The sequence below is a fragment of the Silene latifolia genome, chromosome 5 (assembly GCF_048544455.1).
Source record: "Silene latifolia isolate original U9 population chromosome 5, ASM4854445v1, whole genome shotgun sequence".
Lineage (NCBI taxonomy): Eukaryota > Viridiplantae > Streptophyta > Magnoliopsida > Caryophyllales > Caryophyllaceae > Silene > Silene latifolia.
Window position 1 is genome coordinate 16179837 of NC_133530.1, and position 72089 is coordinate 16251925.

Below are 72089 nucleotides of genomic sequence, written 5' to 3' on the forward strand. Positions count from 1 at the left end.
TTGCATTTCATTGGGTTGAGGTTCATCTTGTATTTCCTTAGTGAACAAAATGTCTCGTGTAAATCGGCCAAATGCTTGCTGTCGGACTTGCTTTTTACAATAGCATCGTCGACGTAAGCCTCAATGTTTCGTCCTTTTTGATTTTGGAACACTTTGTCCACCAGCCTTGTGTACGTCGCTTCGGCGTTCTTCAAACCAAACGGCATCATTTTGTACATGTATGTGCCGTTAGCAGTGATAAATGCGCATTTAGGCATGTCTTTCTCGGCCATAAATACTTGGTGATACCCCGAAAAGGCGTCCAGCAGGCTCAACATGGTGTAGACTGCCGTGGCGTCAATTAAACTATCTATTCGAGGCAAGGGATAACAATCTTTGGGGCATGCTTTATTAAGGTTGGTAAAGTCTACACACATTCTCCATGCCCCCGATGACTTCTTCACCATTACAACATTGGCTAACCACTCAGGATAAGTACAAGGCATGATGAAACCCGCCGCTAGTAATTTATCTACTTCGGCTTTGATGGCATCATCCTTCTCGGCCGAGGAGTTCCTTATTCTCTGCTTGACTGGGCGAGCGGTGGAGAGTACGTTCAGCTTGTGAACAATCACCTCCCGACTCACGCCTGGCATCTCGGCCGCTGAGTATGCGAAAACACCTTTATTCTTCCTTAGCAGGTCCAGGAGGTCGGCTCGGAATTTTGGTTCCAGGTTGACACCGACAGTTACGGTGCGGCCCAGATCAATCTCTACCTCCTCGGTCTCTGCTCCTTCGACCATGCCGATGGTCCGGTCGTTTCCGGATGCGGGGTGTCTTTGTATCTAGAAGGATTTGAGTTCTGAAGCGCCAGCTCTCACCCTCTCTAGATACTTTATCGTCCCGTAGTCCCGGGCTTCGTATTCTCCTCTGATCTGGTTGGTCACTAAGAGTGAATCTGTCTTCACCATGATGCGCTCTGCCCCGGCGGTTTTAGCTAGCTCAACTCCGGTTATCACCGCCTCGTACCTGGATTCATTGTTTGAGGCCAATGAGGTAAGCTTCAAGGCGTGCTCGTCCCCGTTTGGGCTGATAATAACGATGTCGGCCTTCGAGCTATTCGTCGTGGAGGGGCCGTTAGCGTAAACCTCCCATAAGCCGGGATCCTCCTCGTTCTTCGAGACGAGCTTATGCGCCTCCCCCCGGTCCGAGACATACACTAATGTTAGGGCCCGGATGGACATCACAGCGTCGGCTTCGCTCAAAGTGACCCGGCCTATGAGGGCGTTGTGGGCAGACGAGCCGTCAATAACCACGAACTCGGACATAACATTCCTGGCCGCACTTCCCTCGCCGAACATTACTGGCAGCTTGATTAATCCCAGGGGTACCAGGCCGGCCCCAGAAAAACTGTACAACGGTTTGTAGGGGCTCAAGTCTTCAATCTTCAGACCGAGGTCGAGGAAACATTCTCTGTACATAATGTTCGTGTAGGCGCCCGTGTCAATCAGGCATCTCTTCACCAAGTGGTTGGCTTTGTCCAGGTGGACCACAAGTGGGTCACTGTGAGGGGCGATGACTCCCTCGTAGTCTTTCTTCCCAATGGTCATATCGGGGATGTTGGAAGCGGGGGTTCTTTGTGTTGGGCACAAAGTTGATGGCCCGATATGGTTCATTCGGTGCCGTTTGTGCCCATGAGCGGACCCACCGTTCTCGTTGTCCCCGATGACGACATTGACTACTCCTACTCGCTCGTAAACGGATTTCTTATTTGTCTGTCGGTATCTTTTTCGGCCCCGACTACGTATTTGTCGAGACTTCCCGTTCGGATTAGATCTTCAATGGCGTTTTTCAAATGCCTGATCGTTGTTAAGTGGCGGTGTGGCCGTGTGGTACTCACAAGATCGGCTCGTGTCACCGTCACTTCTCGCCCTAGGGGCCTTTCCCACTTCGACCTTCGTTTTTGCTCGGGTGAAGACCTCGGCGGCAGATACAACCAGAGGGGTGTGATTATTGTACTGCTTCCGTTAGTACGGTGCCGAACTCCCCCCGGCGCCCGCTGAGTCCTGTTTCCTGGCAGACTGGCCAGACCGTGACCTATTATTGTCACGGCGCTCTTCATTCGGGTTGTTCTCCCGGTGGCTATTCTTCTCTGAGTGGTCGGCCCCTACCGGGGCCTACCAGATTTTGTGGTAGTCCTCCACTTTAATGGCTTGATCGCCCAATCTTCGGCGGCATCAAAGGTCGGGCCGCCGCGTTTGATGAGCTCGTCTTTTAGGTCTCCCCTTGGGAGGCCTTTCATTAGCGCGAAGGTCGCGAGTTCATTGTTCACTCACGAATTTCTTTGAACCTTGGCGTCGAACCTCTTCACATAACTCGGAGAGACTCGCCTCCCTCGCATCGATAGTCGGGAGGTCCGATGTCTCCACGGCCCTCCTCTTGTTGCGGGAATATCTTTGGGCTAGGAATGCGTCCTTTAGGTCGGCGTAAAGATATACCGACCCGTCGGGCAGCCCCTTGTACCAACTCGTGCCATCCCATGCGGTGTTGTTGGGAAGATTCGGCACCAAACCTCATCAAAGTTGCTCCCATGCGATATGTGAGACTCGTAAGCCTCGACGTGGTCAGTCGGGTCACCTTCCCCTTTGTATGCTATAGGTGGTAACTTTAGCTTAGTCGGCACCGGAGTATCTAGGACGTAGGCACTGAGGGGTTGCCTGACCACATGTCGGACGACACGCGGCGATCGGCTCCTCGCATTCCTAGTCCGGCTTCTCTCCTCGTAGCGAGAAGGACTTCTCCTCCGACTCTGGCGAGTCGGGCTTCTTCTCCAACTCTGACGAGTTGGGCTTCTCTCGCTCCTCCGGGGTGTGCCTCGTTCGTGCCGCGGCGACGCAGTCTTCTCACGAGTGCGAGAAGGACTTAGGTCCACCACGGCCCTTTTGGGCTCCCCCGGTGTCTTGACAGGGTCGGCTTCTCCTAATGCTCCGTTCAAGTTTCTTGGGGTCACATTTTGGGCCCTGGTCTCCTGGACGGTTTCCGCCGCTCTTGTCGGCGTGACAGTGTGAGCCGACGTACTCCCAATTAGGTCCGGGAGCATCTTCGTTTTTGCTACGTCAACCACATGTCCCATGATGGTGACCTGGTCGGCAGGCAGCGGAGTGTCCGGTATTGTTGGCATCCCGTACTCCGGTTGAATCATTTGACCGGCGGAGGGTTGCACAACTCCAGATTTGTGGACGGTATCATCTTGGTAGAATTTGGTTTCGTCGGTCACGAGTGCCTCTTGTTCTTTCGACATCTTCTTGGCTTTGGGGGTGGGTTTTTTGTGTGTATTTTTTTTTTGTTTGGGAATGAATGTGACTAGCTTCTAGTGTCTATCCCCACAGACGGCGCCAATTGTTCCGGGTGTAATTCCAGAGCAAGTATTGTTACCACCCGTGGCTTGTAGAATGATGTCTTGAGTTGGATTCCTCACGTCTCTATCGTTCCTCTCGGCCTCTCCTGCAACAATGAACGAACTGAGGGCTTGACTTTGTGCCAAGCGTACTCACTCCGACGCTCAAGTCAGTGAACTTAGTGGGATAAGTTGTTATTACTCGGCTAAGGATATATTGTAGAGAGATAAGGAAGATATTACCAGATGAATAGTGATTCTTAGGTTAATTTGTGGATCCTTTCCTCAATAAGGGTTGAGGAGTATTTATAGACTTTCACCTTTTGTCACGTAGTGGCCAAGTGGCTAGCAGGTGGAAAGACCGTTCTACCCTCGGCCGCTGGACCCATGGCAGGCCGGCCGAGGGTCTTGGATATGAGTACGCGGATATGTGTCCCGGCTGATCAGTTGCCGGCCGAGACCAGTGTGACAGCCGATGGGTTGCATCGGCTAAGCTGTCTGAGTCGTTGACTTGTTGTGGATATCCTTGACCTTGCTCAATATGTTGACTTGGTCAGCGGTGCAGAATATGCCCCATCACTTATCATGCCCCAAATTGTTCTAATTTATAGAAGGGTTTTTCTAAAATGTGCCCTTAATGTACCAAAGGGCACATGATAAGACTTATCTAAATCTAAAATAATTGTTCTAATTAATCTATTCTCTCTCCTAAATTACTTCCTCACCCAATCATGCGTGGAGAAAAATAAGGAAGGGATGATTGTAATTAGGACAATTTATGAAATTTGAAAAACTTAATGAAACAATTAAGATTAACCTATGCCTAAACTATTTATTATCATGTGCCTATTGGACACATTTCGCCTATTGGGCACATTTTAGAAAAACCCTTTATAAAATTATAGTAGTAATTTTCTATCTAAAAGTCATACTCCGACCTCCGTACATAAAATGTTGGTAACCGAAAAGAATGAAAATGCTATTAATGTGGGGATAGAGTTGTATAATCGTAGGATCGTAGACCGAATTAAGATTATGATTTAAAATAATTTGATGCAAATTAAATTGTATAATCCTACAAAATTAAGATCCTATCTATGATCGGATCGGTCACCACTTTTTGGATCGTAGGATCGGGTTAAGATTCTAATAGACTCACCCCGAATTAGATTACGAGAATAGAAATCGAAAACTAAATATTATTGATAGTATCTAGTTGTATAGTCAGCACAGTTTACATAAATAAGTTAAGACGGTTAGTCGATTAGATCTGGTTGTGAGGTTTGTCTTCGTGTGACTTTTAGGATAACGAATGCTACTTTTGCTACCCCAAAATTCTTAAATATAGACCTTAACATAAGTATAAAGCAATATGAGAAAAGTTCGCTACCCTAGAATTTCACTTCTAAATTCGCCTCCGAATTTAATGAACCCTTAGAAATGAAGGAATTGGCTAGGGTATATTCTTCCTACAAATGATTTTTCACAAACAGAATACTCCTACTTCTTAGATCTAATATGAATCAATGTGTATAAGATCATTAAACATGATTTTCTCTACCTAGATTTGTATAGAAGCTTAGATGTATGGGTTGTGTCGTGCCGGCCCAGATCCCGGCCCGTCGTGCAGTGCATAACCACAATTTTAGCCCTGCCTAGGCACGTTCAATCGTGCTTTTGGGCAAGTGCCGTGCCGGCCTGCTACCCAGCCCCCCACCCACCCACCCACCTACACACACCCATTGGCCCGGGCAAAGTCATGTCGGCCTAATGCCGAACTCGTACCGCCCCTCGTGCTTAGGGTATTTTGAATGGTTTTTTAATTATTTATCCGTAAAACCGTCGTGCCCCTTGTACCTAACCCATCTTGCCTCGTGCCAGGCCGTGCCTAACCACGATTTTTTTGGAATTTTGGCGTCGCGCCGCGCTTCTTATCCGGTCATGTCGGACCCGGGCCACCTCGTTTTCTTCACCGTGCTGTGCTGGACTCATGTCATACGCCTAGGCCCAGCCCGAAATGCCTACTCTATTTAAATACTTATGTAGTCAACTAGTCATGTGTCCTTGGACAAGCTATATGTGGTACTAATTATTATGCAAGCAGGGACGAAGCTCGGATCAAATGCTGCCCAGGGCCGAAATTTTCTTATACAACTATAAAATTAATTTTATATGAACGCTTTATATTATAACTTTATTTAATTAAAAAAATCAAAGGAACTAAATAAACTAGTCAAAGACTAAAGTTAAATTTAAATCCCATCTAATCTTCTATAGAATTTTAGACAAACTAAGAAACACCTGCCTAATTTTTCCCCATTTTCCCCCGAAAACAGTAAACACCTACATACAGTAAGTCAATAACCCATTTTTTCCAATTCACATTATCTACCAAGCAATTAAACAAACACCAATTTCGTATGCAGAAAAACAAAGCTACAACTTCCATTTTGTCATTAGCCACAAATTAATTTTTTCTACAAAATTGTACAGTAATAATGCTTATGGTCATAAAAGAATGAATTTGCAATTAATCAAATAAGTACTTCTGATTGACGAAAGAAAATAAAAAAAAAGTTACTTGTAATTGATCCCGCGGTCTCGATTTTCTATCAGAGACAATTTGGCAAAGGAGGCTCTCCGACTCACGACCTCAAGATTTTTTTTAAATAATCACTTTGATTTTTTAAAGTTTGTTAAACTTTTCACATTTTAACTATGGTAATTATATTTTAATTAAGTCTTTCCAAACTTAACTTCCATTTTCTTTGTTATGTGGTGCGTGATACTATATTGAAAGTATTAGAAGAATCAGAGTAAATTAAGGATTTTTTTTGGGTGGTAATTATTCATGGACGGGTTTTACTCTTTCATGGACGCAAATGACCATTATACCCTTTTTATTTATTTTCCATTTTCTCTTCATTCCAATTCAATTATTCATCAAAGACGATAATTTATTTACCGCGTGCGAATCGAAATCACAATCATATTCATCATCAGAGAATTGCTCAACAGGAAACCCGGAAAAATGGCGATTTTGCGAGAAAAAATGGCAACAATTCGACAAAATTCTCAAACTTGAAGTATAACAAGGTTGCTTAATTATTAGAACCCAGAAAATTGAAAAGGGCATTGCTTGGAACCAAAAATTCACAAGTTTTGGAAGAGTGAATTGATTTTCAACATTGTCAGAACAATTGCTCCATGCCTCCATTACTCCATATGTTAGAGGTTTAGCGTCTGGAATATGAGGTTTCAACATTGAGTTTTGGACCATAAATTTTCAATTGATAATTATTTCTATAAACTCTAATTTCATCAGTTTAAATAGTTTAATCTACACGTAACATCGTTAATAAAGTAAATACAAATTATAACTTAATCGACATGAGAATTAGTGTCCATAGTTAATTAATTTGACGGATTTGATTAATCTTGTGAGGAAGGGAATTAGAGAGTGTTTGTTTTTTTGGTTTTTTAGGGGAAGGGTAAGGTATGGAAAACAAATGACAAAAAGTCCGTGAAATAGTAAAGTGCGTCCATGAATGAGCAACTACGTTTTTTTTTTGTATAACCATTTTCCCCCAAAATTTCTGCCTGGGCCATGGCCCATCCGGCCCGTACTGTGCTTCGTCCCTGTATGCAAGTAATTACTCAAGTTAACTCCATAAATATCATGCTCAAAAGTCAAAAGGCAGGACGTTGAAGCTAAAATTGAAAACATTGTGAGATTCTCATTTGTATACACTAAACTTTTATGACGTACAAAAACTAATTGCTCAGGTTAACTCCATAGTGAAAACATTAATAGTAAAAATTAGTCTTCCTTAAAACGGTTATATTTGTGTAAAATGGTATACGGGTCAAAAACTACTTCATATAGATGCATGTACAAAGTGGACCAAATTGAGTGAGAAAGCATCGAGTTGTCCATTAAAAACATTTTTAAAATAGAAAGACGAACAATTAAGTGAAACACCATAAAATTGAATAAGCAAACAAATGATCTATACGGAGGGGAGTACAATGCAAAAACTAACGTGAAATCTTTGATTAGAATATATACGTACTAGGTTTGATGCCCAGCTACGTCCGAGCTACCTTTATTTACCATTTAAATTTTATTTTTTACGAAATATAATTCGCTAAATTTGGGTTAACACATACATTTACAATTTATATCTTGAAATTATGATGAGATGTAAAATAAATCAACACATTATGAGACACGTTTACCACTCCCGCTGTTAATATTATTACTTTCACTACATCCCTTGTTAATACTTAATACTATTACGTTCACTACTTATTCGGTTACTGTTGTTTCTTTAACTACTCCTGCTATTTTTTACGATTAACCCGTTAGTTTTGTCAAACTTATATATTCAAATAAATTAATATTTTCCTAAAATCGAATTGTTAGTTAATATTTCATACTCTCACTCTTGTTTCTATTGTTAATTTCATTACATGTGTTGTGATGACTATTACTTTCACTTCTCCCGCCGTCATTATTTTTTCTTTCAATATACTCCCGTATTTATTAATGTTAATTTTACTATTCCCGTTGTTGCTAGTATGACTTTCATTACTCCCGCTGCTATTATTGATTGTTGCTTTTACTACTCACATGGGTGATTACTATCATATTAGTTGATTATCTAGTTGTATAGGATTATATATTTAAATAAATCTGAAATATTAGATTAAAATATTATTTAAGCGCAATCATTATTATTTACCAATTAAATTACAAATCTAATGAATTATGGAATATTATATTTTTTTGGAAATCTAGATTGATTTATTTACTTTTTAATACTTTCCAAAATATAAAATACTTATATTATAATTGTATATGTTAATAATTTAACATCTTTATACTAATTAATACCATAGATGGGGTATGCTTATTTTAAGGAAACTCACCATATTATGATATTCTCCAAATTTATACCTCAACCTAAACTATATAATATTTACCTTGAAATCTCTTGTTCAGGTCCATCACACATCGCTGTCGATTAAAAACTTCTCCCTCCATTCAACTCCACTTTACAAGTATTCTATTTCCGTTCATTCAACTCCACTTTACAGGTTTCCTTATTTGGACATGTAAAAGACCTTTCTATCCTTATTGAAAATCTATATTTACAAAAAATGTCATTCATACCCCACACACAAATCCACCATAAAACTCACCTTTATATTTTTTTAATATCTTTAACCCCACCATTCCCTTTCCCTATGTACTTTTAATAGTTTTTTTAACCCGTTTCTTAATACCTGCGCAAAAAGCAATGTTGCAAGGTGGAGTTGAATGGAGGGAGTATATAGTATAATTAATTTGTATAAATTTATTTAATTACATAGAAGTCCTTTGTTTTATAGAATATATATATAGTATTGATTGATTGATTAAGTTTAAGATTAACCCGGTTTTATACGAAACTAGGTCCGAACGAAACCGTATTCACCAGCCTATGAATTCACCCGATTTCAAAATTATCCGATTTGCAACCCGTCCGTCCGACTCGTTTGACAGGCCTAATTAGATGTCATCCGACATAAGGACTTGGAAGCTAACAGACAAGTGAAACCTGGAGAACACCATGATTATCCTAAGAGAAGAACTCATGGTTCCACCATCAACAATCCATGATCATACAAACCCTAATTTGAAAAAATCCTATTTTTTAAATCCCCAAATTAAAAATCAACCGCCTCTCCCAAAACCCCAATTCAATTCCCTCTCACCAAACCCTAATATCATCAAAGAACTCTCAAAATTAATCAATTTCAAAGGTAGAAAAATCCCAAATGATTCATGGAAAACATGGGTTAATGATCTACAATCAACCCATCAAATTAATTGGAAAAAAGCTGGAATCTTTGATGCAATCAAAGCTTCTACCTATATGATCAAAAGGGATGATGAACTAATTATAAAATTAGCTCATTTTTGGAACCCTAATTCTAACACATTTGTTTTTCCTTGGGGCGAATGTACTATTACTTTAGAAGATGTTATGATTTTAGGCGGGTTTTCTGTGTTGGGTGAATCTGTTCTTGATCTTACAAAATGTGGTAATTTTGATGAAATTCATGCTAATTTGGTTAATTGTTGTTTAGAAATTAAAAGAAAGAATAATTATCATGTACCCTTTAATGAATGGATGAAGCTTTTTAAAGGAAAAGGTGATGATTTAGAGAATGTTGGTTTAATTGTTCAATGGTTATCTAGATATGTGTTTTGTGTTAATCAATTTGATGTTGATGTGAATTCTTTTGGATTTGCTATTAGTCTTTCTCAAGGTAATAAGATTGCTTTAGCTCCTGCTGTTTTAGCTTCAATTTATCGAGATTTGAGTTTGTTGAAAGCGAAGATTATCGCTTTTAATGATGGTGTTTGTGATAATGATGCTAATAAATCAAAGTTGTTTCTTTGGTCACCTTTGCAATTAGTTCAGGTTTGGGCTTGGGAGAGGTTTTCCATGTTAAGTCCAAAACCTAAAGGTTTAGTTGTTGGTGAGCCTAGGGTTTCTCGTTGGCATGATGTGTATAAGGTTAAAGTTGATGGGTTGGGTGTAAGTTTGGAGGTTAGTGGAGGCGGGTTTTTATGGCGGCCATATGTGAAAGATGTAGAGAATTGGGAGTTTCCTAAGTTTTATTCTGAGGAAGGGATTGTTGTGGTGATGCATAAGGAGGTTGATGAGGAATGGGTGTCGTTTGCACGGTGTGTAGGGGTTTCGGAGTTGGTGGGTATGGATTGTGTTGAGCAGTATCTTCCTCATAGAGTGGGGATGCAATTTGGATTTGATCAAGATATAGCGAGTTTTGTTCCGAGGATGAATGATGATTTAAAACTTGCTTGGAGTAGCTATGATAAACCGCTTGATGACGTGGAGCTTTATATACCTCCTCGGTTGTGTGAGGGAGAAGTTACTGAACAGTATTCTAAGTTATGGGTGCGAGTTTCACCTCCGCAGGGTGATGCAGTTGCAGAACCAGAGAAAAAGAGGAGGAGAAAGAGGGAGAGCAGTAAGTCGAAGGCGAAAAAAGTACCTGCTTCTTCTAGTTCTCAGGGATGTGTTTCGACTTCAGATTTTGGATTATTTGGAAGCGGAACCAGAAAGTTTTTGGAAGCGGAACCAGAAAGTTTTTATGATGTAGAGACGGGTTCTAGAATTGTGTTTTCTTCATCTCAATCCGTAAACTTGATTGATAAAATTGATTCATCAATTGCTGCCAATGAAGGTGTATTCCTGAAAGAGCCATTTGAGGGCACACATACAGAAAGATCATCTTCGGTCCTAGCTGAAGATTTTCATAGGAAAGATGCAGCAGAAGTACGGTCAGCTGATCGTACTGAATCAATCAACGAGTTCAACTGGTGTCATGACTATGAACTCGATACAAGTAATGATATGAAAGTAGGTAATAACATTGACCACCAATGTTAGGGTGTCAATTGGGCCCTGTTGTATAGTCTAAGCGGCTAGAAGGATTAGAGTTTTAACTTTGTCAGTCCCTTAAGCAATGAATGTCCTGAAACTGAGGGACAATGGAAACCGGAGCATTAGCAAAAATGATTTCTTTCTAATTCAGTAATTTGTAATGGCTTTCGAAATTCAAGTTGATTAATTGAAAGTTAGGTTCTTTATAAATCTTGTCTATTTGCAGCATTGTTAACCTCCATTTTCAGATCATTAGGCTAAATTTTTTAATGTTAGGATTTGTTCCAAGCTACAATGCAAGCACTCGAGATAGCAGTCCAACACTTGCAGCTAAACTGTACAGCTAGACACGAAAAAATGATTTCTTCCGAGTATAAGAGTTGTAAGGCGACATTAGAAAGTGGTAATGAATGGCAACTGTGGTTATGATGTCTGGATTTTGTCGAGAAGGGTGTTCCTGCTGAATTTCTGAGGTACCTGGAAATGAGACGCAGGGTTCCGATAACTTAGTGATTTTACCAGCTAATACTTTTCCATAGTTCCTGTAGATGTTTCAAGTTCCATGTGACTATTTTTTTAAACTGATGTGAATTTGATGAATCAGTTTCGTGTAAAAAAAACAATGGCAATGTTGTCCGTGTAAAAAAAAACAATGGCAATGTTGTCCTGAACTCCTGATGCATCAGAAAGTCAGAACGGTATGAGTTCCAAACACCGGGAAAGATATCCAACACGAGTTTTGATCTTGGTCGTTCATTTCTGAAAAGATTGAACAGATACACTTAAAGCAAGAAAGCCTCACACGAACAGCAACTCTCCCTTGTGACGGATACATTGCTAATGCACAAAACAAGTAAACTAGCTATTGATACAATGATACAGTACATACCAAACAAGCCACCTGAATTTGCTCATTACATTGACAGACAAAAATGGATATTGAATATCCTCAAACTGAGTATGAGTAGACCTGCCGGAGTTGTGAGTTGTTCCACCAAATTGGACAATCGATTCTATGGACACCAACGATATATACAACACGAAAACTCGATGAAGCTATTGTTTACCTACAACAAACTCACTTTATGTTATACTCGGTATAATTTAATTTAGTTTATAAAAAATTATCGACTTAATTATACATTTTTAAGACTCTCACCCTACATTTAGACTACCATAATAGAAATCGAAAAATAAATTATAAATTTCTAAATTGAAAAAGAAAAAGAAAAAGAATTCGGATCGGATATCCAACCCATAATTGTACTAATTAGTAATTACTCCCACAACAATCCATCCCAAGACTTTCATTTTCCCCAACATTTCCACAAAACCCAACATTTTTTTTTGGCCTGAATTAACATACCCACCTTGCAATTATCTTACTTGATCAGGTTAGTTAGTAATTGTATCAATTAATTTGTAAAATTCCTGAAAATTGGTAAAATTCCTTTCATTAATTAATTTGTTATTGATTTATTTTATTGGATTTTGATTAGTTTGTTTGATCAAGTTCTTTTCTAGTACTTTTATTGTGTTGCATCAGTATTACTGGGGCTGGAGAATGAAAATTTCGAAGTTTTTAGTTAAAATCTCTGAACTTTTTTCGAGTCTACCTTATACCATTACTCTTTCACCCCTGCTGAAAATTTGCGCTCCCTCTTAAGTGCAAGTCCTGGTTCCGCCACTTATCAGTATTAAATTCATTACCGTGAGTTGTGAGTTGTGAGTTAAAATGCTGGAGTATAATTGAGTAATGATAATGTGCCCGAAACCAACATCTACATACCTCAATGCTGAGAAAAGTTTTGAGCTTGAAGAAACCCTTTTAAGCTCGAAAGGGTTTCGGTTAAATTTGGCTTAGGTAGTGAAAACTAAAGAGATTCGAAGGGAAGAATATGTATAATTACTTCTTTGATATGCTTGCAGGGATTTTAGGTATCTCTGTGCCAATGTCCTGATTGAGTTAAAATCGAGGCCGAGAATATTTGTTTACATTTGTTAAGTAGTTAGATAGAATCATGTTGGATAATGCTGTACAATTTTGTTAAAGATTGCTGTATGGGTTTCAGTTGTGAAACAGATACATTTTCCTGGGGTAATTCGATGTAATTCGGGAGGATTTAGATCTGTTTCAGAATTTAGTAACTCTTACAATGGTTTTAAGTGAGACCTATTGGTTTGATTGATAGGAGTATCATCTAAGTTGGACCTGTCTTGTTGTTTACTTGTGTATTTCCTCATATATTTCGGCCTTGTTTTTTGGCAACTTGTAGGATTTTGGTCACCAGTACATACTTGATTGTCAAGTTGGTTGGAAAATTATTCATCAAAAGTGTTGTTAGAATGAAGCTGTTTTGTGTAGAGTGTTTGTTAAGGTGTTTCCTTTGCTTTATAGTCTCCATAAGCTACATATCCTCGGATTGGACCTTATGACTTTATGATTTGCCCAAATTAGTAAAAAAAATATCGGCTTAATATAAAGTACTTAGTTTTCCTTATTTTCTTCGTACTTCACGTATTTCATTGTCTATTTTTTCCATTGGTGTAAAATTCCCATAGTGATTTAACTTCGGCTGTATAAATGCGTAGCCTTGGCCTGTTGATATTACTCTCTTGTGTTGGTTGATTTCCAGCAGTAGATGCTGATTAGACATGGAATGAACACCTGCTTCGCACGCTTGGATATAGCAAACAATCGCGTGTCGACGTTAGCAGCTGTTTTGAGAAGGCAACAGTTCCTTATAAGATCTTTGGGAGGTACCCCTAGTCAAGATTGTCGAGAGAAAATGAATGCGGTAGAAGCTGACTCATTGAGCATAATCAGAAAGATCACCCCTAAACTTGATTTATCAAGACATAAAGGACAAGCCGGTAATTCCATAGTTTCCGCTCTTTGCTTAGATTAACCTTTCATCGTCCATATATATATAAGCTTCTTCGTTATCTGCTTTTTGACCGCCAACTTCTCGAACTGTAATGCCTGGTTGAAAACCTCAGCTTTGACGTGAAATGTAGGATTGAGTTTATTTAGTGAAGTTGGTTTACTTGATAGCTGTTTCCTTGCTGTCATGCGTAGAAAGCATAAAGTTTATCATTCACCTATGCATCGGAACTTTTTACCCTGTAGATTCAGAATACTTACTTTTGACTGGCGTTGCCACTGCATTGGCCGGGCCTTTCAACAACGTGCTGGTTACATCTTAGTGAACATATATAGAATTGCATGTATCTATTTAATACTCGTTTTCAAATCATTCAAATACTCCCTATTGTCTTGTAAATGGAAGGTTATTTGGCTAATGCAAGAACACGTTGGACTACTTGATTTTAAATGATGGTGTAGGCGTGTAGCTCTTTTAATTGAGTTCAACGAGTTTCTTTAATTAACATTGAATCCATTTGAAGCTATATCGGATAGTTTTGCGCTTTGATGGATCTCGTAAGAGTACCTCTAATGTAAACAATCTAAAGAAAGAAACGAGTATGCTTGGACACCAGAGAGCAACTTTTGTGAAGGGCTGAAGGCCAAGGATAATTCTGTACTAGAATCTAGATCTTTCCAAAATCTGAAATTAGTGGTTTTCAAGCTTACGGTTCTGCTACTAAAGATTTGTAAACCTAGCCTCTTTATATAGTAAATGGAGTCATAAAGGTCATTTTCTTATTTGTTGCATTTGGTTTGGCTGTCACCTTCTTCCCTCTTTGTCTTTGGCTACATCTGTCTCTTTTGATTTTTTTTTTCTATTGCTGGTAAAATTTGTGCTGAGCATCAATAATCTGTTGCAGGAAAAATTGCGGTTATTGGGGGTTGTCGGGAATACACTGGTGCTCCTTATTTTGCAGCGATTTCAGCCTTAAAAATAGTCAGTCTGTTGTATCTTTTGTATTCTACACGTGTTTTTTATGATGCCATTCTGGTCTCTTCCTTTTACCATCTTGATGCCAGTCTGAATGGTCTCTTTGTTCATTTCATACTCAGGGGGCAGATTTATCGCATGTTTTTTGTACTAAGGATGCCGCTCCGATTATTAAAAGTTACAGTCCCGAGTTGATTGTGCACCCAATCCTGGAAGAGTCGTATAGTGTGAGGTAACTACTTTCAAACGTAGCATATTCTCTTACTTTGTGCATTAGGAGATGGAACAAATGATTAGAGTGCCAATGCCAGGGATGAGGACAAGATTCCGACTGCTAACAAGATCCTTGCTGAAGTTAATAAGTGGATGGAAAGATTTGACTGTCTTGTCATTGGACCAGGCCTGGGAAGGGACCGGTTTCTGCTGGTGTGTTATTGTAAATTATTTTCATTTACATTCCTTATGGTTTCTATAATTTGTAACATTTTTTACATAGTAGCGGATTCTCATTTTGCATTTTTTGTAAGTTGTGATTTTCACATTGAATGAGTAAGAATAAGCCAAAGCAAAATCCTACGATCTTGCGCCTAGGAATTGAATGCTACATTATAGTCATGCACATTTGATCTTACAATTCTCGATGCCATAACTCTGTAGTACTAAACTTAGGATACACTTTAAGCTATCGAATTCAATTGTAGTCTTAAACTCATAACTAGATATATACGAAAGTATCAAATTAGTGTTAGTGTATAATAAATACATCATTCTGGACTCTTTATTGCATTTTATCAACTTAAATGTCGCTATTTATGGAAGTAAGGAGCATTATGATTCATATATGGTTGGATATATTAGTAACTTAGCAGACTAAATATAAATCTTTTTTTGAACTTCTGAATTTTGCATATCAAGTGACATTGGATTCTATGAGTCGGTGCAATTTGATCTGCTAATATCTTTTTCCTGTTAAGGGTTAGGAAAACGTGTTGTATAATCGTATACTGTGAGGGTAGTCTTGTATGACTTTAAGCTCAAAGCATTATTATCTGACATTGGCTCTGACCACTTATAACTGTGTTGGCAACCATAATATTGGGCTATTTTTCGCCGACCTGTTTAAAATTTTCGTCTGACAACACTACTTTGTTTGGCTCTGCAGGATTGTGTAAGTCAAATAATCAGAAGCGCACGCTATTTCAATATCCCACTTGTTATTGATGGGGTATGTTCTCCTAGTACAACTCTATGTGTTATACACTGAAATCTATTTAATATATTCGAGTTATTGCAAGGAGCGTAACTTTGTGCAACAAATCTGCAATTTTGAACAGGATGGATTGTTTCTGGTTACCAATACTCTTGAACTAGTTAGTGGGTATCCATTGGCTGTGCTTACGCCAAATGTCAACGAATACAAGCGCCTTGTTCAGAAGGTTCTGAATTGTGAAGTAAATAATCAAGAATCATCAGCAGAGCTACGATCTCTTGTCAAAGGGTAAGCTAAACTGCTTTCCTTTTTTTTTTTTTTTTTTTTTTTTTTAAGTTCCTTGTTAACCGGCCTCGTAAAAGGCTTGAATTAAGGGTTAGGAATTAAAAAAACCATGTAACATTCCACCTTGTGGTGAAGCTAAAAATGAAACAACATGGAACTCTTGAACAGAATGTTCGATGAGGATTTTCACCGACTCACAGATTTTTATAATTTCTATATCTCCGTTTGTTTTCATTCACTCGCTTCCTTGAATGTGGGATTGGATCGGAGTGATATGCTGTGTGCTTGTGCATTTGTTCCTGGATGTATCCAAGATTATATATCTGATTCCGAATTTACTTTTGCAAGCCATTGATATGTACTCCCTCTGTCACAGTTCACAGTCATTTGTTGCCTCTATTTTTTTTTTTTTGTGTGTGAAAGGGATTTCAGTCTTCAGACAAACGTAAACAAATGACTGAAACGGAGAGAGTAAAATAGTAAATGTTTTCACCTGTCTTTGCTTTTATTGTTTCTTGGATTTAATTTAAAGCTAAATAAAATAACCTGGTGGTTTATCTCCAATTTTTTTTTGATAATTAAAGGACAAGTTTGCCATTTATTCGTAATTTTAGCCAACTCTTTTCATTAATGTAAATTTTTTTCTAGATATTACTGCTTGTATTTGTGGGTTGTGTTTTATGGCTTCGAAATTGGATAAAGCATTTTGATTGATGGATAACCTGTATTCTCTAGGATCGGTGGTATAACAGTGCTGAGGAAGGGAAAGTCTGATCTCATTTGTGATGGCACTGAAGGTACTGAATCAGCCTTAGTAATGTTACCTTGGTTTTCGTTCTTGTAGAGAAAAACTAATCTCGAATTGCTCCAATCTGATTTCGTTGACTTATTGGTACTGCAATGATCTGCAGTCTGTTCGGTTAGCACCTTTGGTTCTCCACGGCGCTGTGGTGGGCAGGGTGATATACTTTCTGGCAGGCAAGTTATAAACTCAAAAGTAATATTTTGAAATTACATGTGCTGAATGGATATAACACGACTTAGACCGCTCCCATGTCCCATCAGGCCATCACTACAGTATTTCGACATTACCCCAGTGCCTCAAGGAATCCTACAAAACAAATGATTGGGCAATGGGAGCAGACTGAGTACCCAGTCGTCTTATACAACTCACCGTTAAAAAAAGAAAGAAAAAAAGGCACACCTAATTGAGTAACTCACTTTATTCAGTCGGAACTTAGAAGTCCGAACCAATGAATTGTGACTTTTCAGCTTTACATTAAAGTGATAAAATATAAGTTGATGCTTTTTGTTGGTCTTTGATTTCAGCGTTGCTGTATTCATAACCTGGGCTCGCCAATGCGAGGATATGGGCACCAAGTATGTCACTGTCTTGTGAATTTGTTCTTAGTAAAAATTATCTATAGTTGGTCTGACCATCACTGCCGGACAGTCCAATGAACCCTACTGTGTTGGGGTGTGTAGCCGGGTCAGCTTTACTGAGGAAAGCCGCATCTGCAGCTTTTGAGAATAAGAGGAGGTCTACTCTCACAACTGATATCATCGAGTATCTGGGGAACAGGTACACTCTCATACCTCTCGTTATACATCAGTACAGTAGTACCCGTCTGAGAAAATTGTTCAGTTTTTTCAACCTTTTGAAAATGTCCCAGCTCATGCCGCTTCTTTCTTACTGCAGTTTGGAGGATATTTCTCCTTCGGTGTGATATTGTGGCGATATGATGGATTGTTGGACTAGGAGACTTGCGAATGTGTTAAATTGAGGTATAAATCATAATCTGGCATCTTGCAGACTTCACGAAACAGATGTTTGCTGTCTTGTTTTCCAGTTTTGTGTCAGCTGTAAAGGAAATAGTTGTGATACTGCTTGTATCGGGTATGTGAAGAGACTATTAGACGAAATCTTCTGTTGGTGAAAATATCTTGAGCCTACTTATGTCAAAGGATGCAAGTAGTGATGACTAGTTTTAATTCGGGTTATAAATATCAGTCCGCAATGAATTACTTCCATCACAGCTGCTGATGCTGGGGATGTCATTTACGGTGAGATGTAACAGATAAAATTTTAGGGGTCATTGTAATGTATTTGTTGCTAGCTAAGCGGCCTGGAGTTATCGAGTTTGTCAGAATTTTTTTTCCAGTTTTCTTGTACAAGATTCGCGGTATAAGGTTACTTGGAATCAGCTAATTAGTTAAAACTAAACACGTACAGATCCACGGCAGTTTTCATTATACTGCAATTTTTACCACTTACAGAATACAGATCCACTGCAGTTACTGCAACTTTTATCGTTCACTCAATTATCACCGTCCTTTTCATCATCACGGTTGAATTGAAAGCGCAATTGCTAAATCCCGCACACAATTTTACTAGGTCCTACACATTTTGCTTCTTTTTTCCATCATTACCCTTCATCATTTAAAAAAAAAAATTAAAAGAACTCAATCCTCCGCACCAGTCATCACCCCTGACCACCGGTAGCCACCTTAACCGTTGGCCACCCTACGGCGTTGACCCTCCCTCATCCCCTGACCACCGACCACCCAGCACCGACGACCAACTTTACCGTTGGGCACCCTACGGCGTTGACCGCCCCGCGCGCGACTCATTCTTCCCCTTCCCCCTTCTCCCTTCCTCAACACCTGCATCACCGTCGACCATATCCCTTCCACCCATCCCCCAACACCGACGACGACCACTCCTTCACCGTCGACTAACCCTGTCGTCGGTCACTCTGCGGCGCACGACCCATCCCTTCCCTTTTCCTCAGTGCCTCCATGGTCGTCGACCCTCTCCTCCAGTCATCCCCCTGCGCCGAGGACTATCCCAGCTCAATCGTGGGTCAGTTTATAGGGTTGCTGATGAGGCTGCAGGTGGGGATTCGGTGGTGGTTTTTTGGGGGGAATTTCTAGGGTTTTTTATTTAACAATTTGTCCTCTAATTGTGTATAAGAAATGAGAGGGATAAAATGTGAATAAAGCGGAAAAAATGTGTAGGATTAATCATTTTGCGTGTTGGATTTAGCACGTCCCTAAATTAAATGTCAGGCGTGGTTAATGAAATTTTCGACAACTAAATGTCGCTCAAAGAAAATTGATTCAAATAATTAGTTTTTTACGATATAATGAAAAAGCAGAACCGTTTAGGGAGCCAGATAATGTATTGCAGACTCCAAATTTATTGAATATCGAATAATTTCATGTTACAGCTGAGGTTTTTTAAATTTTGTGACGGATAATTCATATCAACTCGATAGCTCACTTATTTTAAACCTATTTTAGCTTTTACACTTCTGGAAATGGACTTATTTATACACCTCCCTCAGTACAGTACATGATACATTTCGGCATTAAGCCACAGCCATAAAATTGGGATCCGACTAATGACACCGAACATTTTGCTTGGGTCTCCATCACTTTGGTATTGACGGCTTGACGCCCATGAAATGCTCTACTGCTTTTCTGCCTTGGCGTTGCTTTGCCGGATCCGTGTTGGCTTCTTTGAGGCACTCAATGTTAGATGATCACCAAACTCTAAGAAGACCAAAATTCAAAGCTTAAGTTTGAGAAGGTGAATGTAAATTGAACAGTATACAATGGATAATGATCGCGTAATACAAATCATACTTTGAAACTGTCAATGAATGGCTACATGACTACTTGTAAAACAAAATAGAAGAAACACAGAGCAGGGAAATGGTAAAAAAAAAAAAAGGGAAAAGAAGTTTCCAAGTCCCGCCTTTCGACTTTCGAGTATAGGGAATCACATATTCACAAGTACACATCCTTATCCTTCTATAGACGGTAAGAAGACATGTTATGAAACTTGTATTGCTAATTAACATCAGTGAATGGCAGATTCACAATATGAGAAGCACAAACCGTATGGTAGTCATTTTGGTTAAATCATTGAAAATTCCAAGATACGTGTTAGGTTATGAGGTTTACGAGACTATTACAGGTAATTACCTGACATTACAAGGCAATGGCTTGTGGATAGCATTCACCAACCTCCATTTGCAAGGACCGCCACACTTGTTTGCATCTTTCCTGTTTCGCTTGCATCTGAAGCCAGAAAGCTTCTGCCCATGGCTCATTCCGGCCATTAATGCTCAAATCATAAGGCACTGAAAAGCTGTAAGCATGTACATATTAGCTATTGAAATTCCGTCAATAACAGCATTACCCCCATTAAATCAACCGCGTCCATCCTATGACGAGGTAAAGGGATCGGATGTTTGTTGTTTACCCCTGGGTTGAAAACGCAAACAGATAACTTCCGGATGACCCATAATAAAAATGGTGCCAAAATTTGCATTGACCGCCAGCTAAAACTACCTCATAATCAACGAGGCACATACAGTGCAATGAGTTATTATGCTTTATTCCATCATATCCAAAACAACTTTGGTTCCACCGGAATGGTGGAAAATGGAAATAGCTACCCAACCCCAAATCTATAATTCAAATGGAGAACACAGAGTCTAGATATATTTCTCAGCGGGAACATCCCTTGAGGACGTCACGTACATGGAGATATAATTGCTTTTATTTCATAGTTTATTGATTAGCATGAGCACAAGATTACAAATAGACATTGGAGTATTGGACAACATATTATCTCCTGTCGCACTTTGAGGAAGTGTGGCAGCTAAATGAAAGCTTGAGTGTGTGTTCATTAATCAAAGATCACAAAGAGACAATTATATGCTGAGACTTGGGTCGGCTCATTTGATACATATACAAAAGTGCATGTATATACTCACCTCATTAGCTCCTCGAGTGGCGATGGATTGGTATGAGAGGGATTTCTACAAAAAAAAAAAAAAAAAAATTGCAGGTCACAATGTTAAGTCATTATACTGTAATATATGCATGATTAATTGACCGAGTTCTGGGGATCATAAATAAAAATGAGGCCATCAAATCATTTAATGCAGTCTTTGGAGATCTAACCCATTGAAATTTTCCAATATTATCCATCGAATTTATCATTAAACCTTTACGGTCAATTTTCCTTTATGATCCGTTTATTAATCCAAAATTATAGCAAGAAGTTCTGAAAGTTAAAACCCCTTTCACTTGTGACTCCCTATAAGTATGCATCAGCGCACCAGACAGCAGATAAATGTTGTCAAGATTATAGAAGAATATAAGATCTCCTACTCATCAAGTCATCAGTAATACTAATCACTGCCGGTACCCGTAATAGCATAAAAGAGTTCGCACCATCAGTTGGCACTTTCTACAATAAACTGGTAAAGAGCTTGACAAGATAACGGTAATGGACACTCAGAAGGCTCAAAGGTTATATTTTCATAATCTCAGTTATGAAGGTGCCTGCCTGATGTGGGACTTTGAATAAACCACTCAGTTTTAGTCCTTGACCCCATTTTTTGTTGAAATTGCTCCCATTTAATGTGTGGGCAATGTGTACCCCAAAATAAAAATTTTAACAATCCACAACATTATGTCTCGACTCTCGACTTCTTTAACTACCTTGACATACAATGCAAACTCAGTTACAGCCAGATACTACTACTCTATAGTGTCCAAGCACCTCAATCCCAAATTTCCCGGTGTGTATCAATGTAATAAAATAACCCAGTTACCCAGTAATTGTAAACGTGAGACGTTGCTTGTTTTTGGCGTTCATTTGCTACACGCAAATCCAGAAAAAGAGATGCTTTATCAGGGATGGCAAATTATATTGATTCTCAGAAGCTATCTTCATGCTTGATAGCAGAACTTTCATATTAAATAAACAAAAGGGTATCACAACACCATACTCCACGGCAAAGTATAAAGACAAGAAAAAGACCTGCGAAATAGAACTCTGAACAGATGCAGAGGCTTTGTTGACAAATTGTAGATAGCATCTGATATATGGTCCTTTCCAAACAAATATATCACTGGATATCCAAGAAGCCATCTGAAACCAAGTAAGAATTGTGAATTCACAGTAAGTACATTGTCTTGCTGGTTTTGATTCACAGAGAAACATACGAAAGTCGATTATAGTGACTTAGTAAGAAATACAGTTATCAAAACAGCGCTCTTAGTATGAAGTTATCAAGGCTTCTAAAGATAACCGTAAACAGTAAGCTTATGGACAATTTTTGTTTCCTGAACTCATGCTCCTCTGAAGCAGAATCTGATATCTATAGGAAGAAATAATGAATGGAGACAGGATAGGAACAACCCATTCATGTAAACAGTCGGTAAATGTTTATCAGCTGGGATAAGAGAATCATGTAATGAAACTAAGTATATGTATAATTTATTAGAATGTTGAAATATGGATGGGTCAGCTGTAAGCAGCTTTTAAGATGACATGAGCAATTTATTTATTCAGGTCCCAGACCCACAAAGGTCCCGCTTATGGTGAGGTAAGTGGGAGTCGGATGTATCATGTATGCAGCTCTACCCTTGCGTTAAAAACTCGGATAGTCTGGTTCCAGTTACCCCTTGGGAAGAGCATTTAGATATACTTATTCATATGCTTTGACCAGTGGCTAACAAAAACCATAGTTTACAACTAATATAAGTTTTGGAAACACGGAGTCTTGATTTTCACTTGACATATTATGAGACTGAAGATCATTACCCATTTAAGGTTGGAATTGTGATCTGGTAATCTTGGAGGCAGCTGCTGAGATCAAGAACCTCCGAGAATTCAGAAATTTTATCATGTGAAGAAGATTCAGCATGTTTCAGAAGGTCTTCACTCTGTCCTTGGATAGCATTTTCATTAACTCCATCACGAGTAAATACTGAAGAAAACAAATGATAAACTGAAACCAACTCTTTGACTGCCAAGGTTTGAGCATCTGCCAGTATCATCTAGAATACAAAGTAGCATTTAATCAGAACAAAAGGTCCATCAACAAGACGAATTCTGAAATGTTCTGCAACCTTAAATCTACCTCTGGAGGATCATGTTCGAGATCCACAAAGAATTGTTTAGCATCCGAGCTCAAACTCCATGTAACATATTCAGCAAATTCACTGATATTTACCAAGTAAATCATATCTTCAATAACCATCACTCTCAATTGCTTAAAAAAAGTAGACTCCTGCGTAACTCATAACTATTAATAATACCCAGTATGTTCAAAGGTTAAATAAAATGATGAATTCAGGACAGATAATGCATCTGCTTCTGGGGAAAGATATGTTCATGCCTAGAGGTACTATGACGCACTCCAACCGGCATCCATGTGGTTGGTGGAATTCCTTAGTAACTAGAGTTAGACTAGGCAAAACTGACCCAACATCTTAAGCATTAAGAAATACTCGATAAGAACAACCCGAATATGATGATTTCCACTTTGGTAACCTAAGTGATTGTATATTTACCACTTACATGATTCAAGGGTTGAAAATTTTTCTTAAATGGGGACCTAAGTGTAACATAGTCAAATTTTATCTTAAATAATGATAATTCTCAACATAACAAAGTGCAAAATTAATCATTAAAGTGAAATGTCATGTTACCATGCAAAAAATTACTTTACTGGTAGAGAGATTATCACCTTCCATCACTTTTTTATTGCAGGCTGTGCAACAACATCAACCAGAGTAATATTAACTTGAGTGGTTCACTCATTTCAGGTTTATCATTACCTACTGTCTACTGATATATTCCCCGTCAGATTGATTGTCACAACGTACAAGACCAGCGAGCTACAACTGTTGAAAATGAAAGCAAATAAAGCAAGACGGAACAATAACCTTGTGTAGAAGCTCAATAAGGGAACACAAACGATCTTGCAATTCGGGCATCTTGCCACCATAGTCCACCATCACAACTGGCCTCATCCTCGAGCATAATGCCAAGACATCTGAACAATTAGGAATCATCAAAGTCACTAATACTCTCAATCCATACTTAGTTTCCTTCCTTTAACTCTATATCCACCATGGTCGGTCTGCCATTAATAAGCCATTGATAACATCGTAACAACAACATTACCCAAGTGCCTCAATCGAAATATTTTGCATTGCTTTATTCCATCATATTCGAGAACCAAAGAGTAATGAGTCTTTGACTCCACTGGAAATAGAAACAACTATTATGCTTTATTCCATCAAATTCGCGTCTCATGTGCACAAGACAGATACTGAAGCCAAATTTTAGACTCCCCTTTGTTAGAAAAGCATTGCAAAATGTGCTTAACTCGAGAAAAGATCAAAACTTCATTAATTCCACGACTGTAAAATCGCTGTGTGGCAATTACAGCATCTAAAAAAGCTCTCAGAAGCGTAAATACGCATGAACACAAATGATCACGCTTCACATTTATCATTTACGGTCCCTTCGTCTCAATCATCTATACACTCCGCGCCTTTAATATTCTTTGGGACGAGTATTTTAATCAAAGGTAAATAAATGATTGGGACGGAAGGAGTACAAGACGACAGTATCTATGTGAAACCCATGACATTATAACTACTGACTGCAATCAGACAGACTAGACAAATTAATCAACGATACGTACATGTCAAATACATTACATAAGATCGGGGTTGACAAAATAAATGGCCAAGGTCCCAACTTTTACGTCTTTTATAAATGTGGGACACTCAAATGTGACATTTAAACCGGGGGCATTCCTTATCATAAGACGGTAAGCGAAGACATGCCCCAATTAATCAAACACTGCACAGAAAAGTGAAAACCCCCAAAAAAAGTATATAATTGAAAAGTAGAAAATACCCAATTGGGGAAAACGAACCTATTTCAAGACGACGCTTTGATGAAGGTTTAAGGCGCCATTTTATTTGAGAAATTGCGGAATTTAACGCAATTTGTATTTGTTCTGCTTCAGTGTTCTCCATTTGTTCTTGCTGATTAAAATGGTCTTTCAGCTTAATCCCATTTTAATTGGATGTGATACAAGAAAGCTGTTTGTGGTGCTTTTTAATTGTATCCCGAACCCGACTCAACCCGAAAGGGTAGGCTAACCCGACATGGCTCAAATCCGATATAACTTGACCGACCCACAGACCCGATTGCCACCCCTACTTGAACTAGATCTCAATACTTAAGCTAAACTAACTTTTAGCTATAATTATTAAATTAATTTTTACTTTTAGGTATATTTATGATAATTTCATGATAATCTATTTTAATTCATTTACAATTAATGGACAATTCAATCTCTCCTGGAGCTGAAACTGCTCTCAGCAAAAAGTACCTCTACTCATTTCAATTTTAATTCATCTTTTATTATTTTGTTGAGAATTTGTTTTGTTGAATTTTGATTTTTTTTAATATTTAAATAGTGCGTTGAAGAAAATGGTGAAGAACAAGCAGAAGGAAGAAAAGCGACGTAAGGAGGAAGAAAAAAAGGGTGTCAAACAGGTATAAAAACTTACTTGAGACCGTCTTAAGTGTTGACATCTGTTTTTTGTTATATTGTTTATTTAATACTAGCTAAAAAAAACTACCCGTATTTTGTACAATAATAAGTTTAAGATGTTGGTAAGCTAAAATGAGTATCAACTTTACGTTTGACACAAAGACGGGGAGGAGAGGATACCATTTTCGGTTATTTTCTTTGGATAACAAATAGATCAAATTGTAACAAGAAAAATAACCTGGAACTATTAGTTATTTACGGAATATTGGATGTTCACTCGTTTTCCTAGGGAACAATTAATTTGCGATAATTTAAAAGCGATAAGGGGTTAAAATGGATGGGTAGAGACGTAGAGTAACCGGGATGGAGAGATTTCTAGTTAACAGCAACTGACTAGCTGAGCCTTACCGCCTTAGTTCCAACATGACTTGGGTCCGCTAACATGAATCATCTTGTAGAATTTTTACATTGAAGGGAGTATGATAAAAGTCACTTTGTATCGTAAATTAGAAATTTCATATTGATGAAATTATGTGAATTTTATTTTGGAAGATAGCAGATGAATGAAATTGTCGCGGATAGATTAGTAATGTAATAGAGAGAGTTACGGGAAAAAAGGTCGTAAACTTATCATGAAAGTTTCAATTTTCATTGCTAATTTTGAACTTAGGACAAAAATATGAATGCCTTGTTTTTCTCCTGGATGTAATTTTACATTAAGGCTCTAAATTGTAGGAAGCCATGTCGAGCACTCAAGGTCAGAAGTCTCAAGCTGTCGACGAGGAGGATATGGACCCTACGGTATTTGAACCGGTCTTTTCTTATTAGACTGATGTTGTTTCGTTTAGGCTGTGTAACTGTGTTTTAGTTTTGCTAAATGTGGACTTTTGTACGTTTTATTGTTGGTATGTAGCAATATTTCGAGAATAGATTGAAACTAGTATTGGTGCCCGGCTTCGCTCGGGCTACCTTTACTTGCCATTATATTTTTTTTTAATTAATATTTTTTTCTATGACATATCCTAAAATTACGATAAAATAAATTTTGAGACAAATTCACTACTCTCGCTATTAATATTTTACTCTTATTAATGAAACAATAGTAATAACATTTCATTACTTGCTCGTAATCATTGTTACTTTCACTACTTCCGACGTAATTATTGTTACTATCACTACTGCCGCATTAATATTGATAATTTCACTACTCCCGCCGTAATTATTGTTACTTTCACTATTGCCGCACTAATATTTGATTATTTCACTACTCCCGTTGTTGTTTCTATCACTTTCACCTCATATAACTATATCCAATGTTACCATACATCTAATAAACTATAAAGTTTAATAAAATTGCATAGATTTTAAATTTAATATATAATTTTATGATGATAATAATTAATATCATAAGTGTGCATGTTTATACTAATTAATTATTTTATTTTAAGAAAATTGACCATCTTCTAGTCTTCTATAAATATTTAGGAAAATTACCAAGCATCTTCTTATTTTTAGTCTTCTTGAAATTGACCATCTTAATTAATTATTTTATTTCAAGGAAATTGACCATTTTAATTAATTATTTTATTTTAAGGAAATTGACCATGTTTTAGTCTCTTACAAATGTTTAGGAAAATTACCAAGCTTCTATATAATTTAATTTTAACCCAAACTATATAATATTTGCATTAAGATCCCTTAATCGGGTCCATCACACGGTGCTAGTGATTTAAAACTATATAGTATAATTAATTTGTATAATTTTCTTTAATTACATTGAAGTCCCTTGGTTTCTGGATTTAATATATAGTATTGATTACTAGCCGCTATGAAGGAGGTTGGAGTTAACCCCTACCCGCATAAGTTTTTTGCTACAATGGGTATACCCGAATATATACAGAAGTATGGTGGAATGGAGAATGGGGTGCACCTCGAGAATGAGCAAGTATCAGTAGTTGGTAAGACATCACATCTGTATTAGAAATATTGCCTATTTTCAGGGCTACTTGATTTAGTTTCTGTTTGACCTTTCAAGGGAGAATTATGAACAAGCGTTCATCTTCATCAAAGCTATTCTTTTATGATCTGCATTGGAGCGGTGTCAAAGTACAAGTTATGGCTGATGCGAGGTAACTGGTCTTGAATGTTCTTCTCATCTTGATACTTTTACGTCTTTTGTAAAGACGGATACATTTTTCTTTGGAGGTGTTGATAAGATAGTTCCGTACAGTTCAGACGCACTTCATTTGATCAGCTTTAATTACTTCTTTTTTCTTTTGAATATTTTCTGATCTTCGTTGTAACTTGCACTTTACAGGACATCTGAGCGCGATGAAGCTGAATTCTCAAAATTCCATGCTGGTGTGAAACGTGGGGATATTGTTGGACTAACTGGATTCCCAGGTTTTTGTTTATCGATCTTCGGACTCCCATTTTCTATAGCATTTAGCTTCTGCATTTATTCGCTAATCCCTGAGACTTGAGACTTTAGATCTGTAGTTAATATCTTCGTGCTCAGGGGACACGTTTGTTATTTGTATTCCTCTTCTTATTCTTAGTTGCTACCAGCGGCTTTAGTGTTGATATTTTGTGGACTCTAACCTACCTGTACTCTACATTTCTAAATTTTGCAATCAGCAAAATCTTAATAACTTTATGTATTAGCATTTGAATCTTCAGCAGCACGGTTATTTTGACACTTTGTTGTCACATATCAGTCTCTTCATTTCCAGCGGAGCCAGTGACTAAACTGTATGCGCGTCTTTGGTTTTTGGAATATGATGTAATAAAGTAAGATGGTTCACTTAACTGTATGCACATCTTTTATCATGAAGTAGCATAGCTTGATTCAATTTCATTGCGGATTAAGAGGAAATACCCTCTCTGTGCTTTTCACAAAAGTGTAAGACTGTGTGCATTTGAACCCCATTACCTCTCTATAGGCAGGGCATGTGAGGATCATTAAGCGGATTTTTATGTTCTATGACCATAATCAGAGACGTCTCTTAAGAAATTGCAGAACGATTGCAGGACTTTATCTTGAAATCTCTCTGAATTAAACGGTTTCTTCACAGTACCGTTTGTTGGATTCAGGTAAAAGTAAGAAGGGGGAGCTTAGTATATTCCCCAAGTCTTTGGTTATATTATCTCATTGTCTTCATAGTTCATATGATGCCAAGACAGAACAAGGCTAGCTCCGCTGCAGACAATGAAAAGGTAATCACAACTTTTTTTCCTCTACTGTAAGAATGGAACGTGGTAAACTTGTGTTGCTTTTATAATTCTATGCTAAACCTTTCTTATTCCAGAAAGGTGAAGTCTGGGTCCCCGGCAAGCCTCGAAATCCTGATTTGTATGTTTTGAAGGATCAGGTATTAGACTGTTTTTGAAACTGGTTCTGAATTTCTGATTGTTTCCTGGTGCATTTTCCCTTTGATATATTTTTTCTTTTTTCATATTTTTTTTTCTTCATACTGGGCTCTTCTGTAAGCTTCTTAGAATTTTAGAATGTCCGCTTTTCATCTTCAACATCAGAGGGAATGTAGTTCTGGTTTTTTCGCGCTGATCAGCAAACATTGATAATGAAGTATGCCTGCAATACTGTATTTATTTTAAAAGAGAGTGCATTGTGTCTGTAATTATGTACATGGTATATGCATTAACTTCATCCTGCACAGATTAGTGTCTGCAGGGCCTGCTCTTGGGCAGCTGGCTGTGTTTAACTTTCTTTTCAGTAATGCCGGTTGCTCATAATGTCGAAAAATAATATTTTTGTCAATTTTTCTGACTGTTCTTTTCTAATATTACGGCTGCTGATGTGATGCCAAATAAATTGTGCTGTAGGAAACTAGGTATCGCCAGCGCTATCTAGATTTGATGTTAAATGGTGAAGTCAGAGAGATATTCAAGACCCGGTCTAGGGTTATCTCGTATATTAGGAGATTCCTCGACAATCTGGATTTCATCGAGGTAATAATTTAATTCAAGGTAGCGTTTTTGTACTTTCTACACCAGCTAGAATATCGAACCACTTAGAAAGAACACATTTTACGCATTTTTAGACAGTTCAAGATTTTCTGCCGTCTATTTTATTTACTTTCAGGTAGAAACACCGATGATGAATAGGATTCCTGGGGGTGCAGCTGCACGTCCGTTTGTGACCTATCACAATGACCTTAATATGAACTTGTACATGCGTATTGCTCCCGAGCTTTATCTGAAGGAGCTTGTTATTGGTGGTCTTGACCGCGTTTATGAGATTGGTAAACAATTTAGGAATGAGGGCATTGATTTGACACATAATCCTGAGTTTACCACTTGCGAGTTTTATATGGCATTTGCTGATTATAATGATTTGATGGAGCTTACGGAGCAGATGTTGAGTGGTGAGCATTTTTCATATCTTCTCCTAGACGATGTCTTCTCTTTTAAATCTGACGACTTTAACGAGTTTTATTTTGACAGGTATGGTGAAAGAATTGACAGGTGGTTATACTGTCAAGTATCATTCTAATGGGCAAGATAAGGATCCGATTACAATAGATTTTACTCCTCCGTACAGGTTCGGACATTGGCCGTAGACTGTAGTAATGGTTAACTATAGCTGTGGTAATATCCGTACTTTGTTGCAGACGGATAGACATGATAGAGGAATTAGAAAAAATGGCAAAGCTGAAATTTCCGAAAGACTTAGCTAGCAAAGAAGCAAATAAATATTTGATAGATGCGTGTGTGAAATATGACGTGAAATGCCCACCACCACAGACAACAACTCGTTTGGTAGATAAAGTAAGCTTCATTGGTCTTTCCAATTTTTATCTGATGCTCTTTTCTTCACGTTAAAACGCTTACGCTTTTCTGGTCAGAATATCGCTTATTGGAATCTGAAGTTGCAGTTCACTAGCTGAACGAAACTGCTTGTGCAGGAATTTTTACTCTCGGAATTCTGGTTTATGTTCTTTTCTGAAGTGGATGCAATGATACATGCTGTTCAATTGTTTCTTTGCTTATTCACTGTTTCTTATTAGATGCAGCCGGCCTCTAACCTTTTGAACAATGGCTACTGCTACGAGTTGACTCCGTTACTGTCATTTTCCTGGAATGCTTATTCTCTACTGCTGTGCTTGCAGCTGGTTGGGCATTTTTTGGAGGGGACTTGTGTTAATCCGACTTTTCTCATTAATCATCCAGAAATAATGAGTCCTTTAGCTGTGGCACAGATCAAAGCCAGGGCTCACTGAACGTTTCGAATTGTTACTGAACAAGCAAGAAGTATGAGGCTGAACATTTTTCTCGCTTGTGCCAATTCCGTCAAAAGTTTACTTCACTGGCTGCAAGTTTCATTTACAGTTTCTGATATATTATTTTTATCTGTACGAAACTGGTTAGGTCTGTGATGCATACACTGAATTAAACGATCCTGTGGTACAGTGCCAAAGATTCGCTAACCAACTGAAGGTACTGAAATATTGTTCGTCACATCTATTGTGCTTGTGGAGTTCACTTAAAAAAGTACCCTTCTGAAATTCAGGACCGACAATCTGGTGATGACGAAGCAATGGCTTTAGATGAGACATTTTGCAGAGCTCTCGAGTATGGGTTGCCTCCTACTGGTGGATGGGGAATGGATATTGATAGATTAATTATGTTGCTCACAGATTCCCAAAACATAAAGGTTGGTTTCTGTTATAGTCTGTATATCACGTACATTATGTGGTCGGAACAGTTGTCCATGAGGTTCGTGTAAATATAATGGACATTTGCTCTGTTGCTCTGTGCTGCTACTGCAGGAAGTCCTGCTCTGCCCTGCCATGAAGCCTCAAAACAAGCCATCAACTAAAGCCTAAAGGTACCGTTCTAGGAAAAGTTAGTATGTTGCATGCTATTTCCGGTTGTTGTTAGAGATGGAACATGAATACATGATATCGTCTGGATTTCACCAGGCCGACAGACACTCCAGTTACTGACAATAATCTGATGCTTAACAGGTTACGATTTGTGAGCTTGCAGTTACTAACTATTGTATATGATGCCATGATCATGATGGCTTTGATTCCGCCGTAATAACTTTGTTGAGTTGTGACTTGTGAGCTTGCAGTAACTAATTAATGAAGAAGGCTGATATATTCAGAAGGTGTATTGTGTCATTCGTGAGTATGCTTCGCCGTGGAAGAAGCCAAATTAGTGATGGCATTAGACATGTTATTTATTCCGTCTTAAACAAGAATTTGTGTATTTCCTGATATTTGTTCGACCACTTGAGCTACTTGTTTGTTGGCGTAGAGGCTAAAGAGAATACAAGGTTTATAATGTTATTCGTTGATAGCTATTGTTTGTAAGAAAAAAGCCCAACACTTTTTCTTATAGAGTAGTTTGTAAGAAATTTCATCTATTAAACAAGTGGTCAAGGACTCGTTTGGCTCCGTTTAGTGAGATAAGCATTGCAAAATGTGGTTACACAAAAAGGAGTCAAAACCAAAATCTAAGAAAGCCAAAACATGCATGAACACAAGCGTGAATAATATACCAATTTAATTTTGATTAAAATATTCATCGCAAAAGATACTCCCTTTGTCCCGGTTATTTATTGTCCTATTTTATTTTGGAGTGTCTCAGTCAATTGTTGTCCTTTCTATTTTAAGAATGAAACAATTTGATTATTCACACTCAATTTGTTCCACTTATCATTTAATAATTGACTCATTTCTATTTCCTCTTTCCTTGGTCATTGTGCCAAAATCGAAGGACGGGAAGGAGTAACAACTAATGAATAATAGAGACAGATGAAGTATATATACTCCGTAGCTAAATTAATTTCATACTATTAGCCAATAGCCTAGGTAGTATCAAAACGACACGACACGGATACGTGAAATGACATCCTATAAAATTTAGGACACGAACACGTTATGTTATCTTTACTAATTCAGAAGACAATATTCAATGCAGGATGCGCCACGTCATTTGTACAACTTTTTTTTTTTTTGGAAATTCAGCTTATGGTGGGACCCGTTGGTGTGTAAAGAAATTAGTTCTTTAAATCGTCTGGCAATACAAACATGCGACAATTTCCGTCTTAGAAAAAATTCTATTCAATAATTTTATAGAATTGGAATAAATGAAATTAATTGCATATAAGCGGTATGCATTAAAAAACGGAATAAATGAAATTAATTACAAATAATCGGAAAGAATTACATAATTAATAAAAAATTACATAATAGTAAAATTACATAATTACGAGAAGAAATCAATCAATCAATCAATCAATCAATACTATATATTAAATCCAGAAACCAAGGGACTTCAATATAATTAAAGAAAGTTATACAAATTAATTATACTATATAGTTTTAAATCACTAGCACCGTGTGATGGACCCGATTAAGGGATCTCAATGCAAATATTATATAGTTTGGGTTAAAATTAAATTATATAGAAGCTTGATAATTTTCCTAAACATTTGTAAGAGACTAAAACATGGTCAATTTCCTTAAAATAAAATAATTAATTAAGATGGTCAGTTTCCTTAAAATAAATAATTAATTAAGATGGTCAATTTCAAGGAGACTAAAAGAAAGAAGATGTCTGGTAATTTTCCTAAATATTTATAGAAGACGGTAAATTTCCTTAAAATAAAATAATTAATAGTATAAACATGCACACTTATGGTATTAATTATTATCATCATAAAATTATATATTAAATTTAAAATCTATGCAATTTTATTAAACTTTATAGTTTATTAGATGTATAGAGATGTTAATTATTTAACATACAAAAATATAATATAAGTATGGAGATGTTAATTATTTAACTATATAGTATAATTAACTAGTATAGATCCCGCACAATGCATACGCGGTATAAATAGAGTTTTTATTTTCAGGGGTATTATTTATGCATTTAAAATAAATAGGTACCTTACTAATTACTCCCTCCATTTATCTAATTTTATCCCATTTATTTTTGCACAATAATTGAGAAAAGGGATTAAAAAATGAAAAAGTAACAAAAGTAATGAAAAATTAATGAAAGAGGGATTAAAGAATGAAAAAGTAATAAAAAAGCAATGACAAATAAGGAAAGAAGAGAAATGGGAAGAAAATAGATAAATTGCCATATATGGGAAATGGGAAGAAAATGAGATAATAACGAATAAAATACATAAGGCCCAATTATGAACAGTTGCGATATTTGATAAGATATTGTGACACATATATTGATTATATATTAGGCGGGCTTCCCAAAAAGCCAGCCCCGGCCGGGATATATGTTTAGAATATCCTCAAAAAAGCAGGCCCAATTTCTAACTAAGAGTGTTTAGGTGGGAAAATTTTTAGTTTTCTTATTCTTTTAAATGCACTATACACATGGCTCTTAGAGCATCCACAATGGTAAGCTAGTTGCTACTAGCTTACCTTTGCCACATAAGATTTTCAAGCTACAATATTTTTAAGCTACAAACTACTACAATGGTAAACTACTAGCTTAGTGTTGTGGCTTAAATGCATCATATGTCAACTAACTTCCACAACACTCTTTTAATTAATACATTTACTTATTTTACCTAGAAAATAAAAATTTAAAATATTTAAGTGTTGTTTTAATTGGTAGATTTTTTTTTGTAGGCTCATTTGAGCTACTAGCTCCATGGAGCTACTAGCTCAATTTAAGCTAGTACATGTAAAGTGCTCCAATGGTTAAGCAAGTAGCTTGAAAACTTTTTTATTTGCAAGCAAGACCTTTTGCTTAACCATTGGAGATGCTCTTAACTCTTCTCTTGACTTTCCCTGTTCTTCCCCAATAAAGCTTTTGCTGTACAGATTTGTATGATGCTGATTTTGTATTTTTGTTGCACAAAATCTTATTTGTGACGGTGATTTCCGTCACAAACTTGTGACGGATACCATTTTCTCTCACAAAATACCCATGAGAGGTGAGTGGGGAAGCATATGGGGGGTGTTCACCTTGTCCCCTCTCCCTTTTTGTGAGAGGTCACAAGCTTGTGACGGGATTAGCCCGTCACAAGCAAGACGCTTTGTTTTTGTTGTGAGGTTAACGTAGGATAGATATATTAAGTATGGCTACCCATACGCCTTTATGACTCTATCCATACATAATTGTTGTGACTTGTTCTAATTGAGTTTTAGACAAAACTAAAAACGTAACATTATTTTCTTTTTTTTTTTTTTTTTTTTTGACAACGATAAGGAGAATAACTTACAAAGTACTACCAACTACAATGCAAGCTACTCGACTAAGTAGCACCAGAACATCGACAACCAAATCTAGCACTACAAAGCCATACCTAAGGCATACATAGAAAATATTTAAGCCTAAAAATACAGCATAAAAATAAACAAGATCTGCGATGATAGGATAGATGGGGGCGGAGGAAAAGCTACGAACAACCGATCCATCTTCACAAGCACGCTTGACTTCCAGAATACATCGACGCAAGCCAGCAATAGAGTGACGAAGACAAGGTGTACTTCCGCTCTTGCGAAAAGAACGAAGAAAGACAAAGAGATGAGCGAGACAACGAAGCCTGCCATCGGCGGAGATAAGACTCCTACACCTCAGAAACCGCACCCTATGCCCAAAAGACCAACACATCAAGGAAGCCACCATACAAAGAAGAGAGGGTAGAGGTAGTCCATTAACCAACATCCAGTCAGAGGAGGCCGTAAGACACCATCCTCGGTCGAACCCCATCCACAACTTACAACTAAAAACCCCGTTGATGAATAAGGGACAGGACACCCATAAACAAGGGGAGGTTATTATTGAGAAAAACAGGAAATTACGCAAGCAATAAAAAAGATGAACCATCAATTAGAAGCGAAAACCACCACATCCGAACCAACCAACAACACATCCAACACCCCAACACCACCCTACCCACCCGCCTCTCACAAAACACTTCCAAACCCAAGCTGCCAAATCTTCCTCCGACAACAGAACAAAAAACGGCCATACCAAACAAGCCACACCAGCAATACACGGCCCAACAAAGCCACCGAGAAACCAGAAAAGCCGGAGAACAACCAAACCCCCCCAGGACCGTCGGCAAGCAAAAACAACCCCAGCCGAGAGGACAACACAAGTGACCCGAAACACCGAACAAGACACAACGATACCCGATTTACCACACAACACCTCCCAGGACCACCGCCTCACGAACACCAAGAAAAAAACATAAAAGGACAAGGACAAGGGATCGATAGGTGGGGGGAATGGGGGGATCACCATATCTGACCCAAAAACTCGACCATAAAAAAACACCAAAGGACAAGACGGTTGAGCTATGCTCAATCAACACATACACTTAACCCAAGCAGACCAACACAGAGGTGGGGGGAATGGGGGGATCACCTCTGGGATGGGAGCCGAGACGACGGTGACGCAAGGACAAGGAGTCGTCAGGCCGGGACCGACCGAGAAAAACCTTACCGGAAAAAGCCAGGGGACGGGACAAAGGGGTTTCAAGCAAGACTTCGACGACAGGACAGGGGAACGGAAGGACGGACGTTTCAGATATCTACAGGGAGGGAGACCAACGCCGCCGATTGACCACTAAAGCAGGACCACCGGCCGTCACAGAAAGAGGAGGAAGATCGAAGACAAGCAGTCGGAAAAGACAAAGGGAGAGGCAAGATCATTCGCCGGAGTTAGGCCGAGGAAATAGCCTAACTCCGGCGAAGGGTAGGGCGAGATCAAGGGGGAGGTGAGTGGTTAGGGGAGGCGGCGGCTCAAGGTGGAGTATTAGGGTTTTTTTCTTTTTAGAGAGGGGGAAAGTTAGAGAGAGAGAGAGCGTTTTTCCCTTGAAGGTGTAACATTATTTTCTTTACATGTAACATTATTTTCTTTACATGTATTGTTATTTCAATTCCTACCACTAGAGTCTAGACATTAGCTACCAAAGAAAACAAAGATGACTTGTATGAGATACATACGCTTACAAAGTTTGAGCGTGTAGGAGCAGTGACGGAGTTAGGAGTGTCGACTTATTAATACAAAATAAACCAAAAACTTTGAGCGTGTAGGAGCAGTGACGGAGTCAGAAGTGATGACTTATTAATACAAAAATAAACCATTTAATTTGTTAGTATTTGAGGTTTCCTTGTGAAATACTTCGTAAGTGAAATTATCGCCTCATATTTTCACTTCAACGTCTGTCTGTTTCATGAAATATTCTAAGTTGTGTGGTAAATAAATTCTTGGGATAGTGTGTTTTTTCGTGCAATATTTTATGCCAACTCTAAATCAAGCTACACTTCCAACTAGTACATTAATAAATTGACGATTTAAAATAATATGTCTGACATATTTAGCAATTGCAAAAAAAACTTATAGAACGTGGTAGTCCTGAAAAATTGACCGACGAGAATGGCCCGACCCAAATAACCTTATCGGTGCCCAACCAGACCCCCAAACTTGACTTGAGCTCGTATTGATTCATCCCTAGATAACCCGCCCGAATTTTTATTATTGGAAACTGATCGTTATCCCTAAATAACTTGATCGATGTAAACCCAAAAATGACTGAGCAGAACACGATCGGGGTTGACCCGTTTGCCGGATCTAGAAGGTGGACGTAATTATGGCATCTAAATTGGCTAGAATAATTAGGCCCAAACTATAGAAGTCCAACACGAATGCTCTTAGGAGAGCTACGGCCCAAGGATACATGACACAAGTACACAACCTTCTTCTTCACAACTCAAGCTACCAATATATTCAATATTCATACTGCTACGAATTACGATTCAGTTAGGCTGGTTTCTCGTACGCCGTCGATACCTGATACCTCTACCAAATTTTATCAAATTTTCCGCTAAGTAATATTTACCTCATTCTACGGTAATAGTTATGTTTTACCTTCGTTTTTTACCCTTAATTATCCCTTGATCTATATTTTCTTAAATGTCAAATTAATCACTGATTTGTTCTGAATTAAAATAGTATTTCATTTATTAAATAGATAAATATTATAGTTAGTTAATCTGCACAATGTTCACAATGTGCAATTGTATGTTTAATTGTGTATGCATCTACAATTGATTTCACGAGATATAGGGCAAATCGAATCAAAGGGCGTAATAATAAACTAGTTTAGATCCCGCGCAATGAATGCGCGGTATTTATAGACTTTTTATTTTTGTATTACTTAATCATGCTAAACTGACAGTTCATTAATTTTTCATATTTCACGTTATTATATTTTGAGGAAAAAAATTGAACTTTAAAATTATTCAAGAAAACTAAGTAAAATTGAACTGTAAAATAATAGTGTTATCTCATTAGTTGTTTATTTTTCTCGTTATTATATTTTTTTTTATAGCAAAAAATAAATTAAAACTGAAAATTAATTCAAGAGGATTGAGTAATGTGCTAAAATACATTTTTTTTAAATTATTTTTTATATCACAACGCTAATGATTCGAATTTATAAATTCTCCTCAACTTTTTCTTTTGTTATGAAAGTAATCAAAACCAGTTATAGTTTTGTTTATACATAGTATGAATAGTATGTTTCAAATCATTATCAAATAATAATATCAATAAAAAATTTCATAGTTTATAGTCTTATAGTATTATTTATACTTTAATTAAAATATAATAGTTTAGTGAAAATTATATAATTTGATGAAAAGGTTAATTTTTATGAAAGAATTATATAATGAAATATATTATAATTATTAATTTCCTTATTTAGTAAATATAATTAAATTATCAATAGCTTCCTTATTTAAAAAGATGCTTTTTAGAGGGAGAATTTTTGAGTTCACCTATTCATTTAGTAAATAGGGGATTAAAATACGTCTCATAAGGAAAGGAAAAAGATAGAAAGGTAGCATTTTGACTAATGCCTCACAAGTTTAAACTAGCGAATAATAATGTTGACATTTATCTTGGAAGAGGTAAAATTCGTCAAATTTGATTGCAGAAGTGCAATACACAACTAGTCAGTAAATTTGATAAGTGTACTAAGCTTTACTAATTTTTCTCGTGATGAGAAAATGTGGACCGGAATATGAAGCTTTGGTTAGTAATGTAAGAGAAAAATTAGCAACGATAATCATGAATTGGCTGCAACGCAAGATTTTCCTTTACAATGTCACTTTTGGACTCTATATGCTAGATTGGTGGGAGCGTTACAATTAGGAAAAAAATCTCAACAGAAATAGATTCGCAGGAAATGACCAGTCAGACCAACTGTTCGTTTTAATGATTCTGGGTTTAATTAACAGAATTGGAGATTTTTATGTGTTTTTTTGTTTGATTTGTAAATACCAAAAACAATAAAAGTTAGACCTATAACTTGATGAACGAGATTGGCTAACCAAGAACTATTGGTTCCAATCGAGTAACAATTAGGAAACGCTTCCTAATTAATCACTAGTTTTGGATCGAACGCATCAATCCGACTCAGTAATTGCACACAGCAAATACCAAACAAAGCAAACAGCTTTTCTTTTTCATAAAATCCACCAATGTAATTAAAAGGATGTAAAAGCAGACAAAAATTTAACTGTCTCTACATATCATCTGTGTTAATGGGAAGAGGCTACTGAATGTTCTATCACCGAATGTTTTGGTCGAATTATTAGTTTGGTTGTTGAATCTTGATAGAGTGCTCACACTGCTCAATATTGTTTTCTGAGGTCACCATGATTTATGTGAAAATAAATATTTGTTCTGGAATAGGTGTCCATCTAGTTATACGGTGGTGGCAAATTTAATCGAATGAAATCTGTAGTTCTGTACCTACCCATGCCAGTCCGACACTTGTTCTATAAGAGGTGAAAAGGAAGGAACACAGGACAAAACAAGTACAGGCTGTGTATGAAACACAGGACAAAAAAGGTTCAGAACCTTTTTCGTTTTTTTTTTTTTTTTTTTTTTTTTTTTTTTTTTTTTTTTTTTTGACAATGATAAACTGCTTATATTAAAGAAAGATATAATACACCGTAGCTAGCCTGTTGCCAGGCTTACTGAGACGATATGGGTAAATCACAAACAAAATACGGATTTCTCGGATAGAATTCCGCACACTAATTGGGGCGGGCAAAGAGTTTGCAGGAATCTGCAGAGATAGTTTACAAAGCAGTAACCTGAAAACTAACAGAAGTCGATACCACGGAGTGGGCATAGCGCATAGCCCTTAAAAGAGCTCTAGTAGATGCTTCAAAAAGCGTAAGAGCTTGAACTTCACTTGAGTCGGAGTAATCCAAATCGGAACTTTGGATGCAGCAGGTGAAACAGTTTGTTTTTGGGATATGATGTGCCGAAACAGATATCAAAATCCTTTCCCGTTGAGATATTGAAGGACCCAACGCAACAGAGGGCATAAGTATCCCATAATTGTTGTGCACTTGAGCAGGACGTACCTCTAAGCCCGATGAAGAGAGTGAAGCGGTGGTCAAGAAGTTGAGATAGACGATGGATTGACAATATCTTCTCGGAAGAGCACGTAAGTGCGAGCGGTCCATATAGCCGAAAGACACAATGAAGCAAAGCAAAGAACCAATTTTTAGCAGAAGCTAAAGATTGTCTGTGCAGATAAACCACGAAGTCGGCAATCCACGAGATAAATGGGGTAGATGGATTTGCTATGGAGTTTATCCCTAGAGCGGATGCTTTCCAGACATGTTGGGCAATCTCACAGGAACGAAACAAGTGCTCTTCGGTTTTGGGGAATTCCGACATAGTTGGCATACTGATTCAACCGGTACACGCTTTGAAAGTAGATTATCATTTGTTGGCATAATGTTGTGAGCTAGACGCCATAACATAACCGAGATTTTGGAGGAATTCCTTGCCGCCATACATGCTTCCAAGGAAAAGTGTGGACAAAAGAGCGGATACATTGGGCAGCTGGAGACGCAGCCCAAAGAATGGAGTAGCCTGATTTAACCGAATAAGTGCCATCCTCCGTATATTTCCAATAGAGAAAATCGTCAAAATTCTGATCAGGTGGTTCCATGGCCACAATCTTCTTAGCACATGATGAAGAAAAATAGCGGAACACCATGAAAGGATTCCAGTCACCCGAAGGGAGTAAGAACTCAGAAAGAGACGGTAGCGGATTTGGAATAGGGACCGTAGGCGATGGCAAATTACCATTAATCCAACGACTGGACCAAATATCCACTAAATTGCCTTTTCCAAGTTTCCAAGAAATCCCCGTTTTAGCCGAAGAAACAGCTTTGCAAATACCCGCCCATATAAAAGATGGCTGAGAAACCCGAGATGTAGCTAAAGGAATTGGCAAATCACGGGCGTACTTTGGAACCATATATCTTGCAAGAATTGCAGTTGGTTGTGAGTGTATTCGCTTTAAATTCTTAAGAAGCAAAGCTTGGCCGAGAATGTGGGAGTTTCGAAGCCAAGACCCCCATATTCTTTAGGTGCTTGCAGTACGCTTTGGGATGTCCAGTGTATAGAGTGCTTATTCCAATCATTACGCCACCAAAAAGCTGCAAGCAAGGCATCTATTTTTCGGCTCACGCAGCGAGGAATAGGAACCACAGAGAAGAGATGATTCAGAGAAGCAAACAAAATAGCCGAAATAATTATCAACTTGTTCGGTTGGCTAAGATGAAGAGCAGACCAGGATGCAATGCGAGTAGTCATACAATCAATAAAAGGAAGAAAGAGCTCAGACCTTCTGCGAGGGATATCAATAGGAACTCCCAAATAAGTACCAAAAGAGGGAACAGTAGTCATCTTCAAAATAGATGTCAGATGCTCGCGAAAATCTGCCGGAGTATTAGGGCTGAATTTAATAAAGGACTTACTTAAGTTAATCATCTGACCCGAAGCCGTTTCAAATTCCTTGAAAAGATCTCTTAACGTCTCAAAAGCCAACGGAGTTGCTTTGCAGCAAAGAAGCGCGTCATCCGCATAGAGCAAGTGCGAGAGCGTAGGTGCGTATCTGGAGATTTTAATGCCAGTTAAGGATCCGATTTTCTCTGCTCTGATTAGCTGTCGAGACAACACCTCCATACACATAATAAAAAGATAGGGGGACAGCGGATCACCCTGTCTAAGACCGCAAAATGATCGGAACGAATCAGAAGGTTCTCCATTAATAAGAACCCTGTAAGAGACCGTAGCTATGCATTCCCAAATAATGTTTTGCCAGAAAGTTGGGAAACCCATACGTTTCATAACCAGCATGAGAAAAGTCCATGAAACCCGATCAAAAGCCTTGTTCATATCAAGCTTAAGCACCGCGTAACAATTTGTACCTTTTTTTGTATTTTCACATCATCGTCAAGGAAGTATCCATCAATTCACGGTGTTCGTGAGGTTTCGTGTTTGACACCGTTTAGCATTAGTTTAACAAATTGGGATTTAGTCAATTAATCATGTACGATTATTGTGTGTATTATTCATCCCGTCAATATAAAACTGGAGACGACGTCTTTTCGCTTCACCAACTCACTTTCTCTTATCATTTCGGCATATTATCTTAAGAGTAATTAAACTTAATAGCCAATCATCAATCAATACTATATATTAAATCCAGAAACCAAGGGACTTCAATGTAATTAAAGAAAGTTATACAAATTAATTACACTATATAATTTTAAATCACTAACACCGTGTGATGGACCCGATTAAGGGATCTCAATGCAAATATTATATAGTTTGGGTTAAAATTAAATTATATAGAAGCTTAGTAATTTTCCTAAACATTTGTAAGAGATTAAAACATGGTCAATTTTCTTAAAATAAAATAATTAATTAAGATGGTCAATTTCCTTAAAATAAAATAATTAGTTAAGATGGTCAATTTATTTAAAATAAAATAATTAATTAAGATGATCAATTTCAAGGAGACTAAAAGGAAGAAGATGCTTGATAATTTTCCTAAATATTTATAGAAGACTAGAAGATGGTCAATTTCCTTAAAATAAAATAATTAATTAGCATAAACATGCACACTTATGGTATTAATTATTATCATCATAAAATTATATATTAAATTTAAAATTTATGAAAATTTATTAAACTTTATAGTTTATTAGATGTATAGAGATGTAAAATTATTTAACATACAAAAATATAATATAAGTAGGTTATAAATAATTCAAGTTAGATTCCATAATATTTAATATTGCATAATTCTTTCGATTTGATTTAATGCATATATGTATTATATTTATATAAATATATAATCCTCTTAAAATTGCATGCATAAGTAAAAAGTAATTTCATCAGTAAAGAAAAGAATTGTAGTAACATTGGATATAGTTATATGATAGTAATCACTCATTTGAATAGTAAAGTAACAATATTATCGGCGAGATTAGTAAACGTGGTAGAAACAACAACGGGAGTAGTGAAATAATCAATACTAATGCGGCAATAGTGAAAGTAACAATAATTGCGGAGGGAGTAATGAAATTATCAATATTAATGCGGCAGTAGTGATAATAACAATAATTACGGCGGGAGTAGTGAAAGTAACAATGATTACGGACAAGTAGTGAAATGTTATTACTATTGTTTCATTAATAAAAATAAAATATTAATAGCGGGAGTAGTGAATTTGTCTCAAAATTTATTTCGTAATTTTAGGATATGTCATTAAAAAATATATTAATGATAAATTTAATGGTTATGCAGTTTTAAGTAATTTTATTTAATGAAAAAAAAAATTAATGGTAAGTAGAGGTAGCCCGGGCGAAGCCGGGCACCAATACTAGTTACATTTAATTACGGGAATGAATTACGTATAATGAGAATAAATTACATAACTTGCATAATTTTTAAAACTAGATAGTACGATATATTTTTAAAAATAAAATAATCCTGATGGAGTATTTACAAAGTAAAAAAACTCGGCAATTTTTCTATCAGCCGCGCACACCGAAAATGTAAGGTGACAATGATAGGCTACAAAGTAAATTTGCACTCCAACAAGCATTTAAAGCAAAATTAAATATTTTATTTCGTTAAAAAAAACCAAATAAATTTATTGAAATATTTAAATTTACCAATTTTAAAAAATTATAAGACAAATGATTCACAATTGTTTTAAAGAACATTTTTTTAAAAATATAACACGATAATGACACAATTGTAAAACTTTAACATATGTTTTTTTTTAAATAATCCTCTCAGATTTGTACAGAAAGTCGTCCATCACCGATGATTTATTTACTTGGAGCAAAAATTATGGCAACTTTACTATCAGTCGCGCACTCCGAACTCAGAAGATGACAATGATAGGCTACCGAGTAATTTCTACTTTGACAAGTACGTTTTATAGGCAACATTAATATCGTCATGTTAAATACACTTGAACCATCCAAACTTCAAATCAAAAACTGCATAAAATCTGAGAATCAGTTATGCTGACATAATGGCATATGTAGTTAATTAAGTGATGGCAACAGTTAAGCAGTTTGCAAGGACTGGAGTTGTGGCTTAATGGCAATAGTGGGGAAGTTAGGGTTACATTAGAGGTTATGTGGATCGCTGATTTAAACCAACTACATAATTACAATAGAAATGCAAATAAAAAAAATCATCCAAAAATATTAATACCGACCCAAATACATACCCGTGCAATTTTACACTGGTTAATTTAAAACTAGTTTTAATTTAATAAAATATACTCCGTATACTTTATAACTTATAAACGTTCGATTTTTTTTGTTAAAGTATCTGATATGAAATTTAAATAAGTGACGATAAAACTTGGTCTTGATTAAAATTCATTTTCATTTCCTACTCAAACCCATCTTGTATGAATCTCTTTCAACAACTTATTTATCGTCTAAAGAACATCATCCATCCCAAATAATGTCCAAATACTAAGGACACGCGTCGGACACGTGCCTAAATACCAAGCATACGCGTCCGGACATGGGATGCCCAAATAAATGAATGAAGAAAGTTAGACACGGCTTTATAGATGTCCGACACGTTTAGGCGCGTGCGACGAGTGTCGGTGTCGGACACGGGACAGCTGATTAAGACAAGTGTCCGTGCTACCTAGCTATTAGCCTGCGCAACCCGATAATCAATGATCTGAAACCGAAACCGAACCTGAAGTCGAACTGACACAATATGGATATGACCCGATATTGATTCAGTTAAGTTGCTAATACGCAATAATTATTAAGTTTAATAATATTAATCAAATTGACTATGATTGTGTTTAGTTTGATATTTTGACTTAATAATGGAGCAACTAAACCATATATGATATTAAATTAAAATAATGTGACAAAGTAACCAGACCCATATATCATTTGACTCGAAAGAACCCGAGTCAATGACGACCCGACTCGGCTCAAAAGGGTAGATTGACCTAATATAACCTAAACCCGAACCCGACCCGACTCAAACCATATATATTAATATTAATTATTACTTGATGGCCAAGCTCTCTTTCCTGATTGGCTTATTATTGTTGGTACCTCTACTATTAGCCAAGTGGAGTAACAAACAACCTTTACATTAATATTAATTGTTACTTGATGGCCAAGCTTTCTTTCCTTATTGGCTTATTATTAGTATTAAATTAATTAAAATCCTTTGACTATAATACGAGTAGTATTAATTTCCTTAATTAATTAATTTTACATTTTAGGTAGTTTCTAAAACTAGGAGATCGACTCTATATATACTCATATCAGTTGACCGTAATGGCGTAATAGCTCAAAAACCTTACTGAATCTCATTCTCTAATAGCTCGAAATCTCAACTTTATACAATCGTATTCGTACACGAAGTTAAGAACTCTATCACCATGGACGATTTAAATCCACCCGAAGCCGAAATTCCGCTTAGCAAGAAGTACTTATACTACTTTTTAACGTTTTAATTCAATCTTCGCGTTGTTTTTTATCAATTCGATCATTGTTGTCGTATAATGAATTGATTTTTTTTTTAATAAAAATAGCGCGCAGAAGAGAATATTGAGGAATGCGCGGAATGAAGAAAAGAGACTTCAGAAGGAGGAGGAGAAGAAGGCTGCCATGCAGGTATTTTTCTAGTTTTAATGGCGGAGTCACGATTTGTTGTTGAGCAAACTAATTAGTAATGCAATAGAGTATCTTATAGAGAAAGTCGAACTTTTTAATTTAATTAAAGCTGTTGAGGGACAAAATTAGTATACAGTACCCGTAATCCCGTATAATCTAATAAGGCGACTTTCGGAGAAACGATATTTTAATTTTCATTGCTAGGGGGATTATCGGGTCGAATTAGTAATGCAATAAAGTAAATTACGGAAAAGTTTCAATTTTTATTACAAGGGTGGGGAAATTGTTTAGAGCACGAATTAGTTATATACTCCCTCTGTCCCGGTTAAATGTTGTCCTTTTTCATTTTAGGGTGTCTCAGTCATTTGTTGTCCTTTTTATTTTAAAATTGAATTTGATGAGGATCATTTGTTGTCCTTTTCCATTTTAGGGTGTCTCAGTCATTTGTTATCCTTTCTATTTTAAAAATGAATTTGACGAGGAATTTGGTCATTCACATTCAATTTATTACACATGGTCATTTAGTAATTGACCACTTCCCCTTTTCCTTGGTCTTTGTGTCAAACCCAAAGGACAACAAATGGCCGGAACGGAGGGAGTAATAAAAAGTGACCTACGAAAAAAAATAAAAAAAATCGATAATTTAATTTTTCCATTCTTGAAGGAGAATTGTTGATGTTGAAATGTTGAATTAGCAAGTCAATTTAGTGACTTGCTGTCGCAATTTTTCTACAAAATTTTCATTGGGTCGGAAATTGTCTTAGCAGTTAGGGGACGAATTAGTAATGCAATTAGTATGTTACGGAAAAACAGTAATGCAATAAAGTAACTTGCGAAGAAGCAAAGTGAAAACTTTAGTAAAAAGTTCGATTTTGAAATAAGGACTAATTATGTTGTGGAGTATATTATTAGTATTTTGGTACTCGTCAATGTGGTTTATTTCTCTGGTTGTTATTTTACAATCAGGCTGGAAAGTGGAAATGAATAAATTGCATGAATGTATGATGATGTTCGTTTTTTTTGGTATGTTTCGTTAAATTTTAGGCGTCCACGTCGAGCACAGGAGGTCAGTCGTCGTCCCAAGCTGATGACGAGGAGAGTATTAACCATATCTCTTCAATCCCTGCAAAACAAGAAACAAATCATCAAGATCAGTCAAAAGATCAATCCAAGGATACACTGTCAATCAATCCTTCAATCAAGTAATATGTTCACATTGTATATTTAGGAAACAAATATTTAGAGGCTCCTCATACATGTATATATATACCTTGTAATGCATCCTTTCAATATACATTCAATATACACACCTTCTCTTAATCTTATATGGTATCAGCAAACCTCAATCGATCCAACCCATTACGTCCCACCCGACACTCCTTCAAACGACAGAAAACCTACCCTTCCCACCCGCCTCTCACCATGACAAACACTCAATCTGACTCTCTTATTCCCAACCCTCATGCCACCGACAAACCACTCACCTCTCCAAACCTCAACCATGTCGTAAAACTAACCTCGCTAAACTATACAACCTGGAGATTCCAACTCACCAACATACTCTTCGGCCTCAGCCTTCTCGGCTTTGTCGATGGTACCAACACCATTCCTGCCGCCACTGTTGTTGATGCAAACAAGCAGGAAACACCAAATCCCGACCACATGTCTTGGTTAAAACAAGACGGGCTCATCCTCGGTGCTCTTATGGGCACCATAACCACTGCCCTTCAATCTTTGATTGTTCGGGCCAAAACCGCTAAGGAAGCATGGGATATCCTTGCCCATACTTATGCCAACCCGTCCCGTATCCACATACAACAAATCAAAACAAAATTTGATTCGATATCCAAAACCACGGATCAAACCATAACCGAGTATATTCACTCGATCAAGGCATGCGTGGATCAGCTTGCTCTTATGGGCAAAGTTCTTGATCCCGAAGACGTCATTTCAAGAGTCCTTAATGGCCTTGATTATGAACTCTACAAACCAGTTATCGACACCGTGCGAGCCCGCGATACACCAATTCCATTCGAAGTGCTCCACGAAAAGTTGCTGCAACAAGAATTATTAATTCAACATAACCCACCCAACAACAATTACCAACCCTCTGTCAATGCTGCGTTCAAAAACAATCACAACTATCGCTACCACAACCGCTCCTCTACCACCTATAACAACCACTCCTCACCCGCTGCTCAACCACAAACCCAATCCACCCCTCGACCGTTCAAAGGCAGGTGCCAATGGTGCCGTGAAACCGGTCATGTCATTGCCAACTGCCCGTTTTTCCGCAAATTATTTCCAACCATCACCTTCCCTGCCCCATCCACCCGTCACCACCAGCCACCACCACAAGCACACACTGCCGCCATTCAACCACCAAACCCCAATTTTTTGCTTGACAGTGGAGCATCAAACCACGTTACATATGACCTTGATACTCTTGCTTTACACTCGCCATACCTCGGTTCCGACGACCTGATTATTGGAGATGGCTCCGGACTCAATATCGCTAATATAGGTTCATTAACTTTACCTTCTTCCTCTATTAAATTATCTAATGTTTTACATGTTCCGCAAATCTCTCGTAATATAATTTCAATATCGCAATTGTGTAAAGAAAACAATGCTTATGTTATTTTCTCTTCTTCTCATTTTTGTGTTAAGGAGAAAGCGACAGGAGCAACCATCCTCCAGGGACAGGCTAAGCATGGTATCTATGAGTTGAGCCCGTCAAGCAAAACCGTCTATTCTAATCAACCCGGCTCATCTCCAATCTCGTGGCATCATAAACTGGGTCATCCTACCAATGATGTAATGAGAACAATTAATAAAGAGTTACCTTTTAATTTGGCAAAATTCTCGTACTGTGACTCATGTTTAGTTAGCAAAAGCACCAAATTACCATTTGCAAAATCGTCATTTAAAACCAACGGGCCACTAGACCTTATTTTTTCCGACTTATGGACAAGTCCGGTCCTATCTCGGGAAAAATACAAATACTACATAATTTTTGTAGACCATTTTAGCAAGTACGTATGGTTGTTTCCGCTTAAACAAAAATCTGAAACCACACAAGTATTTCTTCGATTTAAAGCGCTAGTAGAAAAATATTTTAACAAACCAATACGACAATTTTTTTCGGACAATGGCGGTGAATTTCAGAAATTAAATCCAAACCTCCTCGACAATGGCATAAGTCATTTTACCTCTCCACCCCATACCCCGGAACATAATGGGTATGCAGAAAGACGACACCGTCACATCGTCGAAACCGGCCTCGCTCTCCTTTCTCACGCAGGACTACCCACCACCTTTTGGCCATTTGCCTTTAGTACGGCCACATATCTCATCAATCGCCTTCCCACTAAAACATTAAATGGTCAAACACCATATTTCTTAATGCACAATATAAAACCCGACTATACTAAATTACATAACTTTGGTTGTTTATGTTACCCATGGCTCCGGCCTTATACCAAACATAAACTCGACTATCGCTCAACACCTTGCATCTTCGTTGGCTATTCTTCCACTCAAAGTGCCTTTCATTGTCTAGACCCCAAAACAAATCGCCTATATACCTCTCGTCATGTCAAATTCATAGAAAATGAATTTGCTTATACTCGTCTGTTAACAACCACACCATCACCTTCTACCAACACCAATCCCGATGATTGGTGCGCCCTTGTCCTCCCCCTCTTACCCTCTCATAACACGGCTCACACACCCACTCCTCCACCACAAGACCACCGCCACCGTCCTCCCATCACTCAAGTGTACACTCGTCGACCATCTCAACCACAAACTCCTACTTCCCCACATTCCATAGCACCCCCTACTGATGATACAAGCACACCATCCCAGCCATCCTCCCCTCCATCGCCTCCCTCTCCCCCTCCAACGAACAACCCTCCATCGACTCCCTCACCCCCTTCAACGAACAATCCACCGTTGAACCCACCACCACCTTCTACTCGAACCATTGTCACTCGCCTCGACAATAATATTCGAAAACCAAATCCACGATATGCCAATCTGGCTCTAGCTTCCGCTACTCCTAATTCACTACCAAACACAGTAAAACAAGCTTTAATTCTGCCACAATGGCGACAAGCTATGCAGGACGAATTCCAAGCTCTTGAACGCAACAAGACTTGGACCTTGGTCCCTCGCCAACCGTCTCATAATGTCATAGGTTGCAAGTGGGTCTATCGAATTAAATATAACCCCGATGGCTCACTCAAACAGCACAAAGCACGGCTCGTTGCGAAAGGCTTTAACCAACGACCTGGAATTGACTACACCGAAACGTTCAGTCCAGTTGTAAAACCCACAACAGTCCGTCTCATTCTCTCCCTAGCTGTCACACACTCCTGGTCATTACGTCAACTTGATATCAATAATGCCTTCCTACAAGGCACACTCACTGATGACGTATATATGGCCCAACCTCAAGGCTTCATTGACATATCCAAACCTGATTTTGTTTGTAAGTTAAACAAGGCGATTTACGGCTTAAAACAGGCTCCTCGAGCCTGGTACAATGAGCTCAAAACCTATCTTGTTACCTATGGCTTCAAACAATCGATTACTGACTCTTCTCTATTTATTTTAAAAACCAATACTACCTGCATTTATATGCTTGTATACGTTGACGACATTATCATCACTGGTCCAAACCATCAACATTTACAAAATTTTATTACTACACTCGCTCAACGCTTTTCACTCAAAGACCTAGGACCACTATCATATTTTCTTGGAATCGAAGTCACACCAAATACTCTTGGACTTCATCTAAACCAATCCAAATACATACATGATTTATTAGTTAAATTCAAAATGTCAGATGCAAAACCACATCCAACCCCAATAGTCACTGACACTAAACTAATACGCGAAGACCATAACCCAATACAAGACCATTCGGACTATCGCACCATAGTAGGGAGCTTACAATATCTCTCCTTAACCCGGCCTGACATTGCCTTCACCGTAAATCGACTAGCCCAGTTCCTTCACCACCCCACTTCTACTCACTGGATAGCATTAAAACGTCTTCTTCGTTACTTGCAGGGCACTCAAACATACGGCATACAACTCTACCGCACGTCACCTCTATGTCTCCATGCGTTTTGTGATGCAGATTTTGCTGGCGACAAAGACACGTATACATCGACCACCGGCTATATCATCTATCTTGGACGTAACCCAATCTCCTGGTCCTCCAAAAAACAACGTGGCTTAGCTCTATCTACGACCGAAGCTGAGTTTAGAGCTCTCGCCTCCGTTACCACCGAAGTTCTATGGCTCCGTAATTTACTCACTGAACTTAATGTCTCTATCACCAAACCACCGGCTCTCTACTGTGATAATATGTCAGCCACGCTCTATGCAAAGAACCCGGTCTTTCACTCAAGAATGAAGCATATGGCTCTCTCCTTCCATTTCGTTCGTGAACAGCTCCAACTAGGTCTCATCCGTATTCAACATGTTGCAAGCAAGGACCAATTGGCCGATGCTCTTACCAAACCTCTCCACAAGCATCGTTTTTCTGACCTACGAGACAAGATCGGACTCCTCCCTCCGACGTCCATCTTGCGGGGGCGTATTAACCATATCTCTTCAATCCCTGCAAAACAAGAAACAAATCATCAAGATCAGTCAAAAGATCAATCCAAGGATACACTGTCAATCAATCCTTCAATCAAGTAATATGTTCACATTGTATATTTAGGAAACAAATATTTAGAGGCTCCTCATACATGTATATATATACCTTGTAATGCATCCTTTCAATATACATTCAATATACACACCTTCTCTTAATCTTATAGAGAGCATAGACACGAAGGTACCAGGATTAATATTTTGTATTAGAATGATTTTGGTTAATTAGATGAGTATCTGCTGTGTGTTTAGTTTCGCTAAATGTGGAATTTTGTAAATGCTTTTTTGTGCCGGTAGCAATACTTTGAGAATCGACTGAAGTCGCTAGCCGCTGTGAAGGAGACTGGCGGTAATCCATACCCGCACAAGTTTTCTCCTACAATTAGTATACCAGAATATATACAAAAGTATAGTGGGATAGAGAATGGCGTTCACCTCGAGTCTGTGCAAGTATCCTTAGCTGGTAAGGGAACGCGTCTAGAAATTGGAATTTTTTTCTTAAATGGCGTTCTAAAATCTAACTCGAAATATTTACAAAAATAGGGTACATTTCAAACTAATTACAAAAAATTGGTCCATTTTTTACAAATTTCAGATTAGTCGCTATATGATTACAGCGACTAGTCCAAATTTCAGACTAGTTGCCTACAGGTTATTTGATTTGGTTTCTGTTTGTGCTTTTCAAGGGAGACTAATGACCAAGCGTTCATCTTCCTCGAACCTTTTCTTTTACGATCTGCATTGGGACGGTGTCAAAGTACAAGTTATGGTTGATACCAGGTAACTCTTCGTCTTTAATTTTTCTTCTGTTTGTTTTTTGTTGATCAGCGGTTATTGTTGTTTCTTTTTTTCGTCTTAGTTTAATTGATCGTCTTAGTAACTTGCAATTTACAGGACATCTGAGCTGGGCGAAGCTGAATTCACACAATTCCGTACTGGTGTGAAACGCGGGGATATTGTTGGTCTAACTGGATTCCCAGGTTTGTGAATTGTAGATTAGTTTTGCAGAAATTGGCATTTAGCTACCAGGTTTGTGAATTGTAGCTACCAGTTACTTCAGCATTGATTTCTTTCTTTTTTGTTCGATGTAGGTAAAAGTAAGAACGGGGAGCTAAGTATATTTCCCAAGTCTTACATCGTATTTAAAGGAAGATAATGCTTGATCTTCTCATTGATAATTAGTCAGTATAAATACAAGACTACAAAGATATTCTAGGCTACAAACTAGGAAACCATATACACTAATATAGGTAACAAATAACAAACTTATTACTAAAATATTTACATATATTCTATCACACCCCACAAATAAACGGGAGGGTCACGGACATTGAGACTGTCTCGAAAATCATCAAAAAGAACCAACGGAAGGCCCTTCGTGAAGATATCCGCGATTTGATGACGGGATGGAATATGACGAACGCGAACTTCACCTCGTTCGACCTTCTCTCGGACAAAATGAATGTCCATTTCAATATGTTTTGTCCTTTGATGTTGCACGGGATTGCCCGAGAGATAGACAGCACTCACGTTGTCGCAATAGACGAGAGTAGCCTTAGAAATAGGAACTTGTAAATCAACAAGAAGGTTACGTAACAAAGCATGATTCGAGACCACGTTGGCGACGCCTCGATACTCGGCTTCAGCACTAGATCGAGATAAAGTAGGTTGGCGTTTGGACGCCCATGAGATTAAATTGTCACCTAAGTAAACACAATAACCGGAAGTGGACCGCCTTGTATCAGGACACCCACCCCAATCGGCATCCGTGTATGCCGTCAGAGAAGTGAGAGACGAAGGACGAATCCATAACCCACGAGCATGAGTGCCACGAATGTAGCGAATAACACGCTTAAGAGCATTCATGTGACAGTCCATCGGATTGTGCATAAATAAGCAAACCTGTTGCACGGCGTAAGAAATATCCGGCCGTGTGAAAGTGAGATACTGTAATGCACCAGCGAGACTGCGGTATAGAGAGGGGTCTGAACACGGATTAGATGACACAGCACTAAGTTTAGACTTAGTGTCCACGGGTGTGCTACAGGGCTTGCAGGAAGCCATCCCAGCGCGTTCAATAATTTCCTCGGCATATTTGGATTGAGATAATAGCAGACCCTCAGAATGATGAGTAACCGATATCCCCAAAAAATAATGAAGCGACCCCAAATCCTTCATGGCGAATTCGGAATGTAGTTGTCCCATAAGAGTGGCGCGTAAAGTAGTAGACGAACATGTCAAAATAATATCGTCAACATAAAGTAACAAATAGGCCGTGTCGTTACCTCGTCGATAGACAAATAGAGAATGATCGACCTTACTATGACGAAAGCCAATAGAAGCAACATAATCTGCAAAACGCCTGTACCAAGCACGAGGTGCTTGTTTGAGACCGTATAGCGATTTCCGAAGTAAGCAAACATGATCAGGGTTCCTTTTATCTCGGTATCCAAGTGGTTGGTGCATGTAAACTGTTTCATTGAGAGCCCCGTGAAGAAAAGCATTTTTAACATCGAGCTGATTAATGACCCATTTCTTCGAAAGAGCAAGACACAAAACAGTACGGATTGTGGCCGGTTTGACCACAGGACTGAAGGTTTCCCCACAATCAATGCCAACCTGCTGAGTTTTCCCGTCACCTACAAGACGAGCTTTATACCTCTCAAAAGAACCGTCAGCGTTAAATTTATGACGAAATATCCACATAGACCGTATGACATTAACATTTTGTGGACGAGGAACTAACTCCCACGTCTTATTGTTAATTAGAGCGGTATATTCATCATCCATAGCCATTTTCCAGTTATGATCCCGTAAAGCAGACACAGGGTTGCGAGGTAAGGGTGAAATAGCAACCGTATGGTTAAGACATTGGGTCGTAGGAGGTTTTTGGTATTTAGGATTAGGTTTGTAAATACCATGGTCACTACGTGTCACGGGTTTGGAAATAGTTGGCTCGGATGTGGAAGCACCAGGATGGTCATTGTGGGTAGCTGACGGGTTGGTGGTATGAGGAGTGGCTGGTCTACGCGTGTAGACACTTAGTTGGGCAGGCCAAGTGCGGGTGGGCAGGGGTGGGTTACCGTGGGGCTGTTGAGGTCTGGGTTGGGCAGACGGGTCAGGTGTTGGCCGAGAGGGCTGGGCGTGAGTCATGTGTTGAAGGACATACGGAGAGAACCCATCATCCAAGAACTTATAAGTGTGCGAGTCGGGGCAATGAACCTTAGAGAAAGGAAAGCTAGACTCATCGAAGATAACATGACGACTAATAATGACTTTGTTAGACGACATGTCAAAACACTTATACCCTCTATGATTTGGTGGATAGCCAAGAAAGACACAAGGACTAGAACGAGGTTGTAGTTTGTGTATAGTTGTGGAAGGAACCAGTGGAAAACACAGACACCCAAATACTCGTAGATGAGAGTAAGTGGGAGTGCGGCGAAATAAAATGGAGAAAGGTGTACGAAAGGCAATAATTTTACTTGGAAGAATGTTCGATAAATAAGTGGCCATTTCTAAAGCGTGATGCCAATATTTTGCAGGGATAGATGCATGAAACAAGAGTGTGCGAACAATGTTGTTGATGGACCGAATTTTGCGCTCAGCCTTACCATTTTGGGATGATGTATGAGGACAGGAAAGGCGAAAAACCAAACCTTGATCGTCACAAAATTTTCGAAAAGGGCCATTGACAAATTCTGTACCATTATCACATTGGAGCGATTTAATCTTGCGTTCAAATTGAGTTTGGATATAAACATGTAATTTGACTAATGTGGGATAGACACTGGATTTATTAGCAATTGGAAAAGTCCACAAGAAATTACTGAAATCATCCAAAACAAGCAAGTAATATTTATGACCAGCTGAACTAAGAACTGGTGAAGTCCAAAGATCGCAATGCAAAATATCAAAAGGCAAATGTGTACGCGTAATAGAATTAGCAAACGATAAACGAACGTGTTTTCCAAGAGGACAAGAATGACAAAGAGAAGTTTTTGAATTCAAATTACATTCAATGAAATTATTTCGCCTAAGAGAATTAAACACCGGTTCCCCTGGGTGACCCAGACGGTCATGCCAAAGAGATGGGGCGATGGCAGACAAAGCTGTAGGACTGGACTCGACGGTGGAAGGAGTGGAAATGGGATACAGGTTGCCGCGACTGTTACACCTCATCAGATGTGTCCCCGTCCGTAAATCCTTCACACAAAAGCCAAAAGGGTCAAATTCAACGGTGACCGAATTATCGGTGGTAAACTTGCGAACGGATATTAAATTTTTGACTATCTTGGGTGCGTGTAAGACATTTTTAAGGACAAAGGGTGGATGGGGTGTGGGTAGTGTAGCATTTCCGTAACCATTAACTGGGATAGAATGACCATTTCCGACTAAAATACCATTTTGAGCACTCGAATTAACAAAAGACGAGAGAGTACCTTGGTTTGCAGTCATGTGAGATGTCGCGCCCGTGTCCATGAACCAAGACGGGTCCGGAGGAGTCAAACCGAGAGTGAGCATAGCGGCTTCAATATCAGTGTGACTAGGAGTAGACCCATCCGCAGCTACATAGGCTTGAGCAGGCCGTGGTCCAAGAATTCCCTGTTGGGAACGAGCGACACCGGGTCGAAACCAGGGACTAGATGGGTACGGGCTGGGTGGATATCCCCAAGGAGAGGGAGGCCACCCCCACTGACCGTACATAGCAGGCCAAGGCTGCTGACCAGGGGCAGAAGCAGGCGCAGTGGGAGCAGGCGAGGAAGATGCAGGCTGTTTAGAGCCTTTCCCGCCTTTGTGACCACCATTCTTCTTCTTACCATTTGAGCCGCGGTTGTTTTTGTTGGTATTGGTGGCAGGAGACTTAGCCCCGGAGGTTCCTCCGACACCCCCTCCGTTTTGAACAAAAAGGGCAGTCGAGGAAGTGGTGGCTGCCTCCTTAGCAAAGCCGGCTTCTTCTAGAGTTAACATGGAGCGAGCTTGATAGAAAGGAGGCAAAGGATCTCGCTGCCTAATGATAGTACCAACGTTGCGATAGGCATCGGTGAGACCCGATACCATCTGTAAAACCAACCGTGTCTCCGACACCGGAGATCCAACATTCTTCAACTGATCTGCAAGAGACTTAAGGCGCTGACAATAGGCCGAGACGGATGGGAAATCCGCCATGGCAATATGCGAAAACTCCTGTTCAAGGGTCACCGCCCTAGAGTTTTTGTTGTCCTGGAAAATATTTTGAATCCGTTTCCATGTTTCCATGGCAGTAGTGTCGGCTTCAACAATCGTTTCCAGAAGATCTGTGGTGACAGTGGAATAAATCCATTGTAAAACCGTAGCATCGAGAGTTTCCCAGAGCTCTTTCTCGTCCGCGGTAGAAGGAGCCTTCGAGCCACCTGTCGGTTCAACAATATGGTGAAGCACGCGGTTGGATTTCGCGTGGTTCGTGAAAAGAATAACCCAAAGCGGGTACTGATCGTTGTCCATGCCAAGTTCGACAGTGACATGGTTCTTGATGTTATTCACGGCAAGAGCAGGATGGAAACCGGACTTGGTGTTGTCGGGTGCCATTGATGTTGTCGTGAGGACAGAGAAGAAGAGAGAAGAAAGAAGGAGAGATGCAGGCCGTGAAGGAGACGGCTGCTAGGGTTGCGTGCGGAAGCGTTTCAGGATTTTTTACCCTAGGAAGCTGATACCATAAAGGAAGATAATGCTTGATCTTCTCATTGATAATTAGTCAGTATAAATACAAGACTACAAAGATATTCTAGGCTACAAACTAGGAAACCATATACACTAATATAGGTAACAAATAACAAACTTATTACTAAAATATTTACATATATTCTATCAGTATTATCACATTGTCTTCATTTGATGCCAAAGCGGTCCAAGAATAGCTCCGCTGAAGACAATGAAAACGTACTTCCAATATTTATTTCTCTTTCGTTTAGAGTGAAGGTGTAGCGAACTTTTCCTGCTTTACATTTCAATAACAACACTTTTTTTTCCAGGAAGACGGAGTCTGCGTCTCTGGCAACCCACGGAATACACAGAATAAGGCTAGCTCTGCTGCAGACAAGGAAAAGGTTACTGCAATATTTTTTCTCTTTTGTAAGATTGAAGTGTAGTAAACTTATTCTGCTATGGTAAGACCTTTTTTTTTCAGAAAGTCGAAGTCTGGGCCTCCGGCAAGCCACGGAATCCTGACTTGTATGTTCTGAAGGATCAGGTACTTAATCGCTTTAAAACTTCCACTTTTCGCCTTTAGCATCGTACTGAACAGTTTTTTTTTTTTTTTTTTTATGCCTGCTGATCTGATGCCAAATAAATTGTGTTGTAGGAAACTCGGTATCGCCAGCGTTACCTGGATTTGATGCTAAATGGTGAAGTCAGAGAGATATTCATAACCCGGTCTAGGGTTATCTCATATATTCGGAGATTCCTTGACAATTTGAATTTCATTGAGGCAATGCTTAATTGAAGATAGCATTTCTGACCTTCTGTATCAGCTGACATCTCCAGTTTGCGTAACTTCTCCGAAATCATTCTATGTTATTTATTTATTTTCAGGTAGAAACACCGATGATGAATATGATTCCCGGGGGAGCCACTGCGCGTCCATTTGTGACCCATCACAATGACCATAATATGAAGTTGTACATGCGTGTTGCTCCCGAGCTTTATCTGAAGGAGCTTGTTGTTGGTGGTCTTGGCCGCGTTTATGAGATTGGAAAAGTATTCAGAAATGAGGGTATTGATTTGACACATAATCCTGAGTTTACCTCTTGCGAGTTTTATATGGCATTCGCTGATTACAATGATTTGATGGAGCTTACGGAGCAGATGTTGAGTGGTGAGCATTTTTCATATCTTCTCTTTAACAATTTCCTCGCTTTTAAATCTGTCGACTTAAACGAGTTTTATTTTGACAGGGATGGTGAAAGAATTGACCGGTGGTTATACCGTTAAGTATCATGCAAACGGGCTAGATAAGGATCCCATTACAATCGACTTTACTCCTCCATTCAGGTTCGGACATTGGCTGTAATAATGCCTCATTAGGCTTCTCTTCTGTCGGTATTATTACATAGGCATATAACTCTGTCGATTTCCTGACTTTGCAGACGGATAGATATGATAGACGAGTTAGAAAATATGGCAAACCTGAATATTCCAAAGGATCTAGCTAGCGAAGAAGCCAATGCATATTTGATAGATGCGTGTGTGAAATATGACGTGAAGTGTCCGCCACCACAGACAACAACTCGTTTGTTAGACAAAGTAAGCTTCAGTTGTTCATTCTTTACTGCGTTTTTTTTTTTTTTTTTTTTTTTCCGGAATGCTTATTCTTTACTTTTGTGGTTATTATTGCAGCTGGTAGGGCATTTCTTGGAGGAGACTTGTGTAAATCCGGCTTTTATCATCAATCATCCAGAAATAATGAGTCCGTTGGCCAAGTCGCACAGATCAAAGCCAGGCCTCACTGAACGGTTTGAATTGTTTGTGAACAAGTTTGAAGTATGTAATGCATACACTGAATTAAATGATCCTGTAGTACAGCGCCAACGATTTGCTGATCAACTCAAGGTACTGCGAGTTTGCTCCATTATCTTTTTTATTGTGCTCGAGTAGTTCAATTAAAAAAAAATCCGTTTTGACATTCAGGACCGACAGTCAGGTGATGATGAAGCAATGGCATTGGATGAGACATTTTGTACAGCGCTTGAGTACGGGTTGCCTCCTACTGGTGGCTGGGGACTCGGCATTGATAGATTAACGATGTTGCTCACTGATTCACAAAACATAAAGGTTTGTTTTTGTTTTCTTTTCTAAATTGATGTATAATTTCTCTGTTTAGAACCGATTTTTAAGATTTTGAACTTATTTTTTTTTTGCGACTACAGGAAGTCCTACTCTTCCCCGCCATGAAGCCTCAAGACGAGCCATCAACTAAAGCTACTACTTAAGGGGTTGCTACTTGCTAGATCGTCTGGTTTATACCAAGCCATTAAAGAATCCAGCGAAGACTTAGTGTCATGCCCAAAGTGCCAGGAAAAAATAGAGTAAAGGTTCTTTATATGGGTCAGGTGACAATCTGTCGGGAGTAACAAAATACAAAATAGACGAATTTTATCATTGCTTAGCTATCAGAAATAATAATTTTCTTTTCGAGTTTTTATGATTTTCCTTAAACGATGTCTCACAATGTTAATTCACTTGTTCACTTGTATTTTGGTTTATGTATTTTTCCGAAGCTCTCGTATAACTTTCTTCTTCGTCTTTTCTTGCTTGATCAGTGATAAGTGATGTGTAGAGCTCAGACAGATCTCAATATGGCAATACCCCAGGCCTAATACCTGCTAACTATTGTCCTTTAAAGTTCAGGCCAATTAATTTTTTTTCTGAGCTCATAAAGATGATCAATTTGAAAAAAAAACCGTCGCTTTCTGAGCTCGTAACCACGAGTTATGGCCTCTTAAAATTTTCCGGATCAAAAAATTGGGTATTTCGGGCAAAATATCAAACCTCAAGGTCACCGCATGCATTTTCCGAAAAATCTTACATGAACCTAAACAACGGTTAGATATGGATCTTGCGATTTTATTTTAAAACTTTTTTACACTAAACCTTGTCAAAGCAAACCTATGCATTCTAGTAATCTTAAACAAGAATTCGTGTTTTGGCAACTGTGTACTCGGAACTGGGATCATAATTCTGTTAACTAGAGCGGAAGTGCGATGTGCTTGGAAACTTGAGAACACTGCTAATTAATTGGATAATATTCATACAAAATGACAGGTTCATAAAATACACATCTTCATGTAACCTCAATATTTATTATTTCCCAAAATGAAACGACCGAATACAAGCAGCAGGGAGTCGGTATTTACTAGCACTAGTTACTTCCACCAAGAAAAGATCAGGCTTCAAAGGTATTGAACCGGAGCTAAAAAAAAATCAACGAACATAATTTCATTCTCCACCAAAGACGGTGCATGTCGAAAGTGCATCCGGAAGATCTCATCTGAAGGATTTAATTTATTCTCCGTGGTCTTCATATGACCGCCTCAAAATTCGTCATATCTGCTAGGAGCTGAACTCAATGGCTATTATGGAAATAACCAAATCACATTGAATATACTCCTCGACTTCACCAACACCAAAGTTCTGAAGTAGCTAATTCGTATAATCATGGAAAGAAGACCAATGATTTCCGAGACACTGGGAGAATCTAGCAAAGACTTTTACATATCATAGGCGGACAAGCTACCTAGTGGGGTAAAAAAAACAAGCCCGGCCAAGAAGAGGGATCATAAAATTTCCCTAAACAGTCAACCCGGACGTAACCTAGATTAGCTGCCAACCATTCTACCCTTAAAAGGGGGCATATTTAGAACAATAAGTCATATGTACAACATTAATGCAGAGACAAATTGATTTAGATTAGTTTCAGTAACCTAAAGGACGCGGAGTTGAGCTAGAAATGCTGCACAAAGCTCGAGAAACAGCATTTGTGGTCCCTGGATCCATTGTAGATCGAGTAGATATTTCTCTTCACGGGTCTTGTAAAGCTGCAAGGCAGGAACAACAGAACTCGTTAAATAACTATCTTAGAAGGAATGGATCGCTGCTGAAGAAAATGCGAATATACTGATATACTGATATATTGCCCGATTTAATTAAGAGAGAGATAAAATATAATGACAAGTAAAACAATAAACTTTGCATAAATTTCCCTCGAAATCTTTCTATGTTGAGGAATTATAATTTGTTGAGGACGAAAAAATGGATCCCTCAATTTCCTTGCACCATAATTTGCTATCCAAACAAAGGAAAATTGTTTTCCTTCCCTCCCTTACCCTCTAAATAAATACCTTCATCCAAACAAAGAGTTGAATAACCCACTAATAATATTCATCAGAAGAAGAAATCAACATTCTCCAAACCAAATATTTCTTAGGACCTATTAAGAGAAACAATGCTTGCACAGTGATCGCTGGTATGGTGACTAATGAAATGTTAATATTTCATGCCCCCGTCGCACTTTTTTTTAATATTTCGCTTTAAGGACAACGGAAAGTGGAGTCCATGGTGATGGTCATTTTCCGCTCTGTGTAAAAATCACTCCACTACTTCCATTATCTACTGTATTATAAAAGTTCATAGCGCATCCATTCTGCATTTGGCAGAACTAAAAAAGTCACAATCACTACTACAGGAAGACTGTACAACGCTATCTTCACATGTTTCTAAACATGAAAAACTCCCATTATATGACATGAATGATGCTGCGCAGAGGGAAGGACCCCATGCATAAGACACGTGTCAACTGGAGACTTATGTTAACTTCACGGATCCGGAACTGCAAGAACAAGTACTTAAGTGACAAGAATATCAGGAGACTCTCATGTGAACTTCATTTTCAAAGCAAATCTCTCCAGCACATCAGGTTAATTATAGTATTTATGATGATGCCAAGGAGTAATCATAATGCACGGAAAGCAAACTGTCTACAAACATTATTCTAGCAACAAGGAGTGGGAAAAGAACAGACCTGGATCTCAAACTTTACGTGGGGTGACCTCAATACTCCATCTTTTTCAAGTATGCTTGATTCATCAGCAAAATAATGATCATTATTGACCATCCCTTCATGTTGCCCAAGGATACCAGGAATCCACCGGCACTTCATATTATAATGCCCGATCTTTTTCCAGCAGACATTCAACTCTTGCAGTGCTTTTAAAACTTCAGTCATGATCTCACGAGGATGGGCTCGCGACTGCAGACAAATAGGAAAGAGTATATCTTCAACATAAAGAGTCAAAACAATGTTCCAGTTACTGCAGGTATTTATAATCTTATACGGAGTACTTTTTTTCTATTGTCAAAGGAGGTACAAGGCCAATACAATAGGAGGGGGATTCGAAATAATGACCCTCATCCACGGTTCCATCGTCTTAACCACTAGGCTAAGACTACTCGAGTAGAACTGTGGAAACATATATTCGAAAGACAAACAAATCATGATGACAACAGGTCATCTCCAAAGGGAATACAAAAGTCAGTATCGACTGGAGAAGAGGGTGAAAATATTCCCTGAACACGATATGTGCACACACAAGTTTCAACAAATGGTTCAGTTTGGCAATAAGATCAAAGTTATGTCAGATAAGCTTGATGCTATAGTGAAAACTGTCAGATTGCATGCCTGTTTGCTTCTCCGTATGCATGGGGGGAGAGCCTTGCAAACAAATCTTACTCAAGGACTAACTCAAGCCAATTCACAATCTAAAGACATGCCAAGCTAAGGGGAAGTATGAGGAAAACCTGTAGTCCAAGGGTCCATTTCCTCTCTATAGGTAACTCTTGTCGCACACCAATTCCTTGATAATCAGCGTGTCCCAGATAGCGGTTACCGGATGCAGGAGAAAGAACTTCATTTGGATGCATATGGTTATTATCCTGAACAAAGAAAGACGTGCAGAAACAATATCAGATGTATACATGCAAAAGCACGAAGCCCGAACAGATTGCGACTATTGCAGTCTGCCCTTAGGAAATGACGAGGCATCTAGGATCTACTTAATTGAATCGCTCGTTCATTAAAGATTCAATGCAGTAAATTCATAGAATCTATCAACCAGATGAACACAAGCAGCAATGTGTCAATGACTAAGACTCCTATGACAATATAACTCCTACCATCTAAAAGTGAGTGTCCAAGATACTTAAATCAGCGAGTGTGACTGAATAAAAATAGCATACCATTAATTCTTGAAACTCATCTCCAAGATAGCCAGCTTTAGCTCGGAAACGATTGTCGAAGAGCAAATAGTACGCAACAGTTCCCTGCAAGAGCTGTAAACTTAGATAACAATTCCTAGTTAAGCAGAAACATTATACCCAAAATGCCAAGAGATTAATAACCTCATTCTGGAGTCGGTTGTGAAGAGATTCGATCAACTCATTCCTATCAAATCCCATCCTAACAACCTCTTGCAGTATATCTTGGTCAATCTGCAAGTAAACGTAGAAGTCAAGTTAAAACAGAATGATGAAATCAATTCAAGGGATGTTTAACGGATGCCGTAACGAGGACCAGGTTTGAAACAAAGACAGATCCGGTAGTATCTACGAGGGATGTTGAATTTGGCGACGTCATTCTTGAGAAAGTAAAGGCAAAGGAAGTCTACAGAGACAATGAGGAGAAGAGTGTGTGACAGCTGGGTTTGGCAATGGTGGAGCAGTCTTCGATGAGAAAGATGAGCCTTTCTCCTGCCAAAACTATGGTGGAGCACCACCGTCGATTAAATTGGTGGCGGGAATTCCGGGAAAGGGTAGGTAATTTGCTGGTGTTGGACTGTTAAGTAAGGGTAGAAGAACAGATGGTTGGTAAGCATAGGTAGTTGATGAGGGCTGGGGGATGGGGTGGTGGTGTTGGGTTGTCGGTCTATGAAGTGAGAGGTTGAAATTCTAGGAGATTGTAGGTTTTACTGATCTCATTCTGGTCAGTTATTGGGTGGGTCATGGGTGTGATCTTGGGCTTAGTTAGTCAAGCATTAATTCACATGTTTATATATTTAATCGGGTTGGTTATTGTAAATTAAATTTTGTGGGTATATAGTGGGTTGCTTAATTGTACATTAAACAAGGAGATGACACCCACCCATGTAGTCATGTACTAAAGGAGAGCAAGAAGATTAAGCTCTCAGACTATCAGGAGTAATGTTATAGATGAAGAGATGAAAACTCAAGCTCATGAGAGGATGGAGCACTTGACTCCAACAATACAATAATACACAAAAGGCATTTCAATTAAGATAAAGGCATTTCAATTCAGGTACAAACCGGCACAAATAAGTGAAACCAACTGGAAAACAGGGTCTCTGGTAGTAAACTTGAAAAAATCTAGTAGATCAGGACATTAAGGGTTTAAGACCACAAAAGGAAATCTCAGACCCATACCCTCACATGTTTAATAGCATCATAACTTACCAGGCTAAAACGACGACTTTACTGAAAGCAAATAAGAGGCACATTGAACAGCTAAACAAACTAATAACCTACCTTCTTTGCCTGTTGCATAGTATCCGGTGGAGGCACAGCTAAGTAACGTGGTAGATGTGCTTGAAACCAAGAGTGCTGGCGGATCACGGGGATGGTGATTCGTTTCATGGGATCAACCACAAGCATCCTGGGAATTAGATCTCTGGCCCCAGGTGATAAATGACTTGGAAGTGTATATATCCCACCCTACAAAATGATAATAACATGAGAAGTCAAAAGGTCTGCTTCACTGAAGTCTAAAGTAGTGGTGTAGAGGAGATGGCAGGACTCTGGAGATCCTTTTTTTATGATAGGTCTAGCCATCTCAGCAAACCAGAACATATGTAATACGTTCAGATTGCAAAGTTAAGGACCTGAAAATTATACAAATAAATTACTCGCTACACAGGAATATGAAAGTAATCTCCCTTGGCATATCTTGCACTTAGTTTAGAGTTTATACTATTGAAACATACAAACCACAAAAAAAAAAAAAAAAAAAAAAAAACATGTACCTTTATTTTCTTGAAAAGATTGGGAATATTTTCATCATCGAAAGGGAGAGTACCACAAAGTAGGGCATATAAGATAACACCGCAACTCCATACATCAACTTCAGGTCCAGCATACAGTTTCCCAGAAATGACCTATACACAAAAACATAGGTGGTTCGTTAAGTAGCACAACAAATAACAATTACGTTGCCATGACTCAACTCCCTGGCAGATAATAATTGCTCACTTTCAACAATCCAGTCAGTACTCAGTACGACAAACAAAATCAGTCAAACACATTACAGTTAACAGCAGCTCTCTGAGGATAACAGTAAGAGGTGGGGAAATGGTACAACTTGCCTGTCACATACGTAACAAAACTTAATGTTATTTCCCTCTACATAAGCTTGATTAAACGCTGATATTTCAACAACGGTAACTACTGATTTCACTATATTTATGCGCTTTATTCTACACTACAGTCTAATAGTCCCGAAAAAGACTGGTAAACAAACACATTTGTAAATGAAGTACACTCCCTCCCTCCATTATTAATCTTCAAATCATTGGGCACACAAATTATGGGGTTCATGATTGGGTGGGGGGGGGGGGGTCAGAAATCATAATGGCCACAAAAAGGAAAAGAAAAAGAAAGAAAAAAAGCAAGAAAGTTCTAAAGAAATTAAGATGGAACCCAAAAATGAAAGTAAGAAGTTTAAAAGTGGATGAAGGAACTTAAATTAGTCAACCCTACTTGAAAAAAAAGAAAAAAAAAGCTAACATCTAGGTTAACATATGCCCAATATTATAACAGAAATACTAATGCCCCCAAAAGTCAAAACAGATATGAAAAACTGTACCTCTGGAGCCGCATAATTGGGGCTTCCACAACTTGTCTTCAAAAAATGACCATCTCGCATTATGTTGCTCAAACCAAAATCTGCTATCTTGACATTATGATTGGAATCTAATAGAAGGTTTTCGGGTTTCAAATCCCGATGCACAACCATATTCCGGTGACAGTATTCTACTCCTGATATGATCTGATTCAGGGAACAGCAATAAAATAACAGTTATGAATGAACTGCCACAATTGGTAGACAGAGGGGGAAATAAAATATACGGCATAATAAGAACTTGCCTGCTGGAAAAAATTACGCGCTTCATCCTCTTGTAGTCTTCCTTTTTCAACGATGTAATCAAATAGTTCTCCAGATTTTACATACTCCATCACAAGATAGATGTCTGATGGGGTCTCGATAACTTCATAAAGGCGTATGATATGAGGGTGCATGAACAACCTCAATATTTTAATTTCCCTTCTCACTACGAAAGAAAAAAAAATGGTGTCAAACTGAATAACTGATCATAGTTTAGCTAAAGGGTAATCCACAACAACAAAAACTCCCTACAAACTCTTAAAAGCCAAATTATTAATTTGTAACTAATCTTAAATAGTCAACAGCTAAACATAACACAACTTGTGTATATGCAAACACAAGACATCAAAAATAGAACCAGTGATGATTCGATCAAAAAGCTTTCGCTAAAAGGAAAATACCTCCATCTTCAACCAAAAATGTCAAAAAGTCGTGCATAAAATTGTAAATTATTGCAGCCTCTTTTATTCCAGTGCTTGTGGAGAACTGGACAAGTTAGTAGCATCCTAAATGAGCTTGTGAAGCATTTCCTAGGTTGTCAATTGATTTTTAAGAATCAATCAGATTTCTGATCGTCTTCCCAACATGCCTTAATTTGTAAGAATTACTTAATAATTCGACTTTATCAATATCAATTTGTCCTATCATTCAAAAACAGTACTAAACCCATGATGGTACTTATGGCTCTATAAAATTCCCGACATAGCAACGGAAAGTGCTGTGCAAACAACCTCAGCTAAATAATTAACTTATTAAAGGGACATAAAGCAATTAACAATTTAACAGCCATTGAGAAATGCGGGTACCTTTCTCTTCCATTTCCATATTTTTGATTTTTCGACGGTTCAATATCTTGATAGCAACTTTATGACCCGTCAATTTGTGTTCTGCAATTTTCACCTTACCAAATGACCCAATACCAAGAGTCTTACCAAGGTTGTAGTTATGCAAGTAAACATCCACAGCACCAGCTCGGCTGGTTTGAGCATCCATTTCCTACACCATGACAGAAACTACCTCGTCAGAAGAGTAATATCAAAACCTATAAGCGTTATATTTCAATATTTGAACTACTACTTTTTTATCCGCAAATGAACACATATCGCCCTAATAAACTACAATTAAATAAACACATAATCTTCTTATCTTCTTTTAGACAATCTTACGTTAATATAAAGTGCGACCAACCCAGTTAAACAAAAAAGAATACTCGAGGGGGTGTTTGGTTGAGACTTGAGAGGTTTGGAATGGAATGGATTCTGGTCATTCTAGTGTTTGGTTGGGGCATTTTGACCTCAACCCCTTGGAATTCCATACCCACCTCCTCCTCATGGATTCAAACTCCATTCCTTTATGTTTATTTTTCTAATGAACCAAACAAGTTTTGAAAAGTATGGAATTGGAACCCCATACTTCTATGGTTTCTCATTCCTAAGCAGTGAACCAAACGGCCCCTCATTTGCCCACTCAAACATCTCGTAAAATCTAGCTTCTTATCACATTGCCGGGCCTCTTGATAATCTCATTATGAGACCGTCTCATAACAGACTTTGTGAATAACAAAATGCTTACACTAACTCGGAACAAACGAAAACGACAGAGATGCATTCACTGATAACTCTCTTAATCTTCAAAATTAAAGCCAACAACTTGCTTCAATCAGCACAAAGCTTACAACATTATCAACTACATTCCACTACTCATCCAACAAAACCCTAATAATCCCAGACTACTCTCACAATTTCCCCAAAATTCATGAAAAATAATCAATTAAACAACACACACAACTCCACAAACACAATAATTTCACAAATATCCAAAAAATTAACCAATAATCTAATTTTTAATCCTGCATTAATAACACATCATGTACATCAATCAATTTTAATTATACAACAACGACAATAACATCAAATCAAATCAAATCACTGCTCATAAAATTTCGAGATTAGATACCATGAATAGTCGTATCAATGCTAATTAAGAACACGAATCAAGAAAAATACCTAAAAATTAGGGATCGAAGATATTGAAGTAATCGAACTTACGAAGCTGAAGTTTTGGAGAGAAACAATAATCGGAATTGATGAATAATTTTGGGGGGATTTTGTTTTATTTTTTTCCTTTTTTTTTTTTGTTTCTTGTAGAATAAATTTTATATTTTTTTTAGGAGGAATAAAATTCTTGGAAGGACAAAAAAGAGATTTTTTCTTTTTTTGAAAAAGCAACTCGACTTTTTGTATAGTTTATTTAAGATCGCTCTATTCTATCATGTGTGTTAATGATTCAAAAGTCCGTATCATTCTATATATTAATCTTCTAACTCCCTGCTGACATGTCATTATAGAATTTCAGTAAACATTACGTGGCAACTCATGGTGGAATAACATCTTAACAATAAAAAAAGACATTATACTACTGTGATTAACTTAGGTAATATTCTTTCCTAATTTCATGCCACTTATTGTGCACTGTGCATAATCTTGAAAATAAAAAAACAATATTAACATCTTAACAAATAAAAAAACGTTATACTACTTACTGCTATGATTAATTAAGGTAACAAGGGTAATGTATTCATTCCCTATTTCATTCCTAATTCATGGCCCTAATTTAGGGTAACTTGGATAACAATATATATACGGAGTATATCTTAACAAATAAAAAAAAAAGTTATACTTTAAAAGTATAACTGATCAAAAAAATTAATTGTGCATAATCTTGGAAATATTGCAGCAATATACATCTTAACAAAAAAAAAAGTTATACTTTGAAAGTATAACTGATAAAAAAAATCAAAAAAATGACATGGCATTTTATGGGTAATTAAGAGCATCTTAAACCAAAAAAATTATATACTGCTAAAATTATTTCCTAATTTAAGACATTGATTGTGTATAGTAATTACGTTATATGATATCAAATTTTTAATAAATTTAGATTTTATTTAAGGAAAAAACGTTATTCTAACAAAATAAAAAAATTAAAGCCGATGTAAAATAAAATACCTTTTTTTTGTCTGAGAATAAATACATGTAATAATTAACTTTTGTTATTTGGGGAAGACCAACCGTAATTAATATTGTCAAAGAAATGCCTTTTATTTTATTGAAATTATGATTTATCAGGCAAGTCACGGGTATTATGATCACTTTAAATTAATTTTAGGTGCGTCAAATAAATACTTTTCACTAATCTTTTTATATTAGGTTGAGCTCACATGCCGTACGGATGTTGGTAGACCTGTCAAATCGGTCGGGTGAGTGGGCCGTAAGCCAGGTCGTACTGGACGTGTCAGAATACAGGTAGGGTCATATGGGTTACGGACTTACGGGTTGGGTTACGGGTCGGATTGTGGTCAAAATACCAACATACGTATAAAAACCCACCCATATGACCCGTCACACTATTTTTAAATTGATAATTTTTTTTTTTTTTTAAATAAAATAAAATATATTTAATATTAATATCTTAATCATATTAAATAGTTATAAAACTATTAATTATATTGACAACTATAGAAATTAAGTTATTTTTAATTATTATTTTATTATTAAAGTTTACAAAAATATATAATATTAATTTTTTAATTATTTATGTAACTAAAAGTACAAAAACTAATGTTTTATTATTATTATTATTATTTCAAACATAATATATAAATATTATTTTTATAATAAAATTCTTGAATCACCTTTAATCAAACAGGTCGATCCGTTCGGGGTGGGTTTCGACCCTAAATTAACGGGTTATTTCAAGTTTGGGTTAAACGGATCCCAGACTCCCAGGTTGAGAAAAGTACAAAAATTAATGTTTTATTATTAGTATTTCAAATATAATATATAAATATTAATATTTTAATAAAACTCTTGCATCATCTTTCATCTAACAGGTCGACATGTTTGGATTGAGTTTCGACCCTAAATTAACTGGTCATTTCGGGTTTGGATTAAACGGGTCATTTCGGGTGGGGTTTTGACCCTAAATTAACGGGTCATTTCAAGTTTGGGTTAAACGGGCCCGAGTTGAGATTTTATGGGTCTTGAGCTTGGAAAAAGCAGATCAAACGGGTCAGGTTTTCAGGCCCGGTCAATATTTAGCACCTTTAGGTGTTGGTCCTAAATTAGTAAGTTGTTTTGTTGTAACTTAGTCTTGGGTAACGGGTCAAGATTTGAGGGTTTATGACCGTGAAAAAACGGTTTGGTTTCAGACATATTTGCAATTCTGGTCAATTTGACAGATCTACATAATACCATGTAGACCAATAACGTTTAATTTGTTAATGGGGAAAATCAAACTTTTATTCTATATTTTTTTAATTATTAGATAAAGTACAACTTTAATTGCAAAGCTGTTATTCGCGTTATTTAATATTTCTCCATTTTTATCTTCTCATTTGCTTTATTATGGTATCGAAGACAGAACTTTGACCATATTTTCTGACTTCTATTTTTTTTTTGTCGAAAAAATATTTAGTAAAAGATATATTGATAATAAGTAAATATTTTATTTTCAACGTAAATTACGATTAAAGTTCAAAAACTTTAGCCTCCAAAAAGCAAATGAGAATATAAAAAAATGGTGTAAATATCAACAAATTTTAAAACAAACCGTGAATTTCACGGGTTTAAAACTAGTATTGATGTAAAGAAAAAAAAATTGGAATAGTGAATTTTTTTTTATCATTTCTCGAAATATTTTTCTCTAATTGTGGCATTTTCTTATCATTAATGTGAGTTTAACGGACACATGTTAAGAAAATCGTTTGAGAATAATCAAATATTTTAATTTTCACAAGAAAATTATACTTTCTTTTTCGCTTTTTTGAAGATTTGGCTCTATAGAAAGATCGTATGATTTGAATCTGTTGCTTTAGTTGTTAGCTGAAACACTTTATTTTTTTTTATTTTTTTTTGAAAAATCATATGGTAGGACTATACTCTCATTGACAAATCGGTTTTAGCAACTTCAACGATGTGACGAGGGATAGACTCGCCATCGAGGAACTTACTTTCACCCACATTACAAGAATGAGCTAGCATATGAGCTGCTCGGTTAGAAGTTCTACGAATATAAGACCAGGCTACGGAAGTAAAACCTTCACACAAATTTAAAATATTACTAATAACCATATGAAAATCACTGCGCCCAGAACGACGACATTGAAGAGCTTCAATAACAGTCTTGCAATCACTCTCCACACGGACGCTTGTATGCTTCATTCTCTGAGCTTGTCGGAGCGCATTTAGAACTGCCTCTGCTTCCGCCACTCTTGCCTCATACTCTTCTCTACGACGTCCCTCCCATGCCCATAACAAACTCCCATTCTCATCCCGACATATCGCACCCAAACCCATTCCTTCACCCTCCTTGACACCCGCATCCACACTAATAAGAACCTCCCCTGGCACTAGGGCAGAGCAAAAAATCCGATTATCCAAACTGATCCGATATCCGATCCGAATGTTTGGATATCCGATCCGAAAGTCAAGTTTGGTTTGGATATCTGATCCGAAATCTTTGGTTTTGGTTTGGATATGGATATTAGAATTAAAACATTTGGATATCCGATCCGATCCGAAACTATAGTTTTCTAGTATAATTTCGAGAAAATAAAATTTTATTTGATACAACAACTTAATTAATGTTTAAAATATTAGAGAAATATTTAGGTGGTACTTAAATTTTATGTCGAGAACATTGGAATAAGAATACTAAAGAAAATCATCATGTAAGACTATGAATATAATCGTGTTTCAAACTTAATTTTAAAGTAAATTCAAAAGTATGGATATCCGATAGATATCCGCATCCGATCCGATTATTTTGGATACCCGAACATTGGATATCCGAAACATTTGGTTTGGATATTGGATATCTAATTTCAGGATTTTTAATATGGATATCCGATCCGAACTAGCACTTTGGATCAAATACCTGATCCGTACTCTGCCCTACCTGGCACCACCCTTCCATCCCTCGCTCCAAGCTCCCTTCCCCTGAAACTCTCCGGCTCCACCACATCCCGCTGCTCCCCTCCATTCTCCACGCTTTTCAGTTCACCCATAAGCCCATTCACCCGCAGCACCACGTCCTCCACCCGTGCCACCCTATTCTCGA

At 37.9% G+C, this 72089-nt stretch overlaps 4 protein-coding genes and 1 pseudogene across 7 annotated transcripts; 3 read left to right on the plus strand and 2 right to left on the minus strand.

Moving 5' to 3' along the window:
* The first annotated feature begins 12115 nt into the window (after window positions 1-12115).
* LOC141656861 (ATP-dependent (S)-NAD(P)H-hydrate dehydratase) lies at window positions 12116-18349 on the plus strand. 3 transcript variants are annotated; one of them, XM_074463951.1, is made up of 12 exons: window positions 12116-12230; window positions 13473-13710; window positions 14626-14702; window positions 14819-14928; window positions 15008-15122; window positions 15859-15921; window positions 16031-16194; window positions 16927-16988; window positions 17103-17169; window positions 17521-17571; window positions 17645-17773; window positions 17891-18349. In XM_074463951.1, exons 2-12 carry the CDS (start codon window positions 13479-13481, stop codon window positions 17916-17918), a joined length of 1098 nt encoding a protein of 365 aa, XP_074320052.1. In that variant the 5' UTR covers window positions 12116-12230; window positions 13473-13478; the 3' UTR covers window positions 17919-18349. The 3 variants fall into 3 exon arrangements, with proteins under 3 accessions (XP_074320052.1, XP_074320053.1, XP_074320054.1); XM_074463952.1 differs by having other exon boundaries at window positions 13476-13710; XM_074463953.1 differs by lacking the exon at window positions 12116-12230 and adding an exon at window positions 13194-13214.
* A 1029-nt stretch (window positions 18350-19378) lies between these two features.
* On the minus strand, window positions 19379-25118 carry LOC141656863 (uncharacterized). The gene is made up of 8 exons (XM_074463956.1): window positions 24951-25118; window positions 23947-24056; window positions 23139-23288; window positions 22820-23055; window positions 22034-22144; window positions 20979-21023; window positions 20182-20347; window positions 19379-19746 (listed from the first exon to the last, which is right to left on the minus strand). Exons 1-7 carry the CDS (start codon window positions 25051-25053, stop codon window positions 20188-20190), a joined length of 915 nt encoding a protein of 304 aa, XP_074320057.1. The 5' UTR covers window positions 25054-25118; the 3' UTR covers window positions 19379-19746; window positions 20182-20187.
* A 240-nt stretch (window positions 25119-25358) lies between these two features.
* Window positions 25359-31488, plus strand: LOC141656864 (lysine--tRNA ligase, cytoplasmic-like; annotated as a pseudogene).
* A 19892-nt stretch (window positions 31489-51380) lies between these two features.
* LOC141654922 (lysine--tRNA ligase, cytoplasmic-like) lies at window positions 51381-59495 on the plus strand. Its single transcript, XM_074462030.1, has 15 exons — window positions 51381-51449; window positions 51563-51728; window positions 51952-52045; window positions 52160-52245; window positions 52357-52403; window positions 57116-57184; window positions 57277-57351; window positions 57432-57494; window positions 57606-57731; window positions 57836-58118; window positions 58198-58294; window positions 58390-58546; window positions 58640-58852; window positions 58931-59074; window positions 59170-59495. The coding sequence occupies exons 1-15, from the start codon at window positions 51381-51383 to the stop codon at window positions 59230-59232; spliced, it is 1752 nt and encodes a 583-aa protein (XP_074318131.1). The 3' UTR covers window positions 59233-59495.
* A 511-nt stretch (window positions 59496-60006) lies between these two features.
* On the minus strand, window positions 60007-68163 carry LOC141656862 (SNF1-related protein kinase catalytic subunit alpha KIN10-like). 2 transcript variants are annotated; one of them, XM_074463954.1, is made up of 11 exons: window positions 67976-68163; window positions 66776-66965; window positions 65951-66135; window positions 65670-65852; window positions 64831-64962; window positions 64337-64522; window positions 63197-63286; window positions 63035-63118; window positions 62597-62731; window positions 61821-62048; window positions 60007-60837 (listed from the first exon to the last, which is right to left on the minus strand). In XM_074463954.1, exons 2-11 carry the CDS (start codon window positions 66960-66962, stop codon window positions 60724-60726), a joined length of 1524 nt encoding a protein of 507 aa, XP_074320055.1. In that variant the 5' UTR covers window positions 66963-66965; window positions 67976-68163; the 3' UTR covers window positions 60007-60723. The 2 variants fall into 2 exon arrangements, with proteins under 2 accessions (XP_074320055.1, XP_074320056.1); XM_074463955.1 differs by having other exon boundaries at window positions 68018-68082.
* Between the last annotated feature and the right edge of the window lie 3926 nt (window positions 68164-72089).

Coding starts and splice junctions, on each gene's coding strand:
- LOC141656861 (XM_074463951.1), top strand. CDS start 13,479: ATGCTGATTAGACATGGAATGAACACCTGCTTCGCACGCTTGGATATA. Junction 14,929..15,007: donor GAAGAGTCGTATAGTGTGAG/GTAACTACTTTC, acceptor TGCCAATGCCAG/GGATGAGGACAAGATTCCGA. Junction 17,170..17,520: donor GGTGATATACTTTCTGGCAG/GCAAGTTATAAA, acceptor CTTTGATTTCAG/CGTTGCTGTATTCATAACCT.
- LOC141656863 (XM_074463956.1), bottom strand. CDS start 25,053: ATGGAGAACACTGAAGCAGAACAAATACAAATTGCGTTAAATTCCGCA. Junction 24,057..24,950: donor AAAGCGTCGTCTTGAAATAG/GTTCGTTTTCCC, acceptor CTAATTGTTCAG/ATGTCTTGGCATTATGCTCG. Junction 23,289..23,946: donor TTATTGAGCTTCTACACAAG/GTTATTGTTCCG, acceptor TGAGTTACGCAG/GAGTCTACTTTTTTTAAGCA.
- LOC141654922 (XM_074462030.1), top strand. CDS start 51,381: ATGCATCCTTTCAATATACATTCAATATACACACCTTCTCTTAATCTT. Junction 57,185..57,276: donor CCGCTGAAGACAATGAAAAC/GTACTTCCAATA, acceptor TTTTTTTTCCAG/GAAGACGGAGTCTGCGTCTC. Junction 58,295..58,389: donor GACTTTACTCCTCCATTCAG/GTTCGGACATTG, acceptor CTGACTTTGCAG/ACGGATAGATATGATAGACG.
- LOC141656862 (XM_074463954.1), bottom strand. CDS start 66,962: ATGGATGCTCAAACCAGCCGAGCTGGTGCTGTGGATGTTTACTTGCAT. Junction 65,853..65,950: donor CGCGTAATTTTTTCCAGCAG/GCAAGTTCTTAT, acceptor TCCCTGAATCAG/ATCATATCAGGAGTAGAATA. Junction 64,523..64,830: donor ATCTTTTCAAGAAAATAAAG/GTACATGTTTTT, acceptor ATCATTTTGTAG/GGTGGGATATATACACTTCC.